This window comes from Dreissena polymorpha, chromosome 1 (genome assembly GCF_020536995.1).
Source record: "Dreissena polymorpha isolate Duluth1 chromosome 1, UMN_Dpol_1.0, whole genome shotgun sequence".
Classification (NCBI taxonomy): Eukaryota; Metazoa; Mollusca; class Bivalvia; order Myida; family Dreissenidae; genus Dreissena; species Dreissena polymorpha.
Window position 1 is genome coordinate 187,801,329 of NC_068355.1, and position 72,089 is coordinate 187,873,417.

Genomic DNA, 72,089 nt, shown 5'->3' on the forward strand with positions numbered 1-72,089 from the left:
GTATTTTAAGTACACTGAAAAACACAACCACATATTTCTTAATTGCACAAATTATCTTAAAAACATCAATAATTTCCTTATTTGAAAACAATCCAAAATATCCTTATTTGAAAATAATCTGCATCTTGCTTATTGAAACAAGAGGGTAAGGATGGCCCTGAAGACTTACCTGAGTTCAACTTAAAACTTTGGTAGAAGACTTGAAGTTTCGAAAATGGCCTTGATATTGTAAAGATAAACATTCTGACCCAGTTTGAACATGATTGAGTCAATACATATGGCTTCTAGAGTGGTCTATGATTTTACTTTTTTACCTTGTTAATGGAAAGATGTGACCCGATTTCAAACTTGGTCTAGACAAAATACAAAAATCATTCAAATAAAGTTTTATGAAGATTGAGTGTCAATAAAGTTATCTTGAGTGGTAACAAGATATTAAGAACATTTGAACTACATGTAGTGACCTAGTTTTTGAATGCACATGATGTTAATCCAATGTCAAGCATTAAAGATTAACATTATGACCACGTTTCACCAAGAATTAGTTATTAATGTGAGTTCTAAAGTGAAAAGAAGGTTTTTATATATTGTACCTGGTGACCTAGTTTTTGGATGAATGTTACATTGAAACAAACTTAGACTCAAAAATTAAAAGATAAACATTTTGACCAAGTTTCATCAAATTGAGTCATAAATTTGGGGCTGTTGTTCGGCCACATTCCAAATGTAACAAAGTATATATTTTTCTCAAATGACTGAATAAAATTAACAAGTGAAGGTTTCCAAAGCAAGGAAAAAATATATGCCATTTCCATTTCATTTTCCTATTCAGCTCTACAAGTTGATCCATAGAAAATGTAATATTTAACACACTTGTATCCTCAATATTAAAGTATTTGTTACCAAAAACTACCACAACACCAATTTCTCAATTTTACTTAAGCCAATTAAATCTGTTAATTGATATCCCCTACTAAATAAATTTTGTTTATGAATGGGTGTAGAACTAAAATAAAAGGTATAAGTGAAGGGTTGTGCCTTTTGTTAATTATTTTTTTAACTCATTTGTACCTGTGATGGGTTTGCAGACAATAAAATGCAGATAGTATATTTTTCATGAATCAATTAACTATGGACAGTTATTACAGAATCCATTAATGCATAGTAAAAGAATGACTAAATAATGAATAATTCATAAAATTTGTGACCTTTAACCACGATGTGTAACCTTGACCTTGACCCCTAGGATTATGAATGTTGAATGTGAAGCACCCCCAGATGATTGAGACTAACTATGGCAAGTTTCATGGCTCTGGCTCATGTGTTAATGGAGATTAAGATCTATGCTTATATTAAAAATTTTTTTTCAAGATACAAAGGGCCATGACCTTAGCCCCTAGGATTATGGGTGTTGCATATGAATCACCCTCAGATGATTGAGACCAACTATGGCAAGTTTCATGGCTCTGGCTCATGTGTTAAAGGAGATAAAGCTCTAAGCTTATATTAAAAAGATTTTTTTTCAAGGTACACAGGAACTTAACTCCGTTATTAACAGATGGTGTACAATGCCATTTGACGTGCATCATCCTCTTATCCATATATATACTCATACCAAATTTCAACGAATCAAATCCGCCAAAGCATTTCCAAGATATGGCCCCCGACACAAAAGTGCCGGACGGATGGAAAGACGGACGGACGGACAACGCCAAAACAATATCCCTCCTCCTATGGCGGGGAATAATGAAAAGACAGTTTTTTTCCGAATACAAAAGTCCCAGCCCCATTCCAAAAGAGATGAAACAAACTTATTACTGGGACTTACCTGTTGAGATCTAGTGCCTGTGTATTACTGGGACTTACCTGTTGAGATGTAGTGCCTGTGTATAACTGGGACTTACCTGTGAAAGGTAGTGCCTTTGTATTACTGGGACTTACCTGTTGAGAAGTAGTGCCTGTGTATAACTGGGACTTACCTTTTGAGAGTTAGTGCCTGTGTATTACTGGGACTTACCTGTTGAGATGCAGTGGCTGTGTTGCAGTTGAGGAACATCATTTGCTGGGCCAAACTTGTGATGATAAGGACCCTATGAACAGATAGAAATATCTTAACAAATCCCAGAAATGTATTCAATGCATTCAGTAATGGCATCAGTTACATGGACCAAATATAAACCCACGGAACTTTGCTGTTTAACACAACGTTTTTATGACGGTTTTACCAGGATCAGTCAATGACCACTAGGACCAAGTTTATTAATAAAATAAACTATGTAGGGGACCTTTAGATGATGTTCCATACCAAATATGAAACACCTGGGCTTTGAAGTTTCAAACAAAGATTTTGGCTGTCCCTATATATGTATATGTAAAACTGGGAAATCCGAGAGCTAAGCCAGTATTGACCCTTGAGACATAATTTGGTAACAATTTTAGCAAACTAAATATTAAACCTCTTGGCTATGCAGTTTCAAAAAAGAAGAAAAAAAAGAACACCCAAGGTACATTTCTGGGAGATTTCATTTAATTCCCTCCAGTACTTTAGGAGGCAATGTCCCTTGACAAAAAGTTGACAGACGTACACATACACATCGCAAAAGAATGGACAACATATACCATGGTATCAAACTGCAGCCAAAGTTTCAGGCCTCAAGAAGCAGAAAAAAAGACAAAATCCGTACTTTACCAAAAATTATTTGAATGACTGTGAAACTCTTTGTATTACAATCTACCTTGTAGATGAGGTTATATCTGCCCCTGAGAACTGAATTTTGGAGCCCCATGGTTAGACTGGATGTACATGTACCCTTGGGGTAGGACTCGTTCAGCTTTGCCCCAAATTCCTGGCCCAGGAGCTCACCGCCTATACCAAGGATTTGTCCCATGGCGTCCAGGCCCAGCTGACCAGAGAGCCTGTTGTTGTCCGCTGTGTACAGATGTGTGACTGCATGGGGTCCTGTAGGGGCCCAGCTGACCAGAGAGCCTGTTGTTGTCCGCTGTGTACAGATGTGTGACTGCATGGGGTCCTGTAGGGGCCCAGCTGACCAGAGAGCCTGTTGTTGTCCGCTGTGTACAGATGTGTGACTGCATGGGGTCCTGTAGGGGCCCAGCTGACCAGAGAGCCTGTTGTTGTCCGCTGTGTACAGATGTGTGACTGCATGGGGTCCTGTAGGAATCGCAAAAACGAGAAAATCCAGGAATTTAATCAATTTTTATATACTTCTTCACAAATAAAAATGCATTTTACTCGTAGAAGTGTGGTCATTAAGTTATCGTTTTCCTGGATTAACTGAGTGCATATACTTATGCCATTAACTGACAACTGACATACACATGTACTAGAATCATTAAGAGAATGGGAAATGGAAAACAACATCTTCTAATCCGTATAAAAATACTCAGCTAAAAAAGTGTCATTGCTGTCTAGTCAAACAAGAATTTGTGATAATTGTGATGCAGATTATACCACAATGCCGCAAGTCAGAATATGTAGCATGATGGTATAGAATGTCTCAGTTTTGTAATGTTTAGTGCAGAATGATACAATGTACATTCACAACCTCATATGAGAAGGAACAATACCTGAAAGTGTGAATGCTGAACATTGAATTGTTAAGAGAACGCCCACAGACAGATGGAAAGACAGACACATAGACATCCATCAAAGGTGATTCCAATATACCCCAATTAACACAGGATATACTTAATAAATATCTTCAGGACATATTCGCACTCCAGGGGCATATGTGTATATTGAAAACCTAGAAATGTTGTTAATTTCAATTTATGTAGAAAAAATAAAAAAATATTTAATTTAAATAGATATTCTTATTGAAAATAAATGCAGATAATTATTTTTAGAACGTTGACTGCATTTCAATTATTGCTTAATCTAAATTAAACAGCATTTAATATGCATTTTGTTTAATTTATGCAAGGGTAATATTGTTAATAAACAAGTGAAAACAACAACAAAATTGGGTTTAGAGGCTGAATTTTGGCACAAAAATATATGAATATGCCCTGTCCCTTAATGATTAAAACTGATATCAAATCAACTCTTATATGTTTTTATTTACTCAGTTTCACCAATTAAAAAACACAAAAATCCTGATTGGTAATCAGAACTTTTCTCCAAAATGGTCACAAATTAGCTTGGGCAGACTTAACACGCTTTTGTGGGTAAAACACTTTAGGCACATGCATTAAGCCCTGTTTTCCCAGAGTGCAGCTGAAATACTTCCTGTTTTTGCTGCTGTTGCTGCGATAGGGCCATAGACAGAGATTGTATGAGTCGTGACGCCAAAGTCACCGACCTGAACCGGGAATGTAGGACAACACTGCTCCTCAGGCACATTATTAGAGAGCAACATATGGAGGTCAGTCACGTTAACAGACGAGTCACTCAGCGTCTGCTCTATCTGTGGATCAGATTGTTTCACCTCGAGCGACTCATCGGGACAGGAGTGGAACTCACCAAGGCTCATCTGTTGGAAGTGTTGATGTAGCCACCTTGCGAGAAGATGTTCATAAGTGATGTGCTGAATTTCTTGAGCGAGTTTTAGTATATGTGCCAAATGATTCAACGATGTTCGTCTTGATGGCTTATAATTTTATCTGAAAAGGAAATGGAACGTTAACCATAAAAAGTGTTTTTAGTGACAAATGAATAAGCCTTGAATATGAATACTGCTACACCTTTCTTAACATCTGCTTGTTTAATGCCGAAAATTGCGTCTATAATTGATATTTAGGATAGCGCAATGTGTTTTTTCCGCAAATTAGCACTCACAATAGCATTGTAATAATGAATAACATGCACACTCTTGTTAAATTGAAATGTTTGGGGCTTTAAACAGCAAGGAATACATGGAAAAAGACAGTATGTAGCAAGGTGTCATAATTATATATATATTTTTTTGAAACCGGCATAACTTCAAAAATTTAAATGTGAGACTATACCACTTTAAATGTCATTGTGACACAATGCAACTGTTTCTTAACAAATACTTAAAAAATTTAAAATTAGTGCTATTAATATTAATTTCACTTATGACAATGTTAAACTTAAACGTTTTAGAACCTATTAAATATAAATATTTTTTTCAGGAAAATCTTCAATTGGGAACTTAAGACAGTAATTATGGGAAAAATATGGAATAGACTTTTTGAGATTAGGAATGGTGCTGAATTTGGGCCCAAACTTTTACAAAGTAAATAACACTGTAAGGTCTCACCTGAAGCTCAAGAAGCAGAGATGACCTTCGAGCCTCGCTGATAACGCTAAATGCTGAGTTTGGGTTCTTACTAACGTTGGGTTGAGAGTCGAAGAGCGAACTGGATGACACATCAAAACTGCTGTCATTTTTCAACGCCTTCTTTATCGTCGAATCAATGTGAGGCTGTTTGGTCTTGAAGTGGTTAGTAACACACCCTGATGGGTTCACCTTTAGCACCTTGTTGCAGATGGAATTCCCACCTGAGGCATTCCGCAGGGATGTACCATGCTTGACTGTTCACAACAAAGTCGGTACTGCCTTTCTTGTTAGCAACTGCGTAAAAAATAAATGCATTCTCTTTGGACAGTTTGGACACCTGAGAGGACAAACCTGGACTGTCCCTTAAGTAAAGACCATCCAGTAGTATCCCCGGTGAAAGGCTTACGCTTCTGACTTAAACTCTTCAAACATTCCGTGATTTTCTCCTGTTCCTTGCTGCAGTTCTGTTTGTCCCAAAAAGAATGCAATGAGTTATCCAGCTTTGTATTTTTCGTAATATTCATGTCCAACAGCGAGAGCTGACTGTTAGTGTTACCATAACTGCTGCAATAACTTCCTATGTCTGTAACACTTCTACCACCTCCGACACTTGAGTCTATCAAACCAATCAGGTTACACTTCTACCACCTCCGGCACTTGAGTCTATCAAACCAATCAGGTTACACTTCTACCACCTCCGGCACTTGAGTCTATCAAACCAATCAGGTTACACTTCTACCACCTCCGGCACTTGAGTCTATCAAACCAATCAGGTTACACTTCTACCATCTCCGGCACTTGAGTCTATCAAACCAATCAGGTTACACTTCTACCACCTCCGGCACTTGAGTCTATCAAACCAATCAGGGCTCAAGTGCGGATCACTCAACACGGACATTGCGGTTGTTGAGAAAAATGTGCGAACACTCTATGTGCTCAGAAATTGCTATGGGATGGAATTGTTTAACAATGCTGACTCTTTGATGCCGGAGGTAAATGGGAGGAGCTAGGGGTCAGGGGAGGGGTCGTGCTGGACTGGGGCTCCAGCGGGCCAGACTTGTGTCGTTGCCGTACCAACTCTATATCAAGGCTGGTGCTCTTCTGAAAACATGGGTAATATGAACTAGTAAAACAGGTTTATATTACAATCTATAACAAAATATGCCTCTTGATAGGATGTGAAGGATTTCAGCGGCAAAACTTCAGTCTCATGAGTTTTGAATCTGGAATTTCACTGGTTCCTTAATGTCCGAAATAGCATGACATTTGATTCAGTCAAACCATTTGGTACTCAAATATCTAAATTGTTGGTCAATACTATATTAACCTGTCAATTCATAATTTATATTTTTAACTTGCAGATTGCAGATGTAATTTTAAAAACCAATATGCATCTCATTAATATTATAAGGTGTTTTCCCAGATTAGCAAGTCCACATGATCAGGGAGGACAATGTCCGACTAGACTGGATTTTCATAAAGAGGAGACTTCCTTTCAAAGAAAGATAACTTTAAAGAGGAAAGTTTTGTCCCTGATTATCCTGAGCGGACTGCACAGGCTAATCTGGGACAACAATTTAAGCACATGTGTTTAGCCCTATTTTCTCAGAGCGCGGCTTATTTAGCTTTTTAGCCACTTCTTTCCTGCATAACAATAAAAATATCAGGGAACATCAACTTGTTAAAACTCTAATATGTTTAAATGGTACTCGTTCTATTAAGAACTTTTCTTTTATAATGCCCTCACTGATGTTTCACTGTACATTTATGTTTCAATAAATTGGAGGCAAAAAGTTAACATTAATGTCTTCTCAAAGTTAAAAAAACACAAACAAAATTTTACCATGCCAGATCCTTGATTGTTAAAATCTGATTAAATTCACAAAAGAAAAACATTCAAAAGTAAATTAATATGTAACGAAAGTTGAAGACAAATTTAGACCGCAACTAAAGAGAAACAACTCACTGCTGATGCAAATCTTCAGTTACTTCCTTTGTTATTGTAGGCTAAATAAATAAAAAGCAACTTAAGGAAACAACTCACTGCTGGTGCAAATCTTCAGTTTTCTTCCTTTTTATTGTCCGTTAAATTAATTAAACAGCAATTAAAGGGGAACAACTCACTGCAGGTGCAGATCTTCAGTTCTCTCCCTTGTTAGTGTCGGCTAAAATGCAATCCCCAGACATGGAACGGCCACATACCCCGACATCACTGGACTTTGATACGGTCGAGTCTTTCACCAGACAGTTGTATTCTTTGCTGAGCAGTAGCTGTAACATTGAGCAAACCAATATGGAATATGGAAGCCCAGTTAGTCTTTTGAACTAGAATGTTAGCAATACACCAGCAATATTTTTTCCCAATTGCTAAAAGTACCTGAACCACACCAATTGGGAATAATAAGCGTAATAATAATCTTCAAATTGGGAATTATGGGTCTTTTTAATTTCATGGAACTTAATTTTACAAATCCATCAACATATTCTTTTACATGTGTTTTTAGTGAAATTTTCAATTTCAGTGCTCATTTTATTAGTCCAATAGCATATAAGAAGGTGCCTTTTACGTGTACTTTAAAAAGAAGAAAACACATGACTGTTCACATACACCTGGGAGTAAAATTCTAAGTAAAAGGCCACTTAACATGAACAACTACCAGCTAACACAACTTAGTTTGCCCGTACTGTGAAGATGCCCAAAACTCCACATTTTCACAGTAACTAATACCATGGCACCGGTTTTTCCAAGTTATTTGCAAACATTAATTTGGTTTGATATGTTCAGTTGAGGAAAAATAAATGTTTCAGTTTAAAAATAACCAAAATCCCACAAACACAAATCAAATCACAGGGCTTGTTTTGTGTCATCCTTGTGAAGGGGCTGTGGCCCCCTCAGTATGTGAAAAAATGAGTCGCAAACTTTTCAAAATTGTGAACAAATGAGTCTAAAACTGTTCAAAATTGTCAAAAAATGAGTCGCAAACTTTTCAAAATTATGAACAAATGAGTCATGAATTGTTCAAAATTGTCAAAAAATGAGTCGCAAACTTTTTACAATTGTGAAAATTTGAGTCACAAACTTTTTTAAATTGTGAACATTTGAGTCGTCAAATTATCAAATTTGTGGTAAAAAACAGCCATTACGTAAGAAAGAAAAAAAGCTCTAAATGTTCATGTCCCTTCCAGACAAAAAAACGTGCTGACTGACACAAAAAATTGGGTCCCCATCAATCAGATATATGTTGACATAACATTTTGGAGTTTTCAAAAAATTACTTTTTTCTGGACACGTAAATTCATGGATTTCTGATTCTGGTGTTATGTGTTTGAATTGAATTCATGCATCAGTAAACCCACAAATTCAACGACAATTAATGTCCCACAAATAATAACGATTTTACAGTTTATAAAGTGTTTGCAATGCTTTATTTAATTTTATTTCTACTATACATCAATAGCTTTTCTACATACGTTTTTATTTTGCATTTTTTCTTCTTTCTTTATTTAAATAAATTAAGATTTCACAATCTAATAAGACTATGTTTACTAGCTTGACTACCCATTTACAGTAAGTAATAAAAATCTCATACATTCCTAAGATAAGTATTGTTCAACAATTATTTTTAATTTGCACGTACATGTACATCATTGTCTCATATTTGTTCTAATCAGAATTTATATAAATACCCCTCTACAACAGATTTGAAGCAGACTTAACTTAAGCCCTGTTCTGGCAAAACTGGGCTTAATGCATGTGTATAGTGTTGTCCCAAATTAGCCCGTGCAGTCCTCACAGGCTTACCTGAGACGACGCTTTTCATCAAGACTTGATTTTTGTTTAAAAGTAATCCCTTTTAACGAAAATTTTCTAAAAGCGTAAACTATCATACTTGATTAGTCTGTGTGCACACTGCTTAGGCTTACCAGTGGATTGCACTAACAATGCATTAAGCCCCATTTTCCAAAAACAATGCTCACATTATATCACCTTGTACAACTCTGTAACAGATTGTAGACTGTCTTGCTCTGAGAAAACAGGGCTTAATAAATGTTGCCCTAAGTGTCTCCCTAGATTAGCATGTGCAGCCACACAGGCTTATCATGGAATTTCTGCATATATTGAATTTTGATTAAGAAAAAACTTGACTTCATTTAAATTAAAAACTCCATAAAAGGGGAATGTGTTGTCTGTGCGAACTGCACAGGCTAATCTGGGACAACACTTTACACACATGCATTAAGTCCTGTTTTCCCATGCAACCTTACATTGTTGCCATTGCATGCATGAAAACTAACTCTAAAGCTTTTATTACACTGTTCTTGGAATGAGGCCGGGGTCCTTCTTATTGAGAACAAATGCCTTCCATGGAATCATAGTTATAAGCTTTATTAAATATCTCACAACTTTATAAAAACTCAAGGCCTTATGAGAATGACAGAAATTCTCGGGGTGTTGTGTAACTGAGGTTCCTGTATAATAAGTTGGAAAGCATCGAGCTGAAGAAGAGTTTGAGTTATTGATCCTCAAGTAAAACAAGTCCTGCTGTAAACATGATATACACAATAAAAGACGCCATTTTATGTTTTGTGAAATCATATCATTCTTGTCAATTTCATCTTTAACATTCTTAATACACAGGTTACACTGTAAACCATTATTATTTGAGGGACATTATTTTGGTTGATTATAAGGGTTCACTGATCCACAAATTTATCACACACAGAAAAGTAACTGACACAAATTCATCATTTATTTTTCTGCACTGAGAAATCCACAAAATAAACTAATGTGTCCGTAAAAGTCTTTTTGACCACGAAATTTCGGATGAATATACATATGAGTTTACACTATACAAACAAGTAAAGAGGATATTTTATCTTTTTTGCAATCTTAATACATAGGGAATACATAAGCAGGTCTTTTCCTGGCGTATTTGTGGGTATGTGAAACGGACCCAAACGCAAAGTGTTTTTCTTTCTTTAACAAGGGCTGTTTGTAAAACATGCATGCCCCCAATATGGGCTTTCAGTTGTAGTGGCAGCCATGGTGTTAATACGTTTTTTGTCACTGTGACCTTGACCTTTGACCTAGTGACCTGAAAATCAATAGGGATCATCTGCCAGTCATGATCAAGGTATCTATGAAGTTTGATGATCCTAGGCCTAGGAGTTTTCTTGAGACATCATTCCAAAACAATTTTACTGTGTCGAGTCACCGTGACCTTTGACCTTGTGACCTGAAAATCAGTAGGGGTCATCTGCGAGTCATGATCAATGTACCTATGAAGTTTCATGATCCTAGGAGTAAGCAGTCTTGAGTTATCATCCCTAAACCATTTTTTCTGTGTCCGAGTCACCGTGACCTTGACCTTTAACCTAGTGACCCGAAAGTCAATAGGGGTCATCTGTGAGTCATGATCAATGTACCTATGAAGTTTCATGATCCTAGGCATAAGCATTCTTGAGTTATCATCCGGAAACCATTTTACTGTTTTGGGTCACTGTGACCTTGACCTTTGACCTAGTGACCTAAAAATAAATAGGGGTCATCTGCCAGTCATGATCAATATACCTATGAAGATTCATGATCCTAGGCCTAATTATTCTTGAGTTAACATCAGGAAACCATTTTACTGTTTCGAGTCACTGTGACCTTGACCTTTCACCTAGTGACCTGAAAATTTAAAGGAGTCATCTGCCAGTCATGATCAATGTACCTATGAAGTTTCATAATCTTAGGCATAAGCATGCTTGAGTGATCATCTGGAAACCATTTTACTATTTCGAGTCACTGTGACCTTGACCTTTGACCTGAAAATCAATAGGGGTCATCTGCCAGTCATGATAATTGTTCCTATGAAGTTTCATGATCTTAGGCGTAAGCATTCTTGAGTTATCATCCGGAAATCATTTTACTATTTCGAGTCACTGTGACCTTGACCTTTGACCTAGTGATCTGAAAATCAATAGGGGTCATCTGCCAGTCGTGATCAATGTACCTATGAAGTTTCATGATCCTAGGCCTTAGCGTTCTTTAGTTATCATCAGGACACTATCTGGTGGACGGACATAAGGACCGACAGGCCGACATGTGCAAAACAATATACCCCCTCTTCTTCAAAAGGGGGGCACAATAAGTGCCTTATGATTAATATGTCTTAATTATATTTCAATAAGATCTAAAAAAAAGTATATTACTAGCATAATATGATTTTATTCTTTTAATTTTAAGTATTAGAAATAGTTATATTAAATTTGTTTTTCTGAAATCAATGTACTTTTCGCACGAAAAAAATAAAAATCCCAAAATTGCATTTTTTCCCAAATTGGCCATGAAAAGGCCTGATAATTAAAACGTCTTTGTTACCTTCTGTGTATTCAGGTCATCCTTGTCCACCACATCCTCAGCATCCTTGTCCTGACTCAGCAGCGACTGGAGCAGCAAAATAGCTTGATGTTTTTCTTGTATGTATATTTAGGACTCACACAAATTTATATAAATGTAATGAAAATCAATAACAGATGTTCAACAGCATAAAATATGGCAAATTAATAAATCTCACATCAAGTGTTACCTTTCTGTTAACATTGCGTAAAATATCAATATATGCTCCTCCAAAGATTACTTTAACAATATTTTATTTAAAAAATATTCATCCATATACATTTCTTACATGGCATGGTGTTTATAGAAATGAAAGTCTAAAAATAGCCTCAGTTGCTATGTACATGAGCATCTATGTACAAATATGAAATTTTCAGTTAAAATGCTTTGTTTTTTCATGCACAGTTTACAAGAACTAAATGTTAGGACCAAAATGACACAAATGTTAAGACACCATAACATAATATGCATTAGATCTAATGTTCTAACAAAAACCCTTACATTGTGTAATTAGATAACAATATGTTCACATAAATTATTTGTATTTTTAACTACACACTTAATGTTGTATTGTAACATCACACACTACTATGTTCATATGCTAAACAACACATTGTAATTAAAATACTAATCACTTATTACAACAACTAATACATACATGTACACACTATTCCACTCTGAACACCCGGATGTTGTCGTACAACTTCTGTCCCACAATGATGGAGGATGTTGTGCTGCTGTAGCAGACTGACCATGGCCCCCTCACCCAATCCCACTTAGTAGCAAGAGTAGCCAGCTTACTATGCCCCTCCCAGCCCATCTGTACTACAGTGTCGGACTGGAATCCACAGACCAGCACCTGGCCTGCAGGGGTCACATGTAGATCCACTGGGTACTCTAGTGCTGGGTCTGTGTATGTAGCCAGGAGTGTGCCATCCCTGGCCAGGGTGAGAAGCTTGTCAGGGTAGCTGGTGATGTACAGCCTGTCTCCTGTGGGACTCACAGCACACTTGTATACTGCAAAACAGAGTAACATCAAGATATTGAATTACTGTCAATGTTAAATAATCTTATTAAACATACTGCAGTGATATTGTATTACGCATATGTTGCTATAAAGAGGCCTTTCCACATCTAAAATATATGCATACATTTCAATGATTCAATAGTTAAGCGTGACAATAAACTTCAGTAGCAGAGCTATTGTGTAAACGTTTGACATGTTGAAATGCGACTGGTGAGTTAGATATGAATTGAAGTAAAACAATTACACAGATGGAAACAATTACACATACTGAAACAATTGCACAGTTCAATCAACATGTTTATACCATGTTACTATGTGCAGCATGAATAGATTTCCCACACATGTATACATGTGATAGCTATGTACTGAAACAAGTGAAATTGACCAAAGCAGTTATAATTCATGTGCCGTGTTACAACATTATTTGTGTTTTTCAAGTGTTTATAACAAAAAAAAAATAATATTCAAAACAGCAGTTATTGACACTTTTCAAGCTAGTTAGTTACAAAACCAATTTCAACAGCAAAATGTTTAAATGAACATACTACTATAATTACAATGAAATTAATACATACATTTGAACACTTCATAAAAGAATACAACCACAAGAGTACCTATGTTATGGTGTTATGAAATTATTCAATTTATCAAAGATATTGTACATGTACAATCATTTAAAAACCACAAAATTAAGACCAGGTCAGAAAGTGTCTCTTTCCCAGGAACACAGTTTCTATTTATAGACATGTCATGTAGTGACAGTCAAAATACTTCATTACTCATATTTATAAATCAATATTTCTGAATCTTGTTTTGGCTACTGCAGAAATCAAAGGGCACATATGAATTATAGAACAAATAGTTGATAATACATCAGTGGGTTTTCTGCTACAATGTATTACATCTGAATTTTATTTTATTATCATCTCACAAAGTATGTAACTATAATTTATATGATTTTTTTTTCAAAATAACAAGATAAAGGCCTAATGGGTCAATATTTGTTGATTAAAAAAATAAATACCAATTCGGTTAATTTAGTGGATAAAAATTCACAAATTTGTCATTGTATGGATTTAAAACAACACAATTTGACTAAACTCCTTTTCCCACAATGGCTAGGAAAATCCCTGTACATAATAGGAATGTTATCAGGATGAATTCACCATGATTCTTACCTGTCAAAGCAGCTAATCTATCTTGGTAGAGTCTGCAGATCAGTTTGCCACTCAATGTGTACTTGAGCAGGGCAGTATGGGAGCAGATATACAGGTGTCCCTGATGGTGGGCGATACCTCTACATGTATGTTGTAACTGAAACTTCCTGCCAGGAACAAGCTTTCCCTGGTTGACAGTGATAAACTGGACCTCATGTATGTTGATAGTATCCACAGCCACTGCAACCTCACTGGGTGTGATCAAACATATGGCCTGTGGATAAGCATACACATCCCAGTAACTCACCACCTGGTACTGCTGGCTCAGAAGCTTGACTCTCTTATTAGGACTGTCTGCAACCAGGACCTGTCCATTTGGGAGAGCACATATGCCTGTGATACGACATGGATATGAATCACCTGGTATTCTAACATTGTGTTCAGACTTCCCCTGGACCTTAAACACATTGCCTGACTTTCCAAGCAGAGTCAATGCCTGCTGTATGATATGTTCACATTTTATGCTGGCTATAAGACAGATCTCCTTATTATCTCCAATTTTCTGAACGATTTCAAGTAATTGTAACAAGTCATTGTGAAGACTGGTGCATTTATGAATAGAACTTGTAACTGACCCTTTTATGCTTATAACTTCATCTTTCATCTCATTAAGTTCCTTCCCAGTAATATTATCGAATTCATTCAAGATAGAAAGAACACTCTTACACATGTCGTCTTTTAAATATTGCTCAATTTTTCCAGATGTGCCCACACAATTATTACCACACTTATCTAAATTAGTGTTTAAATTGCCACGCATTTGTTCAATCATATCTGCCCTATGTTCCTTGTATGCTTTCTGCAATGACTCAACACTGGCCTCCTGACTTATCTGTAGGCTTTTTATTTCTCCCAGAACAGTTTCCAGCTCCCCTGACAGGCCCTGTAGGTCTGTGAGCTGCGTGTTGGTCAGCTCATTAATTGGAGTCACTTTACTGCACTGGCTGAAATGACCAAATAATACAATGCAATGAACATACCTAAGAATAGTAATCGATATTATGTAATACTTCAAACAAGTATACAATTTAAAATAAAACAAACATGAAAAAAAGAACTCTTTTCTTAGGCTTAATATGGGAGTATGCAGATTTGCCCTTTTCCCCGTCCTTCCATCCGGGTGACTTTTGGGTCGTATATAACTCAACAAGTATTCCTGCAACTTAACAAGTACAGTAAACAGGCATGTGAGCTTGTGCACCTCTAAATTTTGATTCTGTTTTTTTCATTATGATTGTATTAATAATTTAATCATTATAAAAAATGAATTTAAAAATGTGTGTCTAGTGAACATTAAACAGTATTGCTACTAGAGGACTGACACTTTGCATAAATAGTTATCATTGTGTAATTTTGACCACCTGCAAATTTTGGTATATCTTTTTCAACATACCCAGAGATATGGCCACTGTTTAGTAAATAAATCACATATAAAATTGTGTTGTGAGTTACTCAAAGAGTACAGCTGATAGTGGGATGAAATATTCAAAATGTATTACCCACCATGTGAAATTTCTTCTTACATAAGAAGAGTTATGTCCCTTTAACCAAACAATCATATTTCTTTCAATAGTGAGAACCATACCTCAAAAAGGATTGTTGATAGAGGTATACGTCTACAGTAACAAATTAATCGTCAGGTACACTCTTGCAACTCCATATTTTTGTTCACATTTTTGTTATATTTGTGCAGTTAAGGAACAAATTGGATTGTAGAGGTATCCATGTACTAAGAACACATTTTTAGTTGTTAACATTATTTTCACTTTTAATATTGTAAACCTTGACCACACTATAAATAATAACACATGCAAGAAAAGATCATTGATGCTCTCCCACCCCACACAAAGCAGGAATGACTTATAATTAATATCTATTCTCAAACATTTTTAAATAAGCCAGCAACGAAAATCAATATATTGTTCACAAACACCTGTCATAAGTGGATTCAAATTCATTGACTGAAAGATTTTATAATAGCAGTAGAATCTACTGTAATACATATAGAGAATATTATGTGAGTTTTGGATAAAGATCAAGTTTATCATGCAAGGCTTAGAACCATGGTAGCGCGAGACTTGCCGGGTGCTACCATGGTTCGAGTCGAGCATGATAAACTTGATCTTTATCCAAAACACACATACAATTCTTTGTATCCTATTATGTCCTCCCTTTTTCCATTAATATTTATAAAATATCGCATTTTTTACTGTTTTATCTCCCCGTAGTTGACAAAAACATGTTCTCCAATTTGTTGATAAAAACACAAATCTGATAAAAAAAAGTGATTATATAAAGCTAAAGTTTATACGATCATTATTATACTATTGATTTTCATCTCGTTATAGGGTAAATGTAGCATGTCCAATATTCCTGCAGTGTTTTATCATAATCTGCTTCAACAATTGTTATAATGGGTAATACAGGTACTGAAACTGACAACTACACCTTTATAATTTCATGATATAAGCTTATGTGACCTTTGACCTATGGACCTTCACATGGATTTACATCTTAATCTTCCTCGATGTAAACATAAAACATGTTGCATGGATGTAAGTCAAAGCATTCCCTAGATATCATGTGGAAACAATTGGTCTACGGAACAATTGATAAACGACAGATGCAAAGCAAAATAAACCTGCAAATCATTCTTACAGGAAGTCCTCTATTTCTTAATAAAGTCTTAGTATAAACAATCTTAGACTAGCTTGTTGTTGTCACACGATCTATTCGTGAAAAAGAAAAGACGCCATTGTAAAATGTTTAAAAGGAGGCTCCAAGAGAAAGGTCTATTGTTTATTTATATGTGATATTGAAATGTCATAAAGTAGCAAGCCTAGAGTCAATGATTTTTTAAAAATATTGGGCTATATGTGTAATATTATCACTTCACTTTATCCTACACAAAATAAGAAAAACAGCAATTTTTTAAAAATTACTTTTTTCTCATTATTTAAAAAATAAATAGTAAAATGGCAGCAAAGCAAGAGCCGATCGCTGTTTATGAACTATTTTCACATTTAAATGTTAATTTTCAAATGTTAGTGAATTCCAACTCACAAAACACGTTCATGATTATATAACACATATTTTTTTTACAGTAAAGTGTACTTAATATTGAACAGAGTGGATTGCACATTTTCAACAAATATACACAGACCAATGTCTAAAGTAAAAAAAGATGGAAAATAATATTCATATTCAACTAGAACAAGGGCTGTTTGTAAAACATGCATGCCCCCCATATGGGCTGTCAGTTGTAGTGGCAGCCATTGTGTGCATACGTTTTGTGTCACTGTGACCTTGACCTTTGACCTAGTGACCTGAAAATCAATAGGGGTCATCTGCCAATCACGATCAATGTACCTATGAACTTTCATGATCCATAGCCTAACTTATACTTCTTAAGTTATCATCAGGAAACCATTTTATCGTTCATGTCACTGTGAACTTGACCTTTGACCTAGTGACCATCCTATGAAGTTTCATGATCCTAGGTCTAAGCATTATTGAGTTATCATCCGGAAACCGTTTTACTATTTTGATTCACTGTGACCTTGACCTTTGACCTAGTGACCTGAAAATTGATAGGGGTCATCTGCCAGTCATGATCAATGTACCTATGAAGATTTATGATCCTAGGCGTAAGCATTCTTGAGTTTTCATTTGGAAACAATTTTACTATTTTGTGTCACTGTCACCTTGACCTTTGACATAGTAACCTTAAAATCAAAAGGGTCATCTGCCAGTCATGATCAATGTACCTATAAAGTTTCATCATCCTAGGCCTTAGCATTTTTGAGTTATCATCCAGAAACCATTTTTACTATTTTGAATCACTGTGACCTTGAACTTTGACCTAGTGACCTGAAAATCAATAGGGGTCATCTGCCAGTCATGATCAATGTACCTATGAAGTTTCATGATCCTAAGCCTAAGCGTTCTTGAGTTATCATCCAGACACCATCTGGTGGACGAACCGACCGACCAACGGATTGACAGACCGACCGACATGTGCAAAACAATATACCTCCTCTTCTTCGAAGGGGGGCATAAAAAGCCTTTTTTTTCAAGAAACAAAGGGCCATAAATCTGTTATTAACAGATGTTGTACAATGCCATTTGGGGCGCATCATTCTGACTTTTCCATATATATACTCATACCAAATTTTAATAAAGTCTGCCAAAGAACTTCAAAGATATGGCTCTGGACACAAAAGTGTCGTATGGATGGAAGGGCGGACAGAAACACAGTGGGACAGACAAAGGCAAAACAATATCCATCTGCCTATGGAGGGGGATAATAATTCTTGTTCACCTAAATAATGTCTTGTGTAAAAGGCTTGTGATTGCCTATGCTGTGTGACTGGTTTTACAGTGATTATAGAGATCCTTATTTTTTTACTGTAAATCCATTTTAAAATACCTCCAAGCTATTAGGACCTCCCGTATCTGATCATTTGATTCTTATATTAAGTTATGTAATGTTTGAATTGAAATGCAAATTCAAACCTATTGTTTTTCTGATGCATTGTTATTAAGGCCACAGGCAAATGCCATCACAAAAAATATAAATCTCCCATGAATAAGAACTCCTTATCATTGTGTTTTGACCAATAAACAGCAGTAAACATAAATTTATTGAAGAGTGTAACACATGCTTCACAAGTAAATGCTATGTATATATAAATATATAGAGAGAGAGAGAGAGGGGCCATTTTTTACCGCAGAGGCATGATTTAAACAAGACTATTGCCAAGCAATATGTCCCCTACCGGCTCCACCATTGTTAAAAATTCAACCATTGTCAGGATTTTTTTATTTGTTGCCATAGCAACCATAATTTTTGACGTAGGAACAATATGAAATGATGTGCATAATTTCCATATTGCCATCTATCCATTTTTCAAGTTTCATGAAAAAATATGAAGAACTTGTAAAGTTATGGCAGGATCCAGAAAACAACCATTTTCAGCAGTATTTCTAGTCTATTTGTTGCCATAGCAACCAGAATTTTTTTACATAGGAAAAAAATGAAATGACGTGCATAATGTCCATATTGCCATCTATCTATGTTTAAGTTTCATGAAAAAATATGAAGAACTTTTAAAGTTATCGCAGGATCCAGAAAAAGACAGACAGACAGACTCACAGAGCGCAAACCATATATATAGGTCCCCTCCGGTGAAACTGGTAGGGGACAATAAACTTACCAGATATTCAAAACTGAAATCAAACCCATGACTCATATGGATTCAGAGAATATCTCAAAAGTTATTTAATATATACGTCTATTAATCTTTTGACCCTTGGGCAATTTTTTACCTCTGAGGCGTAATTTCAAGAAACTTGGTGGAAGATCAAATCTTTTTCAGCTTACTATCCAAAGAAAAACAACACCAGCAAGATAATCAATATTGTTCCCATGCATCAATTTCCATGTGCAGCATGAGGCAACAACACCCGCATGTGGTCAAGAAGTGTCATAACATCATGATTAGATTTGCAACCTGGTAGCAAAGGATCTCAACCAGTAATTTGCAAATTTCAAATTAACTTCATAGGTCATTTCCAAAATTTAGAATAGAGGTGAAGTTTTAAAATTGCATAATATTTCATACTTTTCACAAAAAAAATTCAGAAAACAAATGTGTTTGTTAAAATACCATAAATCAAAATATGCGGCAAAGTATTTCAGAAATACCTGTGATCATTGAAGGCACACTTTGTGCAGCACAGCTGACTGTGGTCATCACATAACATTTCAATTTTGTCGTCCTTGTTCGCTTCACACTTTAATAGAAATTCCTCCACCTGTTTTGAAACTGGCCATTTGTTCATGTCATTCCTTCCATAAGCTGAATGTTTTTTAAACCACTTATCATGCAACTGAATACATTTCCCACAATAAAGTTTCAAACATGTGTTGCAGTAAAAATCTGCATTTGCTTGCTCTTTGCATGACGAACAAATAAAATCCTTAACCTCATCAGAGCCTATGGCAAGAGAAGACATAGACAAGTCCGCCATTTTGATAATTGACTTTTTAAGCAAACAAAACGTAGAAACTTAAGTTAAGCAAAATTCTTAATTCACAGTATCTCTTTGAATATGAATAACTAGTCCAGATAAGACACAATTTAAACCTTTGTGTATTACAAAGTCAAGCAATCATAAAATATCTAATGAACAAAAATGCAGTTAAACCTCAAATGAGCGATCAAGAATTTTGAACTGAATAGACACCAAATAAACCGTCAAATGACATTCGATTGTAAGCAGTAAACAGTGTAACTATGTAAAATGTAATTGGACTATTGGGTCACGTGGGTATTGGATATATTATTTTTTAAATTGTGGCAAAGAAGATACCTAATTGAAAATTAGATCCTGTTTAACAGATTGATAGGCAAGACTACATGCAGTGAGTTTGAATGCATATTGATAAATGGACAGAAATCTAACAATGTAAAAGGCATGTGGTATGTAAAGGACAACATGACAAATATTGTTCAATATTTCCTAACATGAACAGGTTCTCTGATTACATCATAATTATTATTCAATATTTTCTTACATTAATGTGTTCTCTGATAACATCACACATATTGTTCAATATTTCCTAACATGAACACTCGTTCTCTAGATAGTGCAAACCAATATTATGATACCAGATCAAGCGACCTTCACCTTACACGTTATAAGTTTACTACTTTCAACCAAAGAAATCACTAAACCTTGTGACATTGACCTTGGCATGTTGCCCTAAACATAAACAGGTGCCTTAAGTTTTTCACAAATAACCATCATACCAATTTGCAAGATTGTATACCAATGCATTCACTAGATATCAAGCAGGAAAAATAGTCTACATACAGACCAACCGATAAACCACGGTTGCCATATGCACAGCAATATAAAAGCCGATTCTTGGGGAAATTTAAGGGAAATTTAAAATGATTGTTCATTGTCGGCCTCTGATACTACTTAAATGTTACCCCTGATACTCCTGAGTATACTGTAATGTACCCCAGGTACGAAACATATACAGAAACCTACCCTGAAGTTATAACGCTTAATTGGTCTTATCGGCATTTATTTCAAATTAATTATGTTCATTTTTATGTCAATATTGTGTAAAATGGCCTATATATTATCGAAACTCCTGCTCAAAAAGCATCTTGAGGAACTGTTTTTTCAAAGACAATTGTGTTTCGTATTCCGTTATACGACATTGGATTTTAGGCGGAAATAAAACTCAGGTACAGTCTAAATTGACCGGGTACGTGTTAGTATATTTTCCGTACCCGGGGTACTTAAAATATTCTTAAGATTACCCAGATAACATGTAATACGTAGTTCCCGAGCCGACAATGATCAATCAAACAAAACTTAACTACATATATAGGAACTAAACAAACTTGATTTTAAAAGTGTTGTGAGTATTATTTAAATTAAAGTAATTCAAGAATGCCAATATCAAAACTACTATTTCACACAAGTCTGACATTCAAATTGCACACAAAGCAATACAAATAATATTCTTCAGCTTAGTGGATAGATAATAACAATTAATGGTTGTGGATATTTATACTTGTCTATTTCACACAAAGGAATTGTCTTTAGGCGAGCTATTCAAAATATTGTGAGGAATATTGATTAGTTTTAAAGGGGCCTTTTCACAGATTTTGGCATGTTTTGATGTTTGCCATTAAATGCTTTTTATTGATAAATGTAAACATTGGATCTAAAAAGCTCCAGTAAAAAATCAAGAATAAAATTAAAAATAGGAAAAAAAAGTAGACCGCATCAGGGCTCGAACCAGTGACCCCCAGAGTCCTGGAGTAAAAACCAATTAGACCGCTCGGCCATCCTGCCAAGTATGTATGAGAGACGAATTTTATACTTTATATAAGCAATCTTCGTAGTTTCTTATTTTTAAAGACAACAACAGAACTCTCCAAATTATTCAATCGTTTCGCATTGCAACACTTTATAACTTTCAGGGTATTAAATCGTCAAAAGATGCATATAATGGCTCTATTTGACCATGGTTAATGTTCAGTATTACTGTTTCCTCACAAATATCATAACTAAAACGAAACTTTGCGAATCTGAAACAACTTTTTTCAATTTTGTCAATTTACTAAAACGTGAAAAGATCGCTTTAAAACATCATAGAAGCTTGTTGTACCAAAGAACATTATTTTGTTCCCCATAAAACTGTTTGAATTGTTTAACTAAAGGATTACAGTATAAGCATAAAGGGGTATAAACACTGATATTTTCAACTTACCATAAACATTATTTAAGAAATACATATTCTTGCTTTTCAAGCAGATAAATTTTTTCCAATTTGATAGTACTGTATATTATATTACTTTCTATTTAAATCTGTATATTTACAATAAATCTATATAACATAATATATATTAGTAGTTAGCTTTCCAATTGAACAGATGCCACTAATGTACAGGACAACTGTAAATACATGTATATAATGCTTGCATTTTAATTTGTTTAATAATCCATTATAAACGTTCATCTGAACTTGAAATTGTGTTACTAATTAAATCAGTTATTAATTTAATTATTAATATTAATTAAATTTATTTTCAAATGCTTCACGTTCATGCTTATATACATAATCTCGTCTATGTAACTTATCAAGGACACATAATAAATTAATTGGTTCATATTCTTTTCAACACTTCACAAAATAAGAAGCCAAACTGTTTGTAAATAAAAATTTCCACACGTTTGATAATTTATAATTTACTATTATTTGGCACTCGGCATCAAATGTCCGGGAAGTTTCAACGAGTGCAAACAAAGCAAACATCAAACAAACATTTACATAAAACAAAACGATTGTAAGAATAACTATAAACTGGCGAGCAAGCAAAGCTATGCCAATATATCTACCATTTTCATATGCAACTTACATCTATCTGCAAAAGAATGTGAAAAGCATTTTAGGGAAAGGCAAAATGACAATATTTTATGTGTAGAACATTATATCGTATGTGTAAACAATTTGACGTCTTGTAATTATTATTTACATGTAGTTCTGATTATTTATTTTTATCAATTTTAATTAAGAAATAAAAAAGCTTGCTTGCTATTAATTAATAATATGTATATATTGATATAAATTTCTGTCATTTGGCTTGAATACCGTATACGCCACAGTCTTATTAACCCATAAGCAAAAAGCAGTACAGAGTAAAGGCGAATTGAACACTCTTCCATTTAAGATGCAACCATGTTGCAGAGTAGTAAACAAACTATATAAAAATCATTTGGTTCGAGTCATCGTTTTTTTTTTTTTTGGTAAATTGTTTTATAACATAGGATACAAGTATTTTACTGCATTCCACTGTGAATGGCGGTGTTTCATCTCGAAGATTATACATGAAACGTAAGAACATCGAACTTCACCGCGATCCAACGCAATCCAACGCGAAGATAGTGAATCTGGGTGAATCTCTACGGAGATTATTTTGAAAACATTGACGGTGATCACACACGACTGCGGCTGACATCGGGTGATGAACCGCGCAAGATCGCATGAAATTGTCACCCAAAATAAATAATGTTCACCGCATGTTGGTGATTTAGGCAAACATCGCGGGTTGCGTAGTATATTTATAAAGGAAAATGGTTATATTAATGCATTTTTTTAGACAAGAGGGCAAAGAATGCTCTTGATCGCTCACCTGTGTAATGGGGCTAGCCAAATTTTACCCCAGGGGCATGTGTTGAACAGTTTTTTTCTCGACGACCAAAATCTGACATCACATACCACATCAAATGTATATGCTGTGTGTTTGTTAAGTTGTTATGTTACCTTATACCAGGGGTGTAAAATTTTGCTAAAAGCTACACGCCCTTCAGGGCTACCAACTTGTAAAAGCAGGTCGCCCATACCGATTTTGTGGTCGCCCTGCATTTTTCAACAGCAAATATATATAATTCATAATTGTGTTAAAAACAATACAAATTTTTACTTGACAGGCCATTCTAATTATGTCTGTAAACATTAACCATGTGTTGACTTGTGTAAATCAACAATATGACAAAAAATAACCAAGTTTTTCATCTTTCATTCACCCATTGTCCTATAATCATTAAAGGGGCCTTTTCACAGATTTTGGCATGTTTTGAAGTTTGTCATTAAATGCTTTATAATGATAAATGTAAACATTAAATTTTAAAAGCTCCAGTAAAAAATCAAAAATAAAATTTTGAAAAGGAAAAATAAGCAGCAGGGCTCGAACCAGTGAAGCCCAGAATCCTGAAGTAAAAACACATTAGCCGACTGAGCTATCCTGCCAAGCATACATAAGATGTGTATTTTATACCTTATATAAGCAATCTTCATAATAGTTTCACAAATTTAAACGACAACAGAACTCTCCAAATTTTTCAATCGTTTCGCGTTGCAACGCTTTATAATTTTTAGGTTTTTAAATTGTCAAAAGATGCATATAATGGCTATATTAGACAATGGCAAATGTTCAGTAATTCTGTTTCCTCACAAATATCATTACTAAACCGAAAATTTGCGAATCTGAAACAACTTTTTTTCAATTTTGTCAATTTACCAAACCGTGAAAAGATCCCTTTAATGCATGGTGTCAGTCTTTCAGTAATATGCCTAATAAATATACCAGTCTTACATATTATCCAACACATTGTCCAACTATTGAATTCTGTAAGTCAAAATTATCACTTATTTTCAATAAAACTATCCAGTTTAAACTTATATCTGACGTTTTCTTTTTAATTGCTTGTAATCTCTTTATTCTAGCTTTCGTTTGTTTATTTGGTCAGATTTTGGTGTATCACTATCTTTATAATCCTTGTAATTATTGGCTCCTAAAAAGTAAGTATGTTGATTTGTTTCGACGAAAACATAATGCGGGAATTTAAACATTGTCCCGATACACATTACCCCATGCGCACTGCAGACTGGTTACAGTTCCAGCATAAACACAGTATTTATATCGCTATTAAACGACCGCTGTGTCTAATAAAATGACAACCAGACTAGCACGTGTTACCTAATCAAAGCACTGGTTGATCTAGAGATTCCATTCGCCCGAGGCTAAAATACAGTCGCCAATTCGAGCAGGCGACCATTATTTTACACCCCTGAATACATGTACAATATAAAATATTAAAGTCTCAACAACTACACGGAATGCACATATTGACCCAAAAGAAGGATTTCAACAAACTAAGTACAGGACCACTATATGATGAGCATTTCCACTTTAGAAACCTGCAAAAAAAACTAGAACAGTCTTTTTAATGGAACACATTTGGATTTCATGCAAAATATCAAAGCTGTAGGCATTATAGTTTAACAGAGGAAGTTATTATGCTTCATGTAAATACATCCACACAAAAATGTGATTCTTGGCCATTTTGTTTGAAAGGGCTCCATTTAAATATCTGTGTACAGGATCTACCAGATGTACATACTAAATAGTTGGTCTGAGACTTATGAATCATTTTGTTTAAATCATAAGTCTTTATTAATCACGAGACCACTGACATGAGGGGCATGGTTATACAACGCATATCAAATCCCTGACCTTTGTTTGGGAGAATATCTGTACAGTGTATACTATTTAGAGTCGATATAAATTATGTCATCCCTATGGCCTGGCCAGTTTTTACCCCCGAGGGACATAATTTGAACCAACTAAGAAGAGGGCCTATATATGATTTACAAGACAAATATTAAACCTTGACCCTTCCAGTTTCAGAGATTACAAATGTTCATGCAATTAATGTTTAATTGTATTGTACATTTACATTTAGTTCTGCTGATTTCATGCAATTAATGTTTAATTCAATTCTACATTTACATTTAGTTCTGCTGATTTCAGTTGCAGTTGACACAAATGCTGTGTTTTTCATTTACTTGTTCCACATTTTGTTTGCTTGACTGATGATGTAGCACAACATCATAAATGCTAGTTATAGACCGTTCCATAATCGATAAATTGACCGCCGCCATATTGTCAGTCACGTGACTGTCCGCCATTACACTGCTGCTAACTGGTGCGAGACTGCGATTCCAAAAGCCAAAAACGTAGAGAATACCCGCTTAACCGTTGTCGGATAAATAAATTACGTAATGAATTAATGTGAGGCGATTATCACATTTTTGTTGTTTAAATGATTGTTTGAAGTTGAGATTGATTGTTACAAATAAAATGTTTAAAATGCTTTCGTGTATTTGTTTTTTTTATATCTGTAATCAAGTGGTAATCATCGGCGAAAATTTGCCGGTTCAGTCGCTCATACTATGTCTTTGATTAGACTTGTTACTTTTAACGTTTCACAAACAATTCACGCATGTATTGTTGTGTTGATTTTAATAGCCGCAACATCAAGCAATTTATATTTTAATTAATACTTATTAAAGATTCTCGCGCAATTAATTACCGCTAATTGTTTGCAATTGGTCTCATGTGGTAAAAATCTACATTCCAAAATCTTAACATATTATATTAAGTATGATATTTTTGATACGCCTTCCTTTATTTTTCTTGTTCTAACTGATATCAAAGATAAAAAATTGTGGTTTGGATTTATATTTAATTATGGAATTTTGTCATGTTAAAAAACGAGCTTTTTATTATGAGAGAGTGATATTGATCTTGACGATCTTTTATGTGATTATTCGGAAGATGAAGAGAATGTGATCTATGTGATATATCTATATTTTCATATGTGAATCATTTAACAGCTATAAAGCTAAAAAATACCAAAAAACATCTTTTATGTGATTATTCGGAAGATGAAGAGAATGTGATCTATGTGATATATCTATATTTTCATATGTGAATCATTTAACAGCTATAAAGCTAAAAAATACCAAAAAACGTATTTTATAGGTCTTTGAAGTAACGCAAAACATAAGGATAACGACACCAAATGTTCAGTCAATTAATCCACACAAAAAAACTCCGAAAAAAACACCTAAATAATATTTCAAAAATATATTATTAAGCGCCAAACGAATTTATTAATACATTTATTTGCAACTTTAAAAACGCGGCATAAGCATCAAATTAAAGATTATCTGAAGACTGAAAGGCCGACAATTTGACACAACAAAGAGCTCTATGCATAAGCCGTAATATTTTTTGCAGAAAAGCTTCAATAAATTACAATAGTAATACATCTAATTATAAAAATATAATCATGAATGGCATGAGTACGTTAGTGTGATAAACACGTGAGTAATAGAAAGTATAAGGGGTGCATTGAAAATAAACGTACTACAAAGCCCTATTAAAAGCGAAGTGCATGACAGTATTAACATGTAATTTTAATTTGATGGGTTTTGTACAAAGAATGACGCTATTGAGGAATATAAACATTGCCGTACCATTAAATCTTCATTCGAAATGACGTAGTTTTAATTAACCGATACCCGCTAAATACGTTAAATGTTATGTTTTTAGGTAAATTTTATAATTATCAAATACTTTTTTTCATAAATTAAACCAGGGATTAAACGGGCTAGTATCTTTACGGTGTACAATTTCTGATATTCTATATTGGACATAACTTTTAATTTGTACAATATGTAACAGATCTAATGAACGCAACTGTTAAGTATGTCGGAGGTAAAATATTAAACCAAATGACTGCTTAATACTACCAGAAAGAGAAGACATGGTGGCATCATCAATTGTGTTTAATGACCAGACTGTCATCTGCCACCCAGTGTGGTTTATGACACCCCGGGATGACGCCATGTTGTTAGTTAAGTTTGGATAATATCTGATCAAAACGAGATAATCGGATTCTGCAGAACAAACAGGCAATTCAACACTGGAATGCAAAGGATTACGCGATTTTAAGATTGATGCATATAATCAAATGATAAATATTGCATTTAGTTTAATTAAATGGTTTTTTTAATGTGTCAACGTGGTTATTTTCCTAGACAAATACCTAAAAAATGCATGTTTTTCAAACATTTTTCTGTTATAACACAAACTTAACATCTCCTCTAGCAGAAAAACTTTATTTCATACAATTTGCATGACAAACAAACAAGTTTTACAAAAAGAAAGAAATTCACCCGTTGAATAATCGGTGCTCTCTTATATATGTTACCGGTTGTTTGGCAGTAGTGTAATGGCGGACGCGGAGAGTATTCAGGGGAGATAATTGGGTAATTACTAAATTATGGAACGGTCTATTGCCAGGTAGTGTGTGTGTGGTGGTGGTGGGGGGGAAGGCAGTGTAGTCCGAAGAATAAGAGTACAAGAAAGAGTTCACAAGTCAATCTTTAAAACAAAATTAGTTTAAAGCAGAACTGTATACTTATGACCTTAAACCTTGAGCTGCAACTGTTCACCTAGAAGCATTGTATTAATGAGGAAGATAATATTCCTAATAAGTAGTAAAATTAAAGTCCATCCAGGAATGTTCGTGTTACAGATCAGACACTTAAACCTACAGCATGGGCGTTACCAATCAGACACTTTAACCTAGAGCATGGTTACAAATCAGACACTTTAACCTAGAACATGGTTACAAATCAGACACTTAAACCTAGAGCATGGTAACACATCAGACACTTTAACCGAGAGCATGGTTACAAATCAGACACTTTAACCTAGAGCATGGTTACAAATCAGACACTTTAACCTAGAGCATGGTTACAAATCAGACACTTTAACCTAGAGCATGGTTACAAATCAGACACTTTAACATAGAGCATGGCTACAAACCAGACACTTTAATCTACAGCATGGACGTTACAAATCAGACACTTTAACCTAGAGCATGGACATAACAAATCAGACACTTAAACCTAGAGCATGACCGTAACAAATCAGACACTTTAACCTAGAGCATGGTCGTTACAAATCAGACACTTGAACCTCAAATCAGACACTTGAACCTAGAGCATGGAAGCTTTCGGGGACACATTTTCTGGTAGTCAGGGACGATTAAATATGACCTGACATTAAATTCCTTCTAGGAATGCAAACATTACAGAGATTATATTAATTTCAGCCAGAATACACACACATGCACAAACACACCAGAACTCAGGCATAGATGGACAGTGTGACTAATATACGCCCTCCTTCAGGGGCCTAAACATGCCCAAAGATGTGAACAAGTCCCTTTAATGGCTTATCACCAGTGCATTTTAAATTGAATGTTTAAGATATGGTTCTTCAATGTCTTATTATTGCAACCATTACTAGCTCAAGTCTTCAGGTGATTTGGCAGGTATAAAAGCAATTCAGTCTATGTAAGTTCTTTTTCAAATTGCTCGACACTGACACACAAAGAGATTTGTAGAGCGGTTATAACTAATAAATATACGTTGACATAAAGTAATTCACTGGTTAAGGTAATCACATTTAAGAAGCTATTTAAGTTTGAATAGAGAATACTTTTCATAATTGGACCAGAGAGCAGTTCAAGGTATAATATTTCCATTATAATTATTCAAGTATGTTAACAATTCAAATAATCAAATAAGCAATGTCAGTGTTCTGGCATAAGAATAGTCAAGAGAAATATGTTAATAGATCCGATATTCAGCTTTTAAACATTTCTTTAACATTCCAACAGAGCTAAGTTAAATTAATATACTCTATGAACATTTTTCTACTTTGCAAAATTCTTTTTAAGCTATTGAGTTGGTCACAAGTGAAACATTACATTATGCAACTAAATTTTTCTACTTTGCAAAATTCTTTTTAAGCTATTGAGTTGGTCACAAGTGAAACATTACATTATGCAACTAAATTTCATACCGTAAATTTACGAATATTATACGCACTTTTTTATCTGCCGATGTTTTCTTCAAGTAGGGGTTACATATAATATACGAGTTTAGAGCAGAACAAAAATTTTCCTGTGCAAATTTTCAACTTAATCGTTGGTATTCGCTTCGTGGCAGCCATTTTGAACTACACCATTACATCAAAGGGGTGCAACAGGGCTTACGCTGTCGTTCGCAATTTGAGCCATTTGCGAAAATATTGAGAATTTGGCACAATAAAAATCTTATTTGCGAAAATGCGAAAATCTAGTAAAATTTCATTGAAACCATCTGCCATTTATATCGAACTGGTTTTCTATTTTTGTCTCTTTGTTTTAATGAAATTGTTCGCAATTCGAACCGTAAACGAAACCCGGTCTGTATCCGATTATGAGACATCGCTTGAACTTATTGTTATTGAATCGCCCATGGTAGCTGGCCAATCAACATTGAGCTCGCTTACACATGAAATGACGTTGTCAAATGAAACGTGAGAACGGGAGGAGCTATCGGATAATATTGGGTCATTCATGCACAGACACTGTGTACTTTGAATACACAGTTAATATCGTCGTCTGTCTACAAAATAGCGACTGGATGCTTAGTCATATAAAGAGATTAGCAAATGAAAAAAAACACCCGACAATACCCGTAAATAAATATTTCTTAGCTGACCACTATTTATCTTCCTACCGCATATTTACCATATCTGAAGTAAAGAGTGGTAATTAAATAATTAGTTTTATGATGCTAATAGAGTCTATTACACCTTTCTGCCGATTGCCGAATTAAATTGAAAGGTGATAATTAATTAATTTGTTTTTTACTCCCAAACTAGCCTTAATGACAGCAGCATATTTTAATTAAAGAGATCATGAAAAACACTAGGTGTTTAATTGTATTTTAAGTTTAATTAAAGTATCAAGTTTGTAACACTTCAGAAAAGTAATTCATCTAGACAACTATATAACGGAAGTAACCATTTTGTCTTCTTCTTACTTTATTATTATTATTATAACTATTATCGTCCTGAATATTGTCAAATTGAATTAAATGTGAAAACAGAAAACAGTGTCTCTGCTTCTTTCTTTTGCAATTATGACTCCTTGACCCAGATATCAGCAAAAGGCCCGTGTGTTAGCGGTAACAATCAATGGTAATATAAACAATAGACAGAGATATTTATTATGCAACTGTCATAACAACAGCACTATAACACATCCCGATCAATATACCGGGGTATTACTGTGAAACAGATAGTTGACAACACCCAATTGATTTGCCATTTTCACAACACAAAAATATATTGACAATTTTTTTCGGAAATGGCTGATTTCGGACACTGATTTTTTTAGTGCGTATTTTACTTGGATTTTCAATTTTTACCAATACATTTTGACCAAACTCGGGGGTGCGTATTATGTACAAGGGCGTATTATATTCGTGGATTTACGGTAATTTTATAATCATACTTCGAATATTTATATATAAACCATTAACTGCTACTGACATTATTAAATGGTTGCATTAACAATGAATTAAATTCTTTTTATGTTCTGAAATTTATAAATCAATCTTGTGCGGCCTCCAAATAATTTACAAAAATCAAGGACATAAATAACAAGCAAATTTGTTTAATTGATATCCTCGCAAAATAAAGTTTGCTTATGGAGGGTGGCTGCTAATTAATAGATAAACACTTTTATCCTTAAACACAATAATGAAGTGTAGGGTACTTGTTTTTATGCATTGCCATTGTCCTCATTGATGTCTACAAACCCATGAAGTTTCAGTTGAAATCTTGTAGTGTGTCTGAGATAAAGCTCTGAAAAGTGACACCATACAAAAACAAACAAAGGGCAATAACTCTTATTTGACAATAGAAAGGTTAATATGGTTCGTGTGCAAGGCAATGCCACTTATTGATTTATACACACCATTGAAGTTACATGTTGAAATCTTGTATCATATCTGAAATATAGCCCTGAAAATTAACATGATACCAAAACAGCAAATGTCATTAAATCTTATTTGATTAAGTGTAGGGTTATGGTTTTTGTGCATAGCACTTCTCATTGATATCTACACACACATGAAGTTTCATGTTAAAATATTGTACCATATCTGAGATATAGTCCTGCAAAGTTACTTCATACAAAAATAAACAAGGGCAATAACTCTTGTTTACAAAAGGAGGGTTGTGGTTCTTGTACAAGGCATTTCTCCTCATTGATATCTATACACCCATGAAGTTTCATGTTGGAATCTTGTATGGTATGTTAGATACAGCCCTTAACAAATACATCATAAAAAGGGCAATAACTCTTATTTGAGAAAGTGTAGGGTTATGGTTCTTGTGTATGTTACTTCTCCTCACTGATATAGACGATTCTATTTTTATTGACCGCACAAATTATCTCCCCTGATAAATACTCTTCAAATCTACAGCCGCCATTAAGGAAGTGAAACAAAGGAAAATCGTAAACGATAACGGGAATCTCGAAAAAATGCCGTATAAACGTGGTGGTGGAAGGCAATGTGTTGTTGTTAACTGTACTAACAATCAAAAGAATTTGTATGACTGGGAAAATGGAACGTGTGAAGTGCACAAAGGTTTAATTGCCAAGGATTGTCCGTGTCTAGTTCCATTCAAATTCCATTGCATTCCGGCCGAAGGGGAAAATCGTCTTCAGTGGTTGAAATCAATCAACAGGAAAGATTTCAATCCGCATGCCAAATCAGTGGTAAGTGACAGGAATATTTATAATAATAAATAATGGCTTTAATCACCTGTCATTTATTCAATATTGAATATTATTCTAGAAGCTGTTAATTAATCTCATAATGACTCTTTATTAACTTATAACAATAAGTCCGACATGTTGATGCTCTACAAATATAAAGCTACTTTTGTGCTGGCAATACTAAGAGCAAAATCTAGTCCTATACAAAAAGTAACTCTTAATTATTTGCACATGTTATAGACTAAATCTCTTATAATTTCTTTCCTTAAGTTTTTCTCAGTGAGAATTTATATAAAGTTATAACTACAATGAATGACAAATTCAATAATAGTTAAATTTTTATTGTCCTTGTAACACAGCGAAATTAATTCAAATATTATCATTATCGAATTTCCAATTCGAACAAGAAGTAATGTAAATCAAATAGATAATTTGATCATACATACAATTTCATTTAAGACAATTATAAGTCACATGTAATAATTCATAGAATATTCATGCAAAAGCATTCAAAGCATAATACAAGCATTATACAATATGTTAATAACAATTCAAGCTGAAAACAAATATTAAATATGTAAATAAACAAATAATTTTATAATTGCAAAGCACTATACAAACATAGACACAATGCAAGTTAATAAGCATTAACAAATTATCAATTATCTTCTCTCACAATGACCTATTACATGTATATAAAATGATTTTCATTAAACTACTTAATTTGGGAGGGTGGGACTGGGAAATTCAAATTTTTTAACGCTGTGTGTTCCACGTTTACAAAAACAAGTATGAACTATTTTTCGAAAACCTGTGCGCTCGAGTTAGCAATTCGACCAATCATAAAAAAGTTGAAAGTGAACATCGCTCAACATTATTTTTAGAAAGGTATAGTGAGAACTTGTAAACAGAATTAACTTGCGTCATAAATTAAACATTTTAATTCAAGATTAAAATTAGCCAATTTCTTTCCTTAAGTTTTTCTCAGTGAGAATTTATATAAAGTTATAACTACAATGAATGACAAATTCAATAATAGTTAAATTTTTATTGTCCTTGTAACACAGCGAAATTAATTCAAATATTATCATTATCGAATTTCCAATTCCAACAAGAAGTAATGTAAATCAAATAGATAATTTGATCATACATACAATTTCATTTAAGACAATTATAAGTCACATGTAATAATTCATAGAATATTCATGCAAAAGCCAACATAATGCCAAACACACACAAACAAACAATACAATAAAAGCAACACAATCAAACAATAGCACATAATAAGCGTGTCCATTCAATTACTGAAATAATATAAAGCGTGCAAACTAAAGCAGCAATGACAGACAACCTATAGAACTGATCATATATAAACATCTTACGACAACATGCAGTTTCTTACCTACTGCCTTTACATGACTGCACAATAAATCAGTCTATTCTGATTTCTGTGGAAAAAATTAAAATTATTTACATATATACACTATTCAAAACATGTTATTATATATGTCCAGATATGAATTCAGCAATTTCAACTTTATCTTCTAAAGACATATGCAGATATTTCTTATAAGCGTCTGAAGACCAGTCACCTAAAAGCTGAATTTTATCAGCGGATACGTTTAATCTGAATGCAAAGGAAGCCATGCCCCTTCTAAAAGAGTGAGTAGAATAAGAATTTGGATCTACTTCACATTTTGATAAAATTTCACGAAGCTTTTTTAAATAAATGTTATATGTGACTGGTTTTCCTGACTTCAATACAAATAGAGGAGATCCAGGTCCAGCAGGAATTTTACTTATCATATCATTAAATGCTGCCACGGGACATAATGTTGAATTTTTAACAACTACTAATGGACTGCTTAATACACGTTGCCCAAATTGTATAGTTTTAGTCCATTTCATTTTAACCAATAACTTATGTTTCTCAATAAACACATCACCCCTCAATAAGAATTTAGGATCTTTTAGGTCTTGTAATGTTGTTGGGACTAAATTAGATTTTCTAGCTAATAAAAAAAATGCGAAAAGAAATAAACACCAGAAAACTGACGAGTTTATGTCAGAATTATCTAGTACCGCATACATTTTTAGCAAAAGTTCTGGAGATATGGGTAAAGCTTGTTTAACTTGATGACATAGCTTTCTAGAAACGCCTTTAAAGGTTAGATTCAGTATGAAATTATTTACTTTATCTAAAGAAAACCCAAGGATTTGATGCATGGTTCGAACTCCACTTACATAATTACGAATTGAATCAACTGATTTAAATGATCTACTAAGAAACTGTACATATAATTGTAAAGTAAGGGTTGAAGCAGGAAGAAAAACTAACCCAAAATGTAAGCAAAACAACAGAAATGATTCCCACTGGATCTTCAAATTTTTCCTGGATCCCTCAGCATAAGCTCGTCTATTTGAAGCTCTCAATTCCTCACCAAGTTGACCCATCTGTCTGTCTGAAACAACATGATACACTACCATGGATTAATAAATGTAAAATCCTTTTCTTGTACAACACTATTATACAAAGTAACTTCTTTTGTAATGTCTTCAAATGTCTTTCTATGACTTTCATTTAAATGCCACCTAGACAAATGATCCGCTATCCTGTTATCAACACCAGATATGTGTACTGCCTTAATTTCAAATTCATTTAAAGCTGCAAAAAATATTATCTCTCTCAAACATTTTTGCATAAATTTACACTTTGCTTTTCCTGAATTTAAAGCAATACACACAGCCATGTTATCACATTGCACTACAATTTTTTTACTTTTAAATGTCATATGCCATAGATGTACACACACTACAATGGTCAACAATTCTAGTGCACTTATATGTAAGTCTAATTCTTGTATGAATGTGGGGAAAGTTGCATGAAAATAATGTCCTTGAAAGAACCCCCCACAACCACTTAAACAAGAATCACACGAGAAGGTTTCATCTGGAGAAGACCATTCTTCTACCGAAATCACTGAAATACCATTGTATAATGGCAAAAAAGTTTTCCACCACTTTAAATCCAACTTCACTTCATCTGGTATTGCATGACTATCATGTTCACAGTTCAATGCATATACTTCCCTAAGCCAGTTCAATAGTCTGTTGATAAATATACGGCTGGCTTTAACACATGCTCCAACAAAGTTCAGCTTGCCTAGTAATTGCTGAATCTCTTTCAACGAAGCGACTTCCTTACTTAACCAATTCTCCACTAATAACAATATTTCAATCAACCTATCTGGTGATATTTCCATAGTCATTTTTATAGTATCAAACATAACACCTAAGAAAATCATTCTTGTAGTTGGTTTTACCGATTTATCTGTAGATTCTTCCAAACCACATTTTTGTAAAATATTTTCTAAACATAAATAAGCAAACTCAGCATACTGTACTTTTTCAGCACCTGCAAAATCATCTAAATAATTTAAAACAATTATCTATTATTTACTGGAATTTTACAACCAATAAAATTATATTGTGCCGAAGCTTTAACTTTTTCATGAATTCTTATCATCTCCTGCATATCATGATAAGAATTATTTGTACATGAACATATTTTGCATGATTTTGAATGTGAACACAGATGTTTATTTAAATTGGAGTTTAAATTATCTAATTCTGATTTAAAACAATATGTTGGTAGAAATTTGTCTATTATTACATCGTCTTTTTCAAATTTGTTTGAAATATTGTTTAGTCACATCAGTCGACTTGGACACTCCTGTGAACATTCAGGATGCTGAATCTTTTTGTCCTCTTTTTGCCAACATGTGGCACAAATATGTAGGGCGTACCGCATTTTCCCTTTCACCACAGCTGTGTGATCGTTTTTGTGCTGACATTTGTTTCTCTGGTAAAGCGAACAAAACCACACATTTGACTCTTCTTTACCGACATTGGCAGAATCTGGTTTCTTGCTTTTAAATGTTGGCGAAATTGATTTTTTGATATTGCTTGACTGTTTCATTTGAAATTTGTTTAAGATAGCAATTTCTAAGTACTGGAATTCATCATTCCATTTTTTCTTCCCGAGTTCAATTTCTCTAAGCACAGCCGCATAATAGCATTTCAGCCCTTCGAATTCATATGTCATACTAAGATACATTATGCGTTTCAGCAATTCTAATCTACCGTTTCGTTCTGTTGATTTGGTTTTAGAGTCAGAAATTATTTCTAATTCTCCTGCTATAAATAAATTTAAATCCAAACTTTCAAATGTCATGTTTTTGCTTACAAATTCATATCTTAGGTAAGTGTGTGGATATCTTTGAGAATGTTTAACCTTATCATTAGCTGTAATTGCAATGCCTGACTTTTTACTTTTAATTGCCTTGACTGACCGTTTTGAACTAATTTGGGATATTTCTGAATTAGAGCTAGAATCGCCATCAGATTCAGAATGCACAGACTCTTGTTCTGAAAAGTTATAAATGGATTCACTGTCAACATCCGATTCAGATAATGATTCATCTATTAAACCCAGCTTTGATATTTGCTTCTTAACTTTATTTGTAAGTAATTTATCTTTTCTCAAGTCATCAATTGTCAGCTTATGTTCATGATCACTCTTTTTACTACTTTTACTTTTAGTTTTACTGTATGTGTTACCGTTAGAAAGTACTTTTACTTTACCCTTCAGGGATTCGATCTTCGCCTTCTGTTTTTCCAGCTGCTTTTTTGTTTCATGAAAGTCCTGTTTTTTGCGCAGTTGTTCTTCTTGTCTCTTTAGATTTTCAATTTCTTCCTTCATGTGCGAAAGCTCGTCTTCATCGATTTCATCGTCCTCGAGCAATTGTAGGACGCCATTTTTGTTTACATGTACTTCTGCTGTAGCCTCTAACTGGGTTACTTCGGTCGACTTTTCTATTTTTAAATTATGTTCGCCCACGTCTGCCATCCCTGAATCGTTCAATTTCTTGTAGTTGATCTTTTTTGTGTCCCTCTTGTAACGATTACTCATGTTTATCCTCAAAACGAACTTTTATTGTCTTTGGTTTTGTGTCTATTTCCATACGTCGTATCCGCACCATGCAATGTTCGCGGTTTGATGTCGAATTCGCACCATGTACTTTTTGCAATTGTTTATACATTAAAAAGACACACTTTTAAAAAACATCAATGACTATTTACACAATGAATAAAGTCACAGTTCGTACTTCATGAATCTATTTAATATTTACATGATTCTAACGATTGGTGAGTCCATTTTATAATGTACAATTAAGTAAATGAGGATGTCAGCAATCTCTACTTGACAAAAGATTCCTGACTCGAAATGTTCCTCCAATTTATCACAACTTCCGATCATCAAATTTTTTTATCAAAATTCAAATTTTTTAACGCTGTGTGTTCCACGTTTACAAAAACAAGTATGAACTATTTTTCGAAAACCTGTGCGCTCGAGTTAGCAATTCGACCAATCATAAAAAAGTTGAAAGTGAACATCGCTCAACATTATTTTTAGAAAGGTATAGTGAGAACTTGTAAACAGAATTAACTTGCGTCATTAATTAAACATTTTAATTCAAGATTAAAATTAGCCATAAATTATAATCTTTTTCACATTCAGGTGATATACATGTGCCTGCATGAACATATACATATATAAGTTGTAGCCTAAAGTAATAATAGCTAAAATACAATATGGGTATATGTTTTCCATGTGGACATTTAAATCATTTTTTTTCCATATTTACAAAATGTTAAGATGAACAATAAAAATAGAAATTAATATTCTTTCATATTGTTTCAGGTCTGTTCCAAGCATTTTATCGATGGCCGCCCCACTAAGCAGAACCCGGTTCCTGTTCTTGAGCTGGGATATCAGCAAATTACCCCCAAGACCCCTGGTCGAAGACCCTTGATACGACAACAATTGGAAGAGAGGGAAAATGTCTACCCCAAGGAACAACAGCCGGAACTGGACATTCAGTCAGAAACGCCTCTTAAGCCAGCCGTGACCGATGAAGATACTTTACCCTGTAAAATGGTGGCCACTAAAATATTAGATTTTGAACAATGCATTGACAATGAACAGTGTGTATCTGTGTGCTGTCAGAAATACCCGGAAATGTGTAAAAATGTCAGCAAACCTAAGTTGGTTGATTGCAGCACACAGACAATTGATATTGTGTCACTTGACCACAGCTATTGGTACAGCGGAAAAACTCGGAACGCCTCAACACAACATAACTCTCCAGAATTTGGTGCGGAATACATTGAAACGGATTCTGATTCCCAGTTTTACACTGGATTGAGTTTGGCAACTTTCCTGACACTGGTGGCAACATTAAGTAAGTTTGGCCAGGAGCTGCCCTATAAAATGAGTGTGGCCAACCAGATATTGTCAGTCTTGCTGCGACTGAGATTGGCACTGACATTTGAAGACATTGGTAGACGCTTCAGAGTGTCACATCAGTTGATCAGCAAAGTGTACCATTCATGGGTTGAAATTATGTCGGAACACCTATCAAAGTGCATTGTTTGGCTACCTCGTGAAACAATACAAAGAACGTTACCAAAGTCATTTATTACATCTTTTCCCAAGACAACATGCATTATTGATTGCTCTGAAATTTATATACAGCGGCCATTTTCATTGAAAGCAAGAGCACAGACATGGAGTACGTACAAAAGCCACAACACGGCCAAGTTTTTAATTGCAATTGCGCCAAATGGTTTCATTATGTATGTTTCCCCATTGTATGGGGGCAGAGCAAGTGACAATTATATAACAAAGAAGTGTGGATTTCTGGACTATTTACTTCCCGGTGACGAGGTTATGGCAGACCGTGGATTCACAATTGGTGAGGACATGTGTAGTCGGCGTGTAAAATTGAACATTCCTGCATTTATGAAGGGTAGAACACAACTGTCAGAGAAAGAAACAGTCGACTCGAGACGGATAGCTGCCCAAAGAATCCATGTGGAAAGAGCCATTATGAGGATGAAATCCTACAGACTTTTGTCAACAAAATTTAACATCAAATCCCTTAGAAATGCTAATAAAACTGTACGTGTTGTTGCGACTCTTTGCAACATGAAAGGTCCTTTGATTAAAGATGTGATCATTGACTGAACAGTTGCCACATAAGTCATTAGATGCCATAAACTGTAATTCACATATTTGATGTTGAATGCAGCACATTTACTTGAATTTAACCCATTTATACCCAGTGGACTCTCCCATCCTTCTAAATTAGATCAATTTATTTCCACAATTAGGGATGTCTAGTATATTTATTTTTATATTTAGAATATTTCTTACAGAAATTCCTTGAAAGCAAACAGCGTAGACCCAGATGAGACGCCACATCACGTGGCGTCTTATCTGGGTCTATTAGCAACCCCGATAAAAGCCGATTCCTTATCAGTTCAATGGGAGAAAAGCGGAAAAAACCAATACCACTCTTACTAAATGATCAATATAACCATTATTTTATTATATAAATCAAACTAATAAAAAGTTATTAAAAGAAAAATGTTTTATCTTTCTATTCATATAAAATTCATTTTATTATTATTTCAGGATGATAAGTAAATATGTTGTTAATTGAACAAAGTCAGGGCAGAAATATCGCTATCGCGTAATGCCGACTTTCGGACTACTTGCATAAACATGTGTGTGTTTACAATTCAAATGCGGATATTCTACACATCATGAATATTTATGAGATTGACATCATCTTGTTCACGACTGAATGAACTTTACTACAATGCATTCAAAATTTACATAGGACCACCCTACGCCGAGAAAATAGTACCCGACTTTGACGATGAATTAAATTACTTCCGATGGACCGAACACAATTTTTGACATAGTTATAAAAACTAGAAAGTCTAACTTAAATTTTGATACCAAATTTATTTTCCGCAAATGAGAATTAGGTACCCGCATCTTTAAACAAAGACGCGCATTTATACAATTCGACCTCGGTTGACCTCTGCAGAGGGAGGCGCCATTTTTGTTTTGCTTCGCTAAGCGTTATCGTTTGTGACGATCTGAATTAATTAAACCATACTCGCTTAAACTCTACAGAAAACAAAAGAAAAGGTTTGTTATGATCATTTTCGATATTATTTGGTTTGAATTATGTTTAAATAATATTTTATAAATATTAAAACCAGCTTTTCGCATTGATGGCAATGTTCGCTTTTTTGACACGAAAAACACGCGTAATAATTAAGTTATGTCACTGAATATAACAGTCCCGTGAGATGCTTCCCTCAAATAAACGCATTGAAATGGTTGATAATAACAAATTGAATCGAAATAGATCAATAACTGCGTTTTTTCTCTAAGTATTTACGTAAAATAATGGATTGCTTGAATTGGGTACGAACTTAATTTTTTTTAAATCTTGTTCGTACCATTTTTCGAGATTTTGCAAAGATGTCAAATAATGAAGGATAATGACAAAAATGATGTTTTATATGTATTTTATTTGTAAAAATAGATATTTTGGTATGTTTTGTTATTTTTTTTAGAGTGTCTGGCTGTGATAAAGGTGTAAGAGTATCCAGGTGCCTTCTGCAAGGATGTGGGACTCTGCTGCAACTCCATCATAAGACATAACCAAGCAATTTGAAAAATTCCAGTACATTGACAAATGAAATTGTCATTGAAATATTCAACCGATAAAAATGATGCAAATCAGAAGATATGGAAAGTTGTTTTCTTGACGACTTTCAGACTATAAATATTATAGAGAATGACTTGAAACATGCAGAACAAAATTCCGCCTCATAATGCTGTAAACAATTATCCACCATGTAGTTGCCATCATTCCTCCTGATGTTCTTCTTGTTTCTAGACAAATAAATTCCTTTTATACCCAAGAACAGTCAAACAATTGAATTCCCTCCCTCCCCAAAATACCATATACCCGGTACATGAGGCAGCCACAGTACAAGTTTTCAAAATCCTTACTCCAGTGGCTGTCATTGTACCACTTATCCATCTCGAGACACAATGTAAATAATTTTGAATTAACACCCAACTGAGCACCTTTGTACAGTTTTTTCACCCCTTAACCTTTAATGCCACCCTCTATTTAGAATGAGTGCTGTATCAGAAGAAGACTACATAACTGTAAAATGGTAACAACTGGTACCCTGGGTGTGTTGTAAAAAAAGAAGGCAATGAAATGAAAGTGAATTTCATGACAGCATGTAGACAAAAAGGAGTGTTTGCTTAGTCAGTGTGAGCAGATATCCAAAGTGTAAAATTTGAGTTAATTCTAGACTGGATGGTTCCTGATTGTTTGAAGAGTGAAATTGGAAGACAATGGCCGGCTGTTTTCGAAACATGAGAAATATCAAGCCTCATACGAACTGTACAAAAAGGACCTACTTTGAGAAATTGTGTATAGTATTGAAATGTTTTATTGAATTTTCCCTTTTGTACACACTTGACATTATTGCAGTTAGTTTGTTGAATGTGGTAAGACTAAGTTAAGTTATTAAAGATTTTTATACTTTCAACGAATATATTGTGGTGTTATGCTCCTCGACAAAAAAATATATAAAATTGGCACTTTTTAAATTAAAATTAGGGTACTTTATCAATTTCTGATCAACAAATCAATGCTTTTATTGAAATCTACAGGAAAAATGCCATCAGTATGCCAAATTTCAATATGATACCATGTATAGAAAAAATTATACAGAAAAAAGAAGCCAAATTTTATAGAAAGCGGGTCCGCGAATCGACACAAAATGTGAACGCTTTTAATAGGCATAATTTTCCCCAAAATGGCATTTTTTCCGAAGATTCAAATTACCATAACTTTGGATGTAGTAGAGATAAATTAATAATTCAAACTGATCTGAGCAGTATTAAATGAGATCTTTAATATTATATCAAAACATTTAAGATTTCTGTGAGTTGAATTTTTTGATGGGGTTGCTAGGTCTATGCTGTTTGCCAAGGCCTTTTGTCTAGACGTTAGGCATAAATGGCTTGCCGCTTAATCTTAATGTTATTGCTCTTGTATGCACTGAAGTGATGCACTTTTTATATTATATATGGTTGTTTCTTTTGTTGAATCTGTGTGGTCCACATAAAATATGAACAATGAACTTGAATTTATTGTTTGCTTTCATTTTTTTCTTTGTGAGCCTTGTGAATTAAGTCCTTAAGTCCTGGGGGCCGTTTCATCAAACATCGTATTATTATTGTCTTACCCATGGCTTATATCTTGCGGAGCTATTTATGAACAGCTTGTACTTTTTTAGTTTTTAAATTTCAGTCGTATATTAAGATTGTCGTGCATCCTTTGATGAAATGGCCCCCTAATGATTCGGTCAATCTCTGAGACATTAAAGATAAAAAATATTACACACAAAACAATTTTTAAAAGACTTACAAAATTTAATGCAAATTAATACAATAACAATAAAACAAATGAAGTTCAGAATCAAAATCATAAGCAAATAAACAAAACTGCTCATTTACACTTTGCAATTCAGTATAATCTACATAATGAAAATTTGTTCATTTTTCACTGCTTTAATACTGTAAAACATTTATTCCAAAAACCAGCAATTTTCACAATACATGTACTGCTATTGGTGTTATTTAACAAAAGTCTTATCTGTTTTTTTGTCCACACACAGACCTATACTCTGATGACAGTTTCAAACGTTTAGATGAGAATTCATCTGCCAATCGAACGAGCAGATGACGGAAGTAAAATTCTCTAATCCGAGGAAGAACTTGATCCATGTAGGCTTGGTCGTACGCTACATCAATCACACATTGTTTGTCAGCAGTCCATACAACAAACTTGCACAGATCAGCTTTTGTACAGTACATGGCACACTGCACTGTCATTTAAGGGCCGAACAGGACACTTGATTTCAACAATAGTGTGAGGATCTAAAATCCCATCAGGGCTTGCAGCTAGGTATGGTTCTTCCTCGCAATCAACAATCCCTGACGGAGACACAGTCTTTCCACTCAATCGCTCATACCATGCTCGTGCAACAGGTTCATACCTTTGCCCATGGCGAGTAGCGGCGCACCCCTTAAACCTAGAGTAGATGTGGTTGTTGATGAATTTATCAGGGTTTGCTCTATTTGTTTTGGGCAGATCACTCACTCGACTACTGGTGATCCTTAACTTGCGGCTGTCTATCCAGGTACTGTTGTTCTGCTGTTTTGTCGCCTTCTCTAACTTGGATGAGTCAGTCAGCTGAACATATGCTTCATAAAAAGTCTGGCACTTAGGACATGACAGAGGTAGTGACACTGGGCACACACAGTTGATGGTGTGTTCGCCATGCGGGGTATCCTCTTCAGCTTCATTAGAAATTTCTGGGGCATGAAGAACACTGTAGAGTAATGTTCCACTGCACTCCCAGAGACCTTGAACGCTAGAGCTAGCAACAAATTCCTTCATGTTAGTGTGATCAATAAATTGTTTCGTTCGAGGAAGGTCACTGGTCTTTGGTCCAATACAATCCGTAGACATCAGCAACTCGAACTGGCTCAGTCTGTCAAATGTCATGTCTGCCAACCTGTCATGACAAAGGACTTGAGCTGCTCCTTTCCCCCATGTACGCTGCTTGTCAGTACAGGTTTCGCCACCTACACCATAAGACCACGCTAGGGTAATAGCATAAATAATGGCAGATATGTGGCTACATGACCGAGCATTCCCGGCAGGACAGCTGCAGTGACCGGTCTCCACAGACAGATATTTGGAAACGGCTATCCATGCGTTATAGTCCTTCCGTCCCACACCTGGCTGACTAGGAGATACGGTAGCTTTAATGTATGTAATGTCGTTGCATTCTATGGACCAGATATCGCCCATCCATCCATTCTGCACATAGTTGTATCCATAAAGCGCTCTGAAAGACTTCATTTCCTTTCCATCGTAGGCCTTGGCATGGATTAAGTAGTCCACAAGGTCCTCATGTCAGTTTTGGCCATACTCGACTGTTGTTCTTCTCCCATTCCATATCATCAGGTGGAAGACCAGCAAATGAAAATATAATAATTTGTTTTGTGTGTTTTGAGATTTGGACCAAAACAAAAGCAGCTTTACAATATATATTAATGTTTATTAATGTTTGTTTATCTTTTTTGTTTATCTTTTTTTTGTATTTATTTGGAAATCAAGTTAATGAATATTATCTGATAGGTCTTGTTCATATACAATGCCAGAAAAAGCCCATCCAATCATATCAATCCCCGGATTAATAATAATTCTTATAACTCAATTATGGTGAGTGTTAAGTACTTTTGTTATTAAAAGTAAACACCATCCAACAAAGCATTATTTTATTTATTATGTTGATAGTGTATATTTTATTTTTAGGCAGTTGGAATGTTTATGTGGTATAATAAATATATAGCAACAGTCAACAAATAATGTGTGCTTAAATTCATATGTTCAACACAAATCGATTCAATAATAGGTCTATGTTTACCTCCACCATTTGCAGTTCACCTTTCCGGATGTTTACAATTTATTGTGAGGCTTACAATCCAGTGATACAAATACGGTCGATGACAGTTTTAACAGGTAAATTCACAAACTGTGTTCTAAACTGTATAGATAGTTCTACTTACGAAACAAACTTGAATTCGATGACATTGTGCTTGATTTTAATGTTATCTCAAATTCTGGTTTGTTGAATGAATTCCGTGCTTATCGATAGTCGCAGACTTGCAGACGTTTTCACTTCCTTAATGGCGGACGGTCACGTGACAACAAAATGGCGGCGATCAATTTATTGATTTTGGAATCGTCTTTATATACTCACATGAATTTTCACGTTGATATCTGATTAAGTTCCTGAGATTTAGCCCTGAAAAGTTATTGACAGACGGACGGACTGACAGACTGAGGCACAATGCCAATTCTATATCCATCCACCTTTTGCTGGGAATAATAACTGAGTATTGACAAACAAGGAGCTGATTATTTCAGAACAGATAAATACACTGTTTTGAGGTGGTAAAGTACAAAGGTTTAAACACATTTTAAAGTGCTCCATGAAAATAAGAATGTTAACCACAGAAAAAACATATTTTTAAAACAGCATACAGACATTTCTCTAGAGTACTGGTAATTACTTCAACAATAAAATTGTAATTTACCAAAATCATTCATAATTTATTAGTACATTTAAACCCAAATTATAAGTGTGCTTTCTTGTGTTACCATAAATATAAATTACCATAAATGATGAAATTTGGCTGGTTTATGTTATTATGTGTCACTGATATGTTAAATTGGTTAATTTTATTCTTAGTGTTATCCTTACAATTATACATGTAACATTTCATATTACCAATATTTTCTTGCTTATAAATAAGTAAAGATATTTTTCTAAATTAAAGTCACTTTAAGTTGATTTCACCTCTTTGTATTTGTAAACACATACACAAAAAAAATGTAATTCATGTACTTTTACTGCTGTAATAATTATTTTAGTACAAACTATAGTGAACAACCTGTTAGAGTAGTAGTATTTATCAGTATATACAAATCAAGACTACCAGACCAAAGACATGTATAAGAATACATTAATAGGAGATTGTAAAAGTATTGATAAAAACCCTCAATGTTGCAAGTTAAAATAACTTAAAATAAATAAAAATTATCAAAATAAATTGTCACAAACCAATAATTTAACCAATAATTAAATTGTTTCGCCATGTGGTTTCAGAGAAAATGAAGTTATCTGCAATACAACTTTAGGTAAAACATGTAAAATAGACGATCTTCACGGTGTTGCAAATGCAATTGCAGGGTCATGATTGATTGAAACATAGTAAAGTCGCTTAAGCATGATACATACGCCCCGGGGTAATGATTTATTGATACATAGTAGACAGCCAAAAAACAATGTTACATACATGTACGCCCCAGGGATTTGATTTATTGAAACACAGTAGACCGGGCCTTTTTCTTTCTTTTTTGGGAAAAAGTACTTAGCAAAATTGGGATTTTTCGAGTCGCAAAATCTTCCAAATTAGGAAGAATTTTCATCGACAAAAGAATTTTTTGGGAAATTATTTATCTGATTTTTTCTTATTAAATGTAAGGTTTTCATAGATAGGCATTGCCCAAAAATGTTAATTAAGTATTAAACTGTTTTTTTTTTACCATGCAACAGTCATTGTCCACTGCTAACGTAAGTATGTGTATGATAAAAAAAAACAAGAGTTCCGCGGTCGGAGATGACCGCATTGAAGCCGGATTTTTGATTTAAATGACAGGAAAGTACCTTTCGTGTTTTTGTCAATGCAATACTTAAATTACTGAAATATTGTTCAAAGGTCAAAATGAAATGTAAGTACTTTTCAAGGCATGAGCAAACCTTGTGTTATGTTTTGAATGCATGCATATACATGAACAACAATAACATTTAAGGTCACAAATATGAACTTGAATTGACAATTAGGAAAGTTTGATCTCAATTTTTTTATTAGCAAATTAGTAACATATTGTTTGAAGTTTCCATCAATTTCATTATCAAATGTAAGAAAATAAACTTAGATGAAATAATACATCTACTAGTGCTGGCCAACCTTCATGTCCAGTTTGAAGACTGTAAGTCCAAGCATAAGAAAGTTATACCATGAAATAAGAATTTTAACATTTTTACATTCAAGGTCACGGTGACCTTGACCTTAAAATGACCAGTGGTCATCTACTAGTTCTGGCCAACCTTTATATCAAGTTTGAAGACTCTAGGTCTAAGCATACCAAAGTATTAACAACTTTAACATATTTACATCCAAGGTCACAGTGACCTCGACCTTCAAATGAATGACCTTGAAATGACCAGTGGTCATCTAAGTGTGCTTGCAAACCTTTACGTCAAGTTTGAGATTCTAGGTCCAAGCATACCAAAGTTACAACAATTTTAACATTTTAACATTTAAGTTCACAGTGACCTTGACCTTCAAATGAATGACATTGAAATGAATGACCTTGAAATGACCAGTGGTCATCTAAGTGTGCTTGCAAACCTTTACGTCAAGTTTGAGATTCTAGGTCCAAGCATACCAAAGTTATAACAATTTTAACATTTTAACATTGAAGGTCACAGTGACCTTGACCTTCAAATGAATGACATTGAAATGAGCAGTGGTGATCTTCTAGTACTGGCCAACCTTTATGTCAAGTTTGAAGACTCAAGGTACAAGCATACCAAAGTTATAACATGGAATAAGAACTTTAACATTTTTACCTACCAAAGTTATAAGAACTTTAACATTTTTACATTCAAGGTCACAGTGACCTTGACCTTAGAATGAATGACCTTGAAATGACCAGTGGTCATCTAAGTGTGCTTGCAAACCTTCATGTCAAGTTTGAAGACTCTATGTCCAAGCATACCAAAGTTATAACAATTTTAACATTTTAACATTTAAGGTCACAGTGACCTTGACCTTCAAATGAATGACATTGAAATGACCAGTGGTCATCTTCTAGTACTGGCCAATCTTTATTTCAAGTTTGAAGACTCTAGGTACAAGCATACCAAAGTTATAACATGAAATAAGAACTTTAACATTTTTACATTCAAGGTCACAGTGACCTTGACCTTCAAATGAATGACCTTGAAATGTCCAGTGGTTACTTACTAGTTCTGGCCAACCTTCATGTCAAGTTTCAAGACTCTAGGTCCAAGCATACCAAAGTTATAACAACTTTAACATTTTTACATTCAAGGTCACAGTGACCTTGACCTTCAAATGAATGACCTTGAAATGTCCAGTGGTTACTTACTAGTTCTGGCCAACCTTCATGTCAAGTTTCAAGACTCTAGGTCCAAGCATACCAAAGTTATAACAACTTTAACATTTTTATATTGAAGGTCACAGTGACCTTCACCTTCAAATGAATGACCTTGAAATGACCAGTGGTCATCTGTTAATCCTGGCCAACCTTCATGTCAAGTTTGAAGACTCTAGGTCCAAGCATACCAAAGTTATACCATGAAATAAGAACTTTAACATTTTTACATTCAAGGTCACAGTGACCTTGACCTTCAAATGAATGACCTTGAAATGACCAGTGGTTACTAACTAGTTATGGCCAACCTTCATGTCAAGTTTCAAGACTCTAGGTCCAAGCATACCAAAGTTATAACAACTTTAACATTTTTTATATTGAAGGTCACAGTGACCTTGACCTTCAAATGAATGACCTTGAAATGACCAGTGGTCATCTGTTAATCCTGGCCAACCTTCATGTCAAGTTTGAAGACTCTAGGTCCAAGCATACCAAAGTTATACCATGAAATAAGAACTTTAACATTTTCGAGCACGCCGCCACCCCGCCCGCCCGCCCGCCCCCCCCGCCCGCCCGACAACATCAATCTATAAGCCGAGATTTTTTCGAAAAAAATCCGGCTAAAAACATATTTTGTTATGCTTGAAGTTCAAATAAAATACATTATAGATCAATATGTCATTAAGGATTTTTAGGATTTTTTATGAATATTCACAGTCGAAGGACCTTCATCCAACATATTTTTATTCAAAATTCAAGTTGCCAAATGTCTGGAGGCAACCATTTTTTGAAACACAAAAGTAAAGCTGAACATCATAAATGTACAGTATTGAAATGTTAAGAAGCTACAAAGGGAAGTGACTCTGAATCTGGCAGTGGCAAATGTTCATCACTTGCTTGCTAATGGGCGAGTCAGATTCTGGGTTAACCGTAGACTGACTGGCGGTAGTATTTCCCCACAAAACATTCAGTTTGTGTGTGACTTTCGAGTCAATTTTTCGTATTTCACTTTGATAGTACTTCAAATTATGCGACATTTTTAGACTGCGTCAGATTTCCGTATTTTTTTACCAAAATTTACTATTTCGAACCACAGTAACGTTGAAAGTGAAACTAGTCCATATTTATTTACCTCAAACCATCGAGATTGATTCTCATCCAATTTACAATAATTAATGCGTACACATACCTTATAATTCTGAATAATCCAGAACTTCAATATTTAAAAGCTTATTTTTCAAGATCGCAAAATTGCATTATGGAACACTCGATACGATGACGTTCTACTCTTTGGCAAATTAAAACACAGCGCCTGATTATTTGAAACATGGTACCTACCGGGAAACGCATTTTTCAGCTTACATTATTTTGGTCAGAAATTGGGAATTTTATTTTGATAATTGTGAAAAAACATCCATATTTGGCATTGGGAATAGGTCTGACTATCAGACCTGTGAGATAGGCAGAAAAAGGCCTGAGTAGACAACCACTAAAACATGTTAAATAAGCCCAGGGTCATGATTTATTGAAACATAGTAGTCAGCCACTAAACCATGTTACATAACCCCACGGTCATGATTTATTGAAACACAGTGCCCGGGTGTACATTGTCCAGGGTAATCATGGAACTTAGGCTGGAAATCCATGGTATAACATGGAATTCCATGGTAATCCCTGGAATTTGAAACAGTTTCCAGGGTTTTCCAGGGTTTTGTTCTAGAAATGTCCATGAAACGTGGACTTTTTTTCCAAGCATTTTCCAGCCTTGGATGGAAAAGCATGGAAAAGGAATGGAAAACGCTGGATTTAGGCTGGATAACCCTGGAAAATATTTCCAGATAGCATGGAAAGTGGAACATAGAATTTTTTAAGCATGGAAAAGACTCTAACATTTTCAGCTAACCCTGGAAAAAACTTAGACTTTATAAGAGGAGAAAATAACTTATAAAAATGCAACACATTTTATTCAAAGTAAATCAGAGTTCAACAATTTACACAACATATGAATAAAACATAAAACAATGTGCATAGTTTGGGCAGAAATAGTAGTAGTTATAGTAGTAGTAGTAGTAGTAGTAGTAGAAGTAGTAATGCTGGTGCTGGCAGTAGAATATGTTGTAGGAGTAGATGTAAAAGTGGTTGTTGTATAAGTTGTACAAGCAGTTAAACTACTGATAATTATACTATTGGTGCAAATTTAACTGACAGTAGCAGTTACTATTGTGTTGTTGTTTTAGCATTTACAGGAATAGTAGCAGTAATGGTAGCAATAGTAGTATAAATAATAATAACAATACTAGTAGCAGCAGTAGTAGTAGTAGTTAAGGAAGTAGCATTAGCAGCAGCAGCAGTAGTAGTAGTAGAAGTAGCAGCAGCAGCAGTAGTAGCAGTAGCAGCATCAGCAGCATCAGTAGTAGTAGCAGTAGTAGTAGCAGTAGTAGTTGAAGTACTAGTAGTAGTAGTAGTAGTAGTAGTAGTAGTAGTAGTAGTAGTAGTAGTAGTAGTAGTAGTAGTAGAAGTAGTAGTAGTAGAAGTAGCAGCAGTAGTAGTGGTAGAAGTAGTAGTAGTAGTAACAGCAGCAGCAGCAGTAGTAGTAGTAGTCGCTGCAGCAGGAGTTGTAATAGTAGCAGCAGCAGCAGTAGCAGTAGTAGTAGTAGTAGCAGCAGCAGCAGCAGCAGGAGTAGTAGCAGCAGCAGCAGTAGCAGCAGCAGTAGCAGTAGTAGTAGTAGTTGAAGCAGTAGTAGTAGTTGAAGTAGTAGTAGTAGTAGTAGTAGTAGCAGTAGTAGCAGCAGTAGTAGTAGTAGTAGTAGTAGTAGTAGTAGTAGTAGTAGATGTAGTAGTAGTAGTAGTAGAAGTAGAAGTAGTAGTAGTAGTAGTAGTAGCAGTAGTAGTAGTAGTAGTAGTAGTAGTAGTAGGTAGTTGTTGTTGTTGTTGTGGCTGTTGTAATAGTAGTAGTAGTTTTGCAGAAGTAGTAGTAGTAGTAGTAGTACTAGTAGTAGAAGTAATAGTAGTAACTTTCAAAGCAATGTCTACAAGTTTAAATTCCTTAACCCTGTTCAAGGTGTATACACACTCAATATTTAACTACAGTCCAGGTTTGCAATTAACAAACTATCTGAGGTGCCTGTGTGTGAGTCAGATGTGTCTGCGGCTAATCTATTGGTTATAAAATATCACAGCCTTTTCTGATTGGCGGAGTTCAAATACAGAAAGTTTACCTGTTAGACTGAAATTCTGGTGAAGGCGTATTGAAGAAAAAATGCAGGTTAAACTTGTTGTTAAAATGAAGTTAATGTAATTTCACAAACAGTAGAGTTTAACTTAATGAGTTTTTCCATTAACAAGAATTTCTTAAAATAATAATGTATGGATATCATTTGGAAAGTGACATGAAATGTTGTTAAAAAGTGATGCATACAAGTGTTTCAGAAGTCTGTCTAGGAATAGAACAACAACTGAAGGTTTGTGCTTTTCATTATTTCTAAATATTCCTTTAAATTTATTCTTCTTATGTCATCATTGTAGACCTTTTTTATGTGACATTTTAGGTAAAAGTATGGCAAATATAGAAGTTTAAAAGCAGCTGTCACACACATTTTCACAAAGTGCAGTTTGCAGCTTGATAAAGGAAGTCCTATGTGGAGATATTAATAAGCTTGAATGTAGTATCGGAAGTTTATAATGCATGGCTAGGGAACTGAGGCTAAGGGAGTTATGTGCTGTGCATGATGAGAACTCAATGCTCATTAATGCTGTTAATGTTTATAAATAAATTAATTAAACCAATAGCATTGTTTTTTAGGTTTCACTGTACATTTTCATACCAATAGAATTACACATCATTCTAATTATAGCAATAATAAATTTGTACTAATCATACCTACAAATTTTGTTATGCTATGCTTTGTGATGTATTAACTTCATTGTAAGTTATTATTTAAAGACAATTTTACTAAATATTTAAAACAATACTTGAATTATTTTCTATATACATTTTCATTATGTGCTTTAACTGTAGCTGACCAGTTGATGGAAGATACTGCAGAGTTTGGCAGGGAAATAACCCAAGACAGCAAAGCGGCTCTTTTGGCGCATTTACCAAGAGGACTAACATGGCCACAAATTCATGGTAAATATTGTTATGCCCCGGGCTCATATAAGTAATTTAGTGTTAACCACCTGAAAGTATTTTGTCTTTTTGGTATCCAATATTTTGGTCTAGTTTCAATTACAGGTTATTTTTATATGAATTAGCAAATTAGCATATCTTTCATATAGCAATATCTGAATATAAAATTCCTATATATGTTTGAGTTTCCAGATACATGCTAGTGTACCCCGTTTTGGGGCATTTAAGAAAACAACAATATAAATTTCAAAATAAAAGAGAGTCATATAAAAATATAAGTTAAATCAACAATTTATTCACTTGAAAGTCTCAGTTTTCCTGTGTGGTTGCCTGTTTGCAAGTAGATTAAAGCCCGCTTGCAAACTTTAAGAGAATAAATTTCAGTAAATGGAAAAGAAATAATTGCTAACTACTTAGGATCGTAAATGTTCGCTCAAATACAAAAAAGCCAGATGTACCGAATTGAGCAGTGATATGAAATATCTAAAATATATTAAAATATGAATGAGCATTGAAGTATAGATATTCAATCATATGATTGCTGCACATTTACTTTTACAGATGAATGTAAAAAACTTATGACTTTCTTGTAATATTGTTTGCTTTGTTTTCCTTTCAGAGATCATGCAGGAGCCGCACAGTATAACAGCAGTACAAGTTCTATAAAAGATCCACGACCTACTGAAGCCCAGCTAATTAACAAAAAAGTTTTTAAAAACTGTAATTTTATCCCACCTGGGTACTTATAATTTACTAAGCTGCCTTCACAAGTTTTAGACTTGCAATTATATTTTAAACTGTCACTTGGAAAGTAATACATGTACATGCATTCATGTTCTGAATTTCTTTGAACAATAAAATTATATAAAAGTATTTTAATGAAATTGAGCACCTAAATTGCATTAAAGTGAAAGTAGCTGAGAAAAATAGTATCCTTTATTGTTCTCATGGGCAGCTACATATATTGTGACAAACATGAAGTAGCTAAAATAACTTAAATTTTTCATTTTGTTTCTTGTATATCGTTTGTACAGGGTTCGTGAATTGTTACTGTATATTACTTGACTTGCTTGTATTTTGTTACTTTGAATACATGTTGTTAAGGTTGCATTATACTTTTTAACTTTTAAAGTAGCGCCTGTTCTGTTATGTAAGGCCCTGATTTATGATAATGGACCTAGAGGCTTTGTAAGCATGTATTAAACAACACTTGTTTGATCTGAATAATTTGTTAAATAAATGTAACACAATTTGTAATCTGATGTTATATTTTGATGAATTGTGAACAAAATAATACATCGAAGAAACTAAGGCATTATGTTGATTTTTTGTTTTGTTTTAATCTAACCTTAAATTATGATTTATTTAAGCTGTGAGTATTGTATTCATTTAATACATGAATATTGTTTTTAGACCAGAAATTTCTTTTTCTATTCAGTGACCATGGTAAACGCTGGACAATTTTCCATGTTATACCAGGCATCCATGGAATATTAAACAAAGAAAAAACCTGGAACATTTTCCAGGGTTTTCCAGCCAGCATGGAAAAAATACCGTCCGAATACTCCATGTAATCTGGAAAACCCTGGAAAAAAATCCATGGTTTTCCATGGTTTTCCAGATTACATGGAGTATTCGGACGGTATTTATTCCATGCTGGCTGGAAAACCCTGGAAATTGTTCCATGGTAATTATTCCAGGAAGCCTGGAAAACCATGGAAACTATTCCAGGCTATTTCCACATACCATGGACAATTTTCCACACTTTTTTTTTAAATATTGACGCTGGAAAAGGCTGGAAACTTAGTCCGAATACTCCAGCCTCATATTTTCCATGGATTTCCATGGAAAACCCTGGACAAAGTACACCCGGGTGAGTAGACAGCCACTAAACCATGTTACAATTACGCCCCAGGGTTTTGAGTAATTGAAGCATACAGGGGTTTCACTGGCCCCAAAAAAGTTGTCGCAACTTTTTGGCGACATGAAATCCTTCAATTAATATGACCTTAATCTGAACTTATCTTTCATGACAATCAATAAAAAAATATGTTCAACTAAATAATGTCATTGACTATGTTATTACTTTAATAACTATAATTTTCTATAATTATCCAAATTACAAGGAATAACTTTAATAAGTCTGAATATTATTTGTATATCAGTATGATAAACATCACAGGTGACAAAAATAATCAAATAATTTTAAGTTGAGACAAGCTAAACTTTAAATTGACTTCAATGCAAGAGTTGGCACTTACTAGGAAGGAGTCCTTGGACACCATGGAGTGGTCCACTACAACAGCAATGGTCTTCTTTTACTCCAGACATGAGATGAACATAAACTTCTGATCACAAACACTTATAATCTTGCCCCTCAATCAACTCCCATTAACAAACGTCATGGATGCACCCTCGCTTAAAACACTGGCATCTTATTGACTATGGTATCTTGAGAAAAGATGTACAAATGACCAAATCAATGTCGGTTACCAAATTCTCGACACACTACCGCCTCATCATTACCAAGCCCAACATATACATATTCAGCCCAAACAATGTTGGCAAAGAAAGAAGTGCCCTTTACCCTTGAACATTGCCAAGTTAAATACTGCCGGCTGCATGCTGTCTTTTGTGAATGCTCTGGAAGAGCGTTGGATTGGGCATCACTCAGAAAGCTGTTTAATGCTACAGCTACAGCCACCCTTGGTGCAAGAAACTCAAGGACTGGTATGATGAGAGGACATTAAGCAGTTATTTGATGAGAAACACCATCTCCACAAAGCCTACAACAGAAACCCCAAGTCCATGGCCAGGAATGATGCATTCAACAACATAAGCATAAACTTTGTAAGATGCAAGATGCTTATATTAGCAAACAAGAGCTGTCAGAGGACAGCCCGCTCGACTATTCAAGTGCTTGACAGTATAACATAAGCCACCATAGGGAAATTTTTCATATTCAATATTTTATTAGACTATCTTTCAAAAACAAAAAAAGGAAAAAAATATTTATTTTCTTTTGGGGGGGGGGGGAGGGTAGTGGGGGTAGGGGGGTGAGAGGGGGGAATAATGTTGGGTGTGTTAATTTATTAGATGATTTAAAAAAAAAATGGGGGGGGGGGGGTTGGGGGGTGGAAGGATTCTGGGTAGGGGTGTGGGGTATTGTTTGGGTGGAATCCATTGTGGTTTTCAGGTAAGTGTTGTTTTGTCGAAGTAATAATAAAATATGATCATAAATAAAGAAGTTATGGCAATTTAAGCAAAATGTTCCATTATCTAAGTGTAAAAGGGGCCATAATTATGTCAAAATGCTTGATACAGTGGTCTGCTCTTGTTTATAGGTTGGGGTCATGTTGGTAAACAAGTATGCAACATATAAAAGCAAACTGTCAAAGGATATAGAAAATATTTGGGGTAGTATGCAAACTTTAACATAGATTTATCAATAATATGCATATTATAAGTATAAAAGGGGCAATAATTATGACAAAATGCTTGATAGAGTTGTCTGCTCTTGTTTATAGCTTGGGGTCATGTTGGTAACCAAGTATGCAAAATATGAAAGCAATATGCCAAGGGACAATGAAAATAAATGGGGTAGTACGAAAACTATTACATTTGCTGCATATTATAAGTGGAAAAGGGGTCATAATTATGACAAAATGCTTGATAGAGTTGTCTGCTCTTGTTTATAGGTAGGTGTCATGTTGGTAAACAAGTATGCAAAATATGAAAGCAATATGTCAAGGGACAAAGAAAATATTTGGGGTAGTACGAAAACTTTAACATTTGCACGCTAACGCAGACGCTAATGCTAACGCAGAAGGTCACGCCGACGCCGGGGTGAGTAGGATAGCTCCACTATGTATATATTTTATATATAATAGTCGAGCTAAAAAGCTGTCAAAAGCTGTGCCGATAGGAACAATTATAAGAAATGTTACCAGTCTTTGAAATTAGATTTGAAATGTTACATGCCAGTCATGCTAGTTACTTAAGAATGGTTACATGCCAAACTTATTGTTTACATGCCCGAACTTTTTAAACCAAAAATATAACAAATCACAACATTTTAGCACTTAAATGCTACACATAGTAAAGCAGAACATGTGTTTCAATGGTAGTGAATACAATGTCATCTAATCAGTCACTAGAATAAGGACGGTCGATCGTTACACCAATGCTCTTAAACAGAGCGTTCTTTGATGGTGTCCTCGTACTGTTTCTTGGCTTCCCTTTTCTCTAAATCATTGTCCATTCTCTATTTTGGAAGTGCTTTACTGGGCTTAGCCCCATGAACATACCTTAGATACTCAGGGATCTAGCTAAACTTCAATTTTTGGGAGAAGTCACTTCTCCCTCAGCTCTGGAGACGGAGAAATGAGGCAGTTTTAGGGAGAAGTGGATCTTTTGCGATCACTAATGGACCATTGTGAACCATGACCCAGGGGTTTCACTGGCCCAAAAAAAGTTATTGCCACTTTTTCGCAGTGTGAAAACTGTCTGTTATTCCAACCTTATTAATATGAACAATAATTTAGGACGATTATCAAAAGAAACCTTACTACATTACATTAATGTCATTGACTGTATTATCACTTAAAAAAATATGGTAATACCGTATTTTACCATGCATAGCGCGCAGTTTTTTACCTTCAAATTTCAAAATAAAAATTCAGTGCGCGTAATACATTGACACAACGCTTTCCTGGTTGCTTAATGGCAAAAATCCATTTCGTAATCGTAAATCTTCACAATTGCCGCCATTTTTTTTATTGCAGAAAACTACACCCTATAATGTTATAGACTGAAGGGGCCGTTGTCGAAACAACAAAAAGCGGGAAAGGGTAGGAATGAACGGGGTAGTAACAGTTTTGACAAAAATTAAAAGATGAAAAAATGTCTTTGTTGGTGTTTTCACACTTCTTCATTGATTGTTCATTAAAATAAAAAATCGAGGTATATCGATTCCCGCGTCGTCGCGGTATTGTTTGTTAAAGTTTTTGTTGTCATAAAAACTTGTTGATTTACAACGCAAAACGTCTTATTTGAACTGACGCTAATTATTTCAATCATATTTCTCAACTTCGCTTTTGCTTTGTTTTGATAATTTAATCCAAAGTTTAATGTTAGCAATTCCGAAATTTGCACTCTATGGGAATTGACAGTTTGACAACATCAAAGGAAAGCCGCTTCCTGTCTGAAGCAATAAAGCGACAAGTTTCTCGACGACAAAATTGGCTTCCTTTGTCTAGCAATCAACATGCCGAACCAATCGTGTGTTTGTTCCTCAATGGAAATCGTCCAATTAAATAATAGCACGTGCAAAGCTCCGCCTTCTAACCTTTTACAGAGAACGGAGGTGGAGTTAAACGGTTAATTGAGCAAGTGTTATACGTAAGTTGAGTTCCGATTTGCCGAAATTTCTCGACCCTAAGCATTGAAACGACGAATACATTCATCAATGATTTTCCGATCTCTGCATTTATATGCTACCGTGCGAGTATACTACGTAGGTTACAAACCAACAATAGAGATATAGACTTGTTTTATTTTCTTTCAATAGAGACAAACAAATGATATTTGTCTAATGGCTTTACGCCGATAACACCAACTGAATGGAATTGAGCGTTCGGGTGTATTGTTTGTCTCACTATAAATACTGATCAACTAGACGCAGTGACGGCGCGAAATACCGGGTCAAACTGGATTTAATGGGGAGCATCTTTTAATGGGGAAGGATCCACGGACGATTTGCGTAAAATTGGACATTGCGATGTTGCGGGTCTGCAGAAGACTATGTCATACGATGTTGTGAGCGGCAGGTAATAAAAATGTTACACTGTTCAAATGTAAGGAATAGGTAATAGCGGTTCGAATTTAACGCGCAGGGGTCTTGAAAAAAACACGCGCAGGCAATAAGGACATATACGGTGTTCTCGAGAGAATAATCTTAAAATTGTCAAAAATATAGTGCTATGCAACCCATGCTCCTGATCGTATAAACGCTCCCTACTTTAAAACAAAAAATTAAGCGCCCGAAAAACTCAGATTAAATGATTGCGCAATATAAAAATGGCGGCCATTTTCGGCCCAATTTTCAGGTTTTTGGTCTTGAATTCTTTTTTTCCTCCATTTTGGCTTTAAAAAAATCGCATGCGCGTTATGCATGGGAGCGCGCTATACATGGTAAAATACGGTACATAAAAAAAACTATAAGTACCATCATAACTCATACCTTCATAAGTCTTAATAAGCTTTATTTGTATATAAATAACTTTTTTCATCTAAATAAACAACACAGGTAACCAAAATAATATAATAATGTTAACATCAATGTAACAGTATGCTGCATAAATGTTTCAAAATTAACTATTTCATTTTAAACATAGAATCACACCAATGTACATCATTTGAAAAGGGAAAGAGAAAACATCAGAAAATAAAGCATCTCACTTCATATTGTTAAACAGTTATATTTGGTCATTTGGACATGATATACATCAGCTTTGACAGCTTCTGTTGTTAAAACGTTTTCTGTAAGTGGTGGATGATTTCTAGGCTCAAATAAATGAATGTTTTCACGCATATTTCTTGACAGAAGGTCCAGATAATTGCCACCATCCATTCTAGTTGCTGGAAATATCATACCATAATTTTACAAACTATCAACAACAAACCAACACATAAATGTCCCTATCTTTAAATGTCCGAATTTTTAACATATCCGAAATATAGTACAACGAGTGAATGGTATACTTTTTATTTCCGAAATTGTTGGTTTCTTAATCAAACTTTACCTTTCCCAAAATATTATAATAATGAAACTATTAAACAGAAATGCTCACAACCCTTCTCAAAAAAGTGTGTGAAATGTACGTTTTACGTACGTTTTGCGTGTGTTAAACGTGGCGGTATTGGCACTGCGTTTTTTGTGCGCTTTTTCTTACCGAGTGAGTTTTTAACAAAAACAAACAAACAAGAAAATGTGCGCTTTTTGTGGATAAATGTGCTCTTTATGTGCGTTAAACGTGTGCTTTTTATAAGTGTGTTCAATGTGCGCTTTTATGTGCGTTAAATGTGCGTTAAACGTGCGCTTTTTATATAAGTGCGTTTTTGACTAATATTTATGTGTGTAAAATGTGCGCTTTTAAGTGCGTTGAATGTGCGCTTTTTGTGAGTTAAATGTGCGCTTTTTTTATTTAAAAAGCGCACATTTAACTCACAAAAAACGCAGTTATAACCCACATAAAAGCGCACATGTGTGTTAAAGTGCGCTTTTATGTGCGTTAAATGTGCGTTAAACGTGGGCTTTTTATAAGTGCGTTTTGGACTGCCATTTATGTGTGAAAAATGTGCGCTTTTAAGTGCGTTAAATATGTGCTTTTTGTGAGTTAAATGTGCGCTTTTTTATTTAAAAAGCGCACATTTAACTCAGGAAAAGCGCAGTTATAACCCACATAAAAGCGCACATGTGTGTTAAATGTGCGCTTTTATGTGCGTTAAATGTGCGCTTTTTAAATAAAAAAGCGCACATTTAACTCACAAAAAGCGCACATTTAACGCACGTTAAGCGCAGTTATAACCCACACAAAACGCACAATTTACGCACATGAATGGCAGCAAAAAACGCACTCACAAAAAGCACACATGTGCGTTAAAGGTGCATCTTTTGCCTTAACAGTTGATTCAATTATATGCTGTTAAAAGTTTTTTTTAATTCAGATATGCAATAAAAACCAATAATTAAATAAACATATATATTTGTGTATTTTAATAATTACAAGATAATTCAATTTTATTCTTTAATGTACACCAACATTTTTTAACATACATGAGTAATTAAATATCAATGGCAATTTGATGAAATAAATATAAACATAATTTGATTATAAATAAACAAAAAATAATAGCATACTATCAGGGCTTTCCTTTGACCCGAGCTCCCGGGTTTTGACGCTTGAAAATTACAGAAGACCCCTTTTTGACTCTTGAGAAAATTACGTCATGCGTCACATTTGACCCGGGGGAATATACCGACTTGCGTCAACGAGATCAAAAGTTGTTAAGACTAAGCGATAATTGGCTCGGGGCGGAGTATCTCATTAGTACACGCTAATCGTTAACGCCCGTTTCCAATCATCGAAGCACAAGTCCACCCAGTAGGCGGAGTTTGGTTAATTAAGAAATCTAGTATTGACCAATTAAAACACTGCTGGTTCGATGACGCGTGTATTAACTTTCCATTATTTATCATATGTTATCAGCTGTTTGCGGAAAAGACGTGTATTAAACCCACCTAGTTGCAATAATCCAACTCCCAGCTATTGACCCTCTGAGCTGTACGTATGTACTCATAAAAGCTCAGAGCATTTAAGAAGAACTATAAACTCACCAACAGAATGGACTCATCCGCGTCAGTTTTAATAATATTCAATATAAAATAATAACATCCATATCCACAGAACACCGTAAAGCATATTTTGAGATATTTCCAGAATATGGCAGAATGTATTTCCAAAGCTGAATGCACCCATCACTGTTTTACTTCATGATTGCTCAGTCCAAAGACGCGCGAAAGTTATGCTGGCATATGTACTGTCTACAACGTCAAATTACACGCTTTGCATCAAAGTTGTTAAAAATAACTATAGAACCGATATAACTGACCTTGTGGCAAGTGACAATTTTTGCATGAGCTAATTGATTACAAAATACATGTAGGCGTAATAATTGACCGTTTGAGAAGGCATAGAAAACGGCGTGTTTGTCGCACGTCTTCAGTGAAGATGGCACATGAAATAATTAAAGGGCGTCGGAATTTTTGATGGGATTAAAAACGGAGGCACCTTTATCGGCGAGTAGAAATAATTTCCTTTTATAGTTTACCGATTTATATAGGCTATTGTGTTTAGGTACCACCCGTTTTTTGTTGCTTTTTTTGTGATAGCCAGCGGAAATGGTTTTTTTCCACATTTTGTATTTCATTCTTAATTTAATAGCCACGCGAAACGGTCAAACAAAGTTATTGGAACAAGGGTAATTGTGCAAAGTGTTATTGTGCTTGTGCATTCGGAAAATGTCGCAGAGAAACCTTTTCGAATTCGGAATCGGTAGTAACTCTGAAAGTGTGTGTAAGACGCCAACGACAAAGCGTACTTTAGATCTAAATGACAGTGCTCCTAACACCCCCAAACGTGTGAAAGAAGAACGTATGACATTTTACTCTGCTGTATACATGAAGTTAATGTTGTATTAGAATACATGTTTTGTATTTATTAATCATTGACATATTGTGTTTAAATGCATAGTGTTGTAGTGACAGTAAAATGTAAGAAATAAATGTTAACATACATGTATCTTTTAATTTGTTGCTTTTTATATATTATATCTCAGTAATTTGCTTAAATTGCAAAAAATCATTGACTCTCCTGCGTTATTATTAGGACTCTCAGAAATTTGATTTTGACTCTTGAAAATATGGTCCCAAGAGTCCTTGACTCTTGAGATTTGAGGTCTAAGGAAAGCCCTGTACTATAATAACATGTACAGTATATACACACGAACAGCTATATACATAAGAAAGATGCATATCAATCAAGGCCTTTCAGCATTTCTTTGAGGCGGCGGAGTGCAGCTCTCATCTTTCTCTCCAAGTCTGCCACCAGCTGGTCAAACTTCTTTGCAACTATTAAACTGTCATGGCCTTTGCGCGATGCGTCTCGTGCATGATCTCATTTGATCAGGTCCTAAAAGATATTTTATAATGTAAGTGTTGAATATTGCTGTTATGGTAATCTTGTTGCTATAAAAATTATAAATTTAAATCAAAACTAGTTTGTTTGCTTGTTGTTTTTGGTTGTTTACCGTAAAACGTTGTGTATAACGCGCATTTATGTATAACGCGCATCTACTTTTTAAAGCTAAAAAATCGGGAAAAAAAGTTTTTGAAGCAAAAAAATCGGGGGAAAAATTCCGTACCGCAGGCTAACTGAAAATCGTTATATTTACATTGCCGATCTTACTTATTCTTTTATTGCTTCAATTATAAATTATTTTTAAGACGATAACGATACAACTAGTTGGTGTTTTTTTTAATCATATTATGCGTAAAAATAAATGTTTGGATTTAAATGAATTATGCATGAAATGCACACTTTCCAAGAGGATACCATCAAGGTTTTCATCATATGTCTCCGAAGTAACTGTCCACGATTTTATCGTGGAGTACACATAACGGATGGATTAGTTATAACTAAGAAACTGACATTATTGATTGGTATTGTCACCTGGTAATTCATGCATGACTAATTCACAACCGCGCGTTTTATTTACAATGCCGATATCATGCGTTCTTTTCGAGTGTCTAAAATTGACAGGAGACTTTAACGACTCAAACTTCTCAACACCATCACGACATTACCGGCGATAAACAAACAATGGAGTTGTGAAGCCGTTTGCAGGTTCGCATGTTTTGATAATAGCCCAGCTACACAAAACTTGACAGGTAACGCAAATTGCTCAATAATCACATCCTCAATCTTGACAAGACGTATGAAAACGTGTAAACAAACACAGCATCAATTTTATTAACACATTTGGAAAGCAAGAAAAATAATCTTAAATATATCGGGAAATACCTTGCCGACATACTATTGTAAATCGACAAGTGCCCCCAAATAAATTGTGTAACCCTAGTACAGTAGGGTATAATATTGTGGGAAAAGTAAACAATAACATTTAAATAAAAATGGCTTCCTCGTTTTTCATTCTCTTCTTCAAATTTATTTGATTTCAATGCTCTGTACGTACCTGAAAAAGATAGAAAATATATATGTTAACTTTATAATGTTTGTTCATCTTATTCAGATCGTCAATATAACACTATTATTAACATAGTTACAGTTAAAACACCGGAAAACAGAATGATGCGAATTACCGCTACTGGGTAACTGACAGCGAAAAAATGTCTTGGCATGGCTGAAGTTGTGCATAACGCGCATCAAGTTTTTAAAATGAAATTTTGGGGTAAAAAAGTGCGCCTTATACACAACTTTTTACGGTATTTTGCAATTTTAATCCCCTTATCACATGTGACTTAACGCTTTTCATAAATAAATACGTTTTATAGAAAATACTGTTCGAAAATGTACCAAGATACGTGGTCTCATTTTGCTGTGTGGACTGGTCGGAAGTGTGACACCTTTAAAATGCAATAACCAGTACCCTGTATAGTTTTACCTCTAAACAAATCCAGCTTTTCTTGGTCAAGGAGAGGGCGCGGTTTTCCCACTCCTGTTCTCCTCATGTCGGCCAGCTTGTGCAGGGTAAAACCTGGTATTCAAGTCCATACATCAGGTAGTCTCTCTTTTGCTCCCTTTCTTGGCAGGCTATGTGATGATGCACATTCTTTCCATGGGATTTAACCTTTAAATTTAAAAGTTCTCATTTAATATGGGGGAAAAATCTGTTCATTAATGACCAAAAATAGGTATAAATAACTTTAAGATGACAATAACCATAAAATACAGCCATAATAATTCAAATGGTGTTGTTTTTCTTTAAAATTGCATTACATTTACTCATCCATTTACATTTCCCAGTGACAATACATAAATATGATAATGATCATAATTAATTCAATAAACTAAATAAAAAAGGGATGCAGAATTGAAAATACGAACCTGTTACAACAGACTATTCTTCAGTATTCCAAAAATACAGGCAGTTGTTGAACAAGACCATATCACTTTATATGTCTTTAACCACCCACTTTTAATCTCCTTTATTGTTGATTTACACATTGTAGAAAATACACATTTTTTCATCACACAATACTTCATGCTAAAAGTATTTCAAGACATTTTACACTAGAATAATAAGTCTTAATTCTAGCTTAAAGTCAGTTGCTGATGCTGGTGGCTTGTTTTCAAAAAATAACTTCCTATCTGTGGTTCTCAAATAGATGGTGCCTAACAAATCAAAAGTATATCAACACCCCTTAGTTAGGCTTAGATGGAGGACTGATAGGGACTGGCTATTCTCTTATCTGATTCCATGCTGTGTCTAAGCCAAAAATTGCATAATTTGAGAAATACTGATAAGGCAGTCATTTCAACACCAAAATATTTATTGAACAATACACAGCACCCTTAACACATTATATTTAATTGTAAATATTTAAATATAACATGCTGAATGGTTTTAGCAAATAATATTAATAGTATAAATATTATTTTAATTGCCTTTTAAAATGTATGTTTATGGTTAATGTGGTAGACATTAATTGTATTAGGGTATAAATATCAGTATAAGAAAGTTCAAATACTTATTTATGTTGAGGAAATATAATTGATACTATCAAGCCCACATAATACTTTTGACACTTTCAATATTTTTAATTAGTTACACACAGTCTGATTTAGGTGGAAATTTTTAGAAATGTTTGAGATTAAAACGTAAGCAATAGGGTATGCACTGAAATTGTATGATAAAGTATGTAAACATTAAACAGGATAATATGGACAACCAGTAATTATTCAAACTGCCCCTTATATTATTACAGGTTACTGAGATATATATCTATGTTTATTCATTTGATGTAAATAAATTGTTAGAGCCTGCAACAATTTTGTTTCTTGTTCAATTTCTGTACAACATTTGCTAAACGGTTGTTAAAGACGCACTTTTTAAGAAGTGTGTTAGACATGTGTCTTTTTAGATACATCCTTTTAAACCAGATCATATGATAAAAACGCACTTATGAAATAAAAGACTAACTTATGCTTAAAAATAACGCACATCAAAATAGAAAAACGCACTTTTGTGAGAAAAAACCCACATCTGTAAACCTTAAAACACACTTCTTAGATAAAAGACGCACTTCCTAAATAAAAGACGCACTTCTTAGATAAAAAACACACATTTTGCCCACATCTACACTCAAAAGCGCACTTACAGATGAAGAAAACACACAAAAAACGCACTTCCTAAATAAAAGACGCACGTCTTAGATAAAAAACACACCTTTTGCTCACATCTACACTCAAAAGCGCACTTACAGATGAAGAAAACACACAAAAAACGCACTTTTTCACTAAAATTACGCACTTGAAAAGAAAAAAACGCACAAAAAGCGCACTTAAATGCACTTTTGAACACTGAAAACGCACATATTAACAAAAAACACACAATTAACGCACTTTTAAGTGCGCTAGATGTGTGTTTTGGTAAAAAGTGCGTTTTTATTTGACAAGGGAAATTTGTGTTGAAACAAGATTTCATGTGGAGAAATTGTTTTTGTTAAATGCTTTTGCCAGGCCCATGGTATTGACAGTCACTATTGATTAAATGGTTAAGAAATAGCAGCCCTAATAATCGTTATAATTTTTTATCGTGTTGAGAGTTTGTCACAGTGTTTCTTTATTTATTGCTCACTATCATAAAGGCGCCATTCATCCGATAATAACCCCCATAAAACTTGACAATAGCAGTAAAAACACCGTTTGTAACACTTACACGCTTCAGTGATTTCACTCTTCTTGGCCAAGAGATTCCTGCCGAATACGCAAATGAGGAGCGCTGCAAATGGTTGCTTATCAACTTTCTATAGGTAATTTACTATGCCAGGGGGCGGAGTTTCGTCGATTCGGTCATTTGATTGACTTTGGCATGTATTCGGTAATAAACAGAAGCCACTTAGATAGCACTGCGGATATGATAATTGCCAGATTTTAGGGCGTAGTGATATCGCCTGTGCTTTTGATCCGGGCGATTAAAGGGAAGCCACGGCGATATAATCACCCAAATCGCCCAGTTGCTTGATTCCTGATACTGCATAGCCTCTTTGTCGACAATGACACTGTCTTGTTGAGATTGACAAAAACGGAAGCGTATTACTTGATGGAAATAATAAATTCAAAAAACATCTACTCGATTACTCGATTAATTTCTATAGAAACTGTCAATAAAAACCGAATGTGACGGCAATGCATCGGTCAACAACAATAATGATGACAAGCCAGGGTTTTGTTTTGGCCCGATTTTATAGCCGAAATTCAGCTATGTTCCCAATCCCAAAAAGTATACTTTTTTCCCAAAATGTGGCAAACAATTCCCAATTAGTGTTATATCAAATTTAGTATTTCCCTAATTAGTGGACTTTACGTGTGGAAAAAAAAGGCTAATAAATCAATTTTCCCAATTTCATGAAAATGCCTATAAAATTCCCAATTCCAAAGCCATGGGCTATCTTCACAAAAAGTGGCAAAAAAAACCTGCAAGCACAAACAGGTGCTTGTTGCATGTTAAACCAATTAAATTTCATTGTTTTACAACTTCCGACAAGGTGTTTGTTCACAAAATTGAAAAATATATATGCAAATATCAAGAACTTACGATTTTTTGGTAAACTGTCAATTGGCTTTAATTTACATGCCCGGCGGGCCACAAACGTGATTTTTTTATGTGCCTAGCAGTAATTTTACTCGCCTCTGGCCATCGGACGTGTGCTTATTTCAAAGACTGTTTTACGGGGCGTTGAAAGAAGTGTACAGACCCACTATGTTTGCTATCAAGCTTGCATAGACATGCACATGGGGTCAACACTTAATGACCCTTTGTTATTGAGTGTTGTGACTGTTGTATGATATATCACAGAAACTAATGTATTTAAAATAGAATGAGTGAAAAGAAATGTTTTCAGGTAATGTTAATTAATGCAGACCAACGGACAGACACATTGACTAAGTGATTTAAGTTTCTCCCAATACACATATTCCAAGTGGGAATATATTAATTGTTATGCAACTGAAATACTTCATACAAAATGATTGATACAGCTGTTTATAATTTGGGGTCATGTTGGTAAAGAAGTATGGAAAATATGAAAGCAATATGTTAAGGGACATAGAAATAATTTGAGGTGGTACGCAAAATTAAACATAGATTTTTCAATAATATACATATTTTAAGTGCAAAAAGGGCCATAATTCTTACAAAATGCTTGATACAGTTGTCTGCTCTTGTTTATAGAGTGGGGACATGTTGGTCAAGAAGTATGCAAAATATGAAAGCAATATCTAATCGAGGAAATGTGTTTTCTCAATATTTATGTTAGTATTATGACTTATAGAATAAAAAATGAACTGTGATTCCAGTTTATATAAGATGGGCGTTACTCGTAATTTTCGGTGGATTAACAAACTGACAAAACTCGCTGGATTTTATTGTGGATCTACGCAATTTATAGACCTTTGATCAAGTTTGTTTTTCTTGAACTATTTTTGCCGACTTTCTTTAACCGTGCTGTCTGCCAAAAACCTGCAATTATCGGATGGTCAATCAATTATCACGTAATCAGTAGACAACTTGCGGCACGCGCGAAGAGGCACGAGTGTGTTGTTATAGCAACCAATATTAAGGGGACTGCTTTGTCACGGTCAATTAACGATCCATGCGGGTGGTAAATTGTGTCACCGTTAGATAAACAACAAACAATAAACTTGCTTATCGCCTGCGGGCGGTAGCACGCCGTAGCAAAAATAATCGGGCGGCTTGATTTTCGCTTTTCCAGTCTTGTTTACTCAAAAAATCGGGCGACTTTATCTTCGCTTTTCTGGGCTCGTAGGGTGAAATCAAGGGCGTAAGAGCGAAATTGTCGCTCATAGTCGCCCGTAGGGTAGTCTCTGATATGTCAAGGGACATAAAAAATATTTGAGGTGGTATGCAAATATTATTGATAAATCTAAAGCAAAAAAAGAGACATAAATCTTACAAAATGCTTGATACAGTTATCTGCTCTAGTTTATAGATTGGGGTCATGTTGGTAAAGAAGTATGCAAAATATGAAAGCAATTGATGTCAAGGGAAATAAAAAATAGTTGAGGTGTTACGCAAATTTTAACATAGTTTTATCAATAATATGCATATTCTAAGTGGAAAAAAGGGCCATAATTCTTACAAAATGCTTGATACAGTTTTCTTCTCTTGTTTATATATAAGGGTTATGTTGGTAAAGAAGTATGCAAAATATGAAAGAAATATGTCAAGGGACATAGAAAATATTAGAGGTGGTACGCAAACTTTAACATAGATTTATCAATAATATGCATATTCTAAGTGGAAAAAGGGACACAATTTTTACAAAATGCTTGATACAGTTGTCTGCTTTTGTTTGTAGATTGGGGTCATGTTGATAAAGAAGTATGCAAAATATGAAAGCAATATGTCAAGGGACATAGAAAATATTTGAGGTGGTACACAAACTTAAACAATCCAACGCTCACGCTAACGCTGACGCAGGGGTAAGTACATGTAGGATAGCTCCAATTTATATATTTCATACATAATAGTCGAGCTCAAAATTGTACCCACGGGAATTTTAGCATGCATTGGACAATTGGTAGTAGTAATAATTAGTGCTGCAACAATACACCGAAAAATGCTTTATAAACACAATTAACTCTTTTTTTGGCTTTACAAAGCATTTTGTTATGAAAGATTAGTATTGTCATTTTGTCCATTGGATATTCCCATTAAACATTAAGTGTAATAACCTGAAAGAGAATTGTGGATGTTTAAAAGCCGGTCCTGTGACTTATCAGAATGCTGTTACGTAAAAATTGTTTGATCATTATTACTTCTGTTTATAATAACATCAATTGACAGTTTTATTATGTAATTAATTGTGGGTTTTTTTCATATTACCACAAGGTTTATCTTAAATGTAACAGTATGACAAGCAAAATCAGATCTTGCGGACTTCCATGTATCAACGCTTCTCCGTATAATAGACTTTTTAGAATGCTATTTTTAAGTAACAATTTATTTTTACTAAACACCGATTTGTTTCGTTTTTGTAACCTTGATTTAATTATTTCGGATGGCTTTTCTGGACGAAATGTAGATGAACTTTTGTAGAATTTTGTACCGGTATGATGAAAATTGTATTGCAATACAATATGTGGATTGCAATATATACAGAGATACCGGTATATTGTTGCAGCACTTGTAATAATATATAATGAAATGCACATTAAGTTCCACTATACACATGCACATGCACACTATTAATAACAGGACTTTAGTGAAGTTAAAATTTCATGAAAGTAGGTTTTGTGTAGGCATAAGTTCGAATCCCACTAAAGGCATGTATGTAAAACAAAAAGTAAAACATCTTGTTTAGATAAATACCTTTTTGAAAACAAAGAATATTCATTATCATGGGGAAATACTATTCAAATAACCATTTAAACATTTTGGATTTTCCGATACGATCATTCATTCAATTCACAAACATTGATTGAAAGAGGAGCTGTTTTGTGGAGCCTTAAATCTTCTTGTTCCCACTGATGTCTACTGATTCTGTTCAAACCTTTTGAATCTGTATATAATATCATAGAACAATAGAACATTTATAAAGTCGTACTTGTCACTGCTTATATTGTTTTCAACAGATAGGGTCAAAGATGCTAAAGATAAATCTAAGACCAGAATGATAATAGACCATGAGTGTTGGTAGTGCTTTTGTTATTTAATTATGGCTATTACATACAGTCAGTTTAAAGAGATATGATCCATTGTTTAAATATGCTTTGTAACTGAACAATTCCAAAGCCCAAATTACAGCAATCATGGCAGAGATTCACATGTTATCGTGTTGCAAAAATATCACTGCTCTAGTTTTAGCATTAAAAGCATGTCTTTAATATAAAGATTTTCTTTATAAATGGTTAGCGCTGGAAGGAGGACGTACTTTTTTAAAAATTTATCCAATACTAAAGCACTGGGTTTTTTTTTGTTAAAAAATCAGGTCCGGTATTTAGCCCCATTTCAAACTCAAACAAGGGCTGTTTATAAAACATGCATGCCCCCCATATGGGCTGTCAGTTGTAGTGGCAGCCATTATGTGAATACGTTTTTTGTCACTGTGAGCTTGACCTTTGACCTAGTGACCTGAAACACAATAGGAGTCATCTGCCAGTCATGATCAATGTTCCTATGAAGTTTCATGATCCTAGGCGTAAGCATTCTTGAGTTATCATCCAGAAACCATTTTACTGTTTCGAGTCACTGTGACCTTGACCTTTGACCTAGTGACCTGAAAATTAATAGGGGTCATCTGACAGTCATGATCAATGTACCTATGAAGTTTCATGATCCTAGGCGTAAACATTCTTGAGTTATCGTCCAGAAACCATTTTACTATTTCGGGTCACCGTGACCTTGACCATTGACCTAGTGACCTCAAAATCAATAGGGGTCATCTGCAAGTCATGATCAATGTACCTATGAAGTTTCATGATCCTAGGCCCAAGCGTTCTTGAGTTATCGTCTGACAACCACCTGGTGGACGGACCCACCGACCGACCTACCGACCGACCGACATGAGCAAAGCAATATACCCCCTCTTCTTGGAAGGGGGGCATAATAAAATATCAAACTGTGATACTGTTTTAAGATCTTTATTTATAACCCGTCTCAGAATGTTGAAATGATTAAAATAGCGACATGTCAAAAATCGTAGTGAAAAGTTTTTAACGGGTTGTTTAAATAATCCTAGCACAACTTTTCAAGCATATGAATTTCATAAGCATGTCACTTTAAGTGTTTAACAGTTTTGTAATGATAATCAGCGTCTTAATTGATCGCATGGTCAGCTCATTAAAGACATTACAGAAAATCACAATCAAACCAAGTGTGTCATTTAAGATGATTTGTGTAATGCTGACATCAATTTAAGTTTTAGTTAAGTCGGAGTCGAATCATGTTGAGTTACTACATAGCTATCCCTCCTAAACACAGTAATATTTCATGCCTCGGTGATCGCGCTTTTGTTTTAACGACAGGTTGGCCATTAAGCCTAAAACAACAATACTTCACACCTCGGTGAATGCGCTTTTGTTTATTCAGCTGAGTTTGATGAAGCCCCCATGTTGGGAAGCATCTCCATAAACGAGACATAATTACAGCTAAATACACAGATTGGTGTCGCGAAATATATGTCCGGATCCGCGATATTCCGGACTTAACGAGGATAAAAATACTGCATAATAAATCCGTTTTCCTTGACTTTCGTCTGGATCGCAAGTTTTGCGGACTATCGAATTCCGGATAAACGTGGGTTCACTGTACATGCATATAAATCCTACCATAGCGATAACTGTATACATAACGCTTTTCTAATGTGCATATATATATCCGATTATCCTTATTAATAACAACTTAAAAATCAATAAATTATTCTTATTATTTATGACGCTAAAGGTGTTAAAGAATTTCATCAACAAAAACCATAGTTGTTTTTTTCGTTCAAATTTGGGTCCGGTAGAGGGACCCATTCCAAATGGAAGCAAGAGCTGTCTCCATCATATAAGGATGCCATATGCCCCCCGATAAACGATAAAGGTCGACACAAGACTGCATTATAACTAGGTACCACATCCAATACAATATTGGCACCTTATTGACTGCCTTATAACTAGGTACCACATCCAATACAATATTGGCACCTTATTGACTGCCTTATAACTAGGTACCAAATCCAATACAATATTGGCCCAAGACTGCCTTATAACTAGGTACCACATCCAATACAATATTGGAACCTTATTGACTGCCTTATATCTAGGTACCACATCCAATACAATATTGGCACCTTAGTGCTATTTTCCACAGACACAAGACTGCCTTTAACCCTTTGCATGCTGGGAAATTTGTCGTCTGCT

General features: G+C 34.5%; 3 protein-coding genes and 3 long non-coding RNA genes across 8 annotated transcripts in view; 2 read left to right on the forward strand and 4 right to left on the reverse strand.

Annotated features, from left to right (window-relative positions):
- Positions 1 to 680, reverse strand: part of LOC127864291 (uncharacterized) — a 15,108-nt gene extending 14,428 nt beyond the window's left edge. The window contains exon 1 of the long non-coding RNA XR_008041679.1: positions 170 to 680. This is a non-coding gene — a long non-coding RNA (uncharacterized LOC127864291). The remainder of the gene's footprint in view (positions 1 to 169) is intronic.
- Positions 681 to 4,149: 3,469 nt separating this feature from the next.
- LOC127864295 (uncharacterized) lies at positions 4,150 to 12,660 on the reverse strand. 2 transcript variants are annotated; one of them, XR_008041684.1, is made up of 6 exons: positions 12,305 to 12,660; positions 11,629 to 11,694; positions 7,386 to 7,532; positions 6,098 to 6,362; positions 5,241 to 5,862; positions 4,150 to 4,620 (listed from the first exon to the last, which is right to left on the reverse strand). It is a non-coding gene; the product is annotated as an uncharacterized LOC127864295 (long non-coding RNA). The 2 variants fall into 2 exon arrangements; XR_008041685.1 differs by having other exon boundaries at positions 7,306 to 7,532.
- Positions 12,661 to 13,162: 502 nt separating this feature from the next.
- Positions 13,163 to 19,897, reverse strand: LOC127865120 (uncharacterized). Its single transcript, XM_052405026.1, has 3 exons — positions 19,598 to 19,897; positions 13,852 to 14,834; positions 13,163 to 13,167 (listed from the first exon to the last, which is right to left on the reverse strand). The coding sequence occupies exons 1-3, from the start codon at positions 19,732 to 19,734 to the stop codon at positions 13,163 to 13,165; spliced, it is 1,125 nt and encodes a 374-aa protein (XP_052260986.1). The 5' UTR covers positions 19,735 to 19,897.
- A 12,276-nt stretch (positions 19,898 to 32,173) lies between these two features.
- LOC127864287 (uncharacterized) lies at positions 32,174 to 39,774 on the forward strand. The gene is made up of 2 exons (XM_052403964.1): positions 32,174 to 32,457; positions 38,222 to 39,774. The coding sequence occupies exons 1-2, from the start codon at positions 32,221 to 32,223 to the stop codon at positions 39,545 to 39,547; spliced, it is 1,563 nt and encodes a 520-aa protein (XP_052259924.1). The 5' UTR covers positions 32,174 to 32,220; the 3' UTR covers positions 39,548 to 39,774.
- Positions 33,641 to 37,766, reverse strand: LOC127864288 (uncharacterized). Of its 2 annotated transcripts, XM_052403966.1 has the most exons (3): positions 37,102 to 37,766; positions 34,796 to 34,919; positions 33,641 to 33,905 (listed from the first exon to the last, which is right to left on the reverse strand). In XM_052403966.1, the coding sequence occupies exons 1-3, from the start codon at positions 37,427 to 37,429 to the stop codon at positions 33,869 to 33,871; spliced, it is 489 nt and encodes a 162-aa protein (XP_052259926.1). In that variant the 5' UTR covers positions 37,430 to 37,766; the 3' UTR covers positions 33,641 to 33,868. The 2 variants fall into 2 exon arrangements, with proteins under 2 accessions (XP_052259926.1, XP_052259925.1); XM_052403965.1 differs by lacking the exon at positions 33,641 to 33,905 and having other exon boundaries at positions 33,929 to 34,919.
- An 11,701-nt stretch (positions 39,775 to 51,475) lies between the features above and the next one.
- LOC127864298 (uncharacterized) lies at positions 51,476 to 53,670 on the forward strand. The gene is made up of 3 exons (XR_008041688.1): positions 51,476 to 51,691; positions 52,249 to 52,359; positions 52,979 to 53,670. It is a non-coding gene; the product is annotated as an uncharacterized LOC127864298 (long non-coding RNA).
- The last annotated feature ends 18,419 nt before the right edge of the window (positions 53,671 to 72,089 follow it).

Excerpts from the sequence above, each read along its gene's own strand:
- LOC127865120 (XM_052405026.1), bottom strand. The coding sequence starts at position 19,734 with ATGAACAAATGGCCAGTTTCAAAACAGGTGGAGGAATTTCTATTAAAG. Across the intron at positions 14,835-19,597 it reads TGTGCCTTCAATGATCACAG|CCAGTGCAGTAAAGTGACTC; the intron begins GTATTTCTGAAA and ends TGGTCATTTCAG.
- LOC127864287 (XM_052403964.1), top strand. The coding sequence starts at position 32,221 with ATGCCGTATAAACGTGGTGGTGGAAGGCAATGTGTTGTTGTTAACTGT. Across the intron at positions 32,458-38,221 it reads ATCCGCATGCCAAATCAGTG|GTCTGTTCCAAGCATTTTAT; the intron begins GTAAGTGACAGG and ends ATATTGTTTCAG.
- LOC127864288 (XM_052403965.1), bottom strand. The coding sequence starts at position 37,429 with ATGAGTAATCGTTACAAGAGGGACACAAAAAAGATCAACTACAAGAAA. Across the intron at positions 34,920-37,101 it reads GAAGATCGAATCCCTGAAGG|ACAGACAGATGGGTCAACTT; the intron begins GTAAAGTAAAAG and ends ATGTTGTTTCAG.